This window comes from Sphaerodactylus townsendi, linkage group LG02, assembly GCF_021028975.2.
Source record: "Sphaerodactylus townsendi isolate TG3544 linkage group LG02, MPM_Stown_v2.3, whole genome shotgun sequence".
In the NCBI taxonomy this organism is placed as follows: domain Eukaryota; kingdom Metazoa; phylum Chordata; class Lepidosauria; order Squamata; family Sphaerodactylidae; genus Sphaerodactylus; species Sphaerodactylus townsendi.
In genome coordinates, this window is record NC_059426.1 from 117003188 (window position 1) to 117075276 (window position 72089).

Below are 72089 nucleotides of genomic sequence, written 5' to 3' on the forward strand. Positions count from 1 at the left end.
GGGTGCTTGTTTGTGACGCATCCAATCAATACTAAAGCGTATTTCTTAGCAGAGTAACTTAAACAATTCACAATTAGAGTCATATCTTAATATAATGATCCATAGGAAGGATTTAGAAAGAAGGAAGAATGCAGAGAAAACAGTTACTGAAGATCTTGCTTTCATGGGAGAATTTTAAACAAGGCAATTCAGTTAATATAAGCAGGGCTGAAAAGGAATCGGGTTAGTCTTTTGTCCCAATTCTGTAGGAGGTGTTTCCAAGCTGGATCATTTTTTATTGAGCATAAAGTTAGGAGTATTACATCTAAGAGGAAACGACACTAGTTTAAACATCCAGGTTTTCTGTCTTCCCTCCCCAGGAGGGGAGGGGCTGGCAGCTCTCCGTGTTGCTGTGGGAGAAGAGGTCAGGTGGGGCCGATGGGGAATGGCATGAGCCTTTGTCCTCTGCGGCTGGATTCCAATGTGGCTCAGACCGACTTTAGAGGCAAACATGTGCTGGATTTCCATGAGAATGGCTACACCTGGACCAGAGAAGCTTACCTTCTGGACCTGCAGGGCGTTCCTTGCAGGCTGACGCAGGCATTTTACTGCCCTAAGATCCTGGAGCAGTCGCCATCGCCACCCTTTTTTTTGATCACAAAGACAGAGGAAACCCACGGCGAGGTGGAGATCTCAATGTGGGCCGGGCGGCTAATTGTTCCTCACGAAGCTGGTGCTGGCAGCCGCTTCTTTGCAGTAGCAGCCACTGCTCTACCCAAACGGGGGGTCTCGTGGGTCCACATGAGGGGAGAGCGGTGGGGTGGATCTATCCATTCGACCCGCCCCAGGGCGGTGGGCAGACAGTGGGCTGTCGCTTAAGCTCCGGGCTGCAGACCAAAGGGCGTGGCAGGTGCCCCGGTCGCACAGTCTGCTCTCCTCCCTCCCCCCCCCCAGGCGCAGGGCAAGCCCCCTGCTGCTCGGGATCAGACGCCCGGCTGCCCTGTCGCATCACTCATGCTGGCGCTGTCGTGTTCTCACGGCGGTTACCTGGGCTCGTGTCTATCGAACCGGGCGGGCGGTAGCTCGTGGGGCAGGAGGGCTAGCGATGCACAGCTGGTCCCGCTGGACAATTCCTGTAGGATGTTTGTCCATACCCGGGCGCAGCGGCTTCGGGCATCTTGGAGTCAATGACCCCTGGAACGATGGGCAGTTCTCCCTTTAGTGGCAGAGGCCTCCGGCGAGGCCGACTCGACGGCTCCGAGGGGAAAGGATCACTATACTGAGCCGGGGCAGCAAAGATCTCATGGGGGGAGCTCGGGAAGAGTTTGAGGTGCAGACCTTGGTTCTGGGCTGGGAGATGCCCGCTGGCCTCCCCGGGGCGGGCACTGGGGCATCTGTCCTAGACTTCCCTGGGGGGCCTCGGGCCCCTGGGTGGAGGGGACTCCCCCCGTCAGGGTTGTAGGCCCCCCCGCCGGCAGTCTACAATCCCTCGGAAGTGTCCTGGCCTGTTACAATTGAAACACTCGCCCGGGCCGCCTCATGGCAGCGGAGAGGGCTGCGGCTAAAAGGCTGGCTTGATGGGCTTAAGACCGATATCCTGGCAAGCTTTGAGCATGTCGGCCAGTTCGGGTTCCTACCTAGACCTGTGACTGCTTTTCGGCACTCAGCGGAGGCGTTCTCCTTGGCAAGGCGCTAAGGAGCTCTCGCCTCTGGGCCTCCCTCGTCAACTTGCCTCCTGAGGGCCTCCTGGAGCCTGGGTTCACAAACTCAGCATAGGGCTCTTGAGGCTTTTGCCGGACGCCAGAGAAACTTTTGCTGGCTGTCCGTATTGGGGACCTTCTTCAAAAAACGCCTTGTACGCACTCAGAGGCTTTTATCGTAAGGGTGACCTCCGCAGGACAATCTGCGCATTGAGGTTAATAAATGCGTCGCGAGCCATAAAGCTGCTGGGGCGGTGTAGGCGCCGCCAGAGGCTGCCTCAGCTTATGCATTGCTGGCGGTACTCTCGCTTTCCCAGACCACATACCGCGCAGGGTTCAGGAGCATGTGAAAAGTGGTTTTCCAGTCCTCGGAACCATTAGGTGATTCTGCGCATCGCTTCAACATGCCCTTCACATAGGGGCTGGTGATTCCTACATCCCGCATTGCCTTGGGCGGAGTTCAGTGAGAATGTTGTAACCTAGGGGCGGTACCGACAACCGCTGAATGACACCATCTTCCCCTTCATGATCAGTGCTAATGGACGGGCACATGGCGAGGATGTCGCATCGCCTTCCTCGTCAGGGTTTCCTTTTTTGCAGATCGTGGCTAATACCCTCTGCTAGGGTTTTGAAACCCAGCGCCATTACGTGGCGCTGACGGAGGTGCTTGGTGGCTTCAGAAAATGAAGGCGGGGTGAAGGGAGGAAGCTGGCCCGGTGCCGCTGAGGATTTGAAGGAGGCGGGAAGCAAGGGAGGCAGAAGGAGGACAGGCCCACAGTTTAGTGGATAGAAAGTTCCGGGGTGAAATTGAAGCTGAAGGGTCGAAGGAGGTGATCTACGGCAAGAGAGCCATAGACCTGCAGGCTGATGGCGACATAGCATTGCCTCCACGTCAATAGCAGCTACATCGGCGGCTGCAGGCTCTCTGTGCAGAGTGCTCCGATGTTTTCCCAATCCTTAAGATTCCAATGTCCCCTTTCTGGGTACCATGGACATTGAGCTTCAATCTTCCTCAACCACCTGGCGCAGCTCCCCTCTCACGGAGACCCTGCCGCTTTTAAGCTAGCTTCAATTCGCTTAACGTTTGTCATAAGCCCTGCTTTTGCAAGCTCCCATACTTACCATTGGTTCGTCAGGACGAGAGTGTCCTAGAACTCGAGTGCCTGGATGCGCCTATCGAGCGGATGGGCGGTACCGGGGGGTGGGTCCCTGGGTGCGCGGAGCCAGCGGACGCCGGTACCGCCCTTTCCCAGGCGACGTAAGCAGGGTGGGAGGTTCGAGGATTCCCTACTTCGGCACCAGCTTGTAGTCGCGCGTCTGCTGTCGAGGAACCAGACGAGATCGAGATATCATCTGGTGGAGAGAGCCAGCAGCGAGCTGGGTCCGCGGATCCTGGCAACTCTGCCGCATGCTAGTTTCTGGCACCTTTTATTAGGGTTACAGCGGGGGCGTGTGAAGGGGTGGATCCGGGAGAACGGGAGACCGGGAGATCATCATGTGATGCATGATCTCATCGGGCTGCTACGTGCGGGAGGAAGTGTCTGCGTCTGGGTCTAATCCACACCTGGGGGCAAAGGCTCTATTGTCCCTTTGTCTGGGACACCTGGTGGTTGTGAGCCAGGTAGTTCATGACCTGTGACTCACCGGGGGGTGGGGGATGGGATGGGTGCGACCAGAAGGTCGTGAAGTTATCGGGCATGCCTGCCTCACGGTGCTGCTAAATGTCACCCTACAATGTACTCATAAGATACCTCGGATCTAAACCAAATAAGACTTTAATGGTCAAAATCACCCCCTTTAATTGTGCCTGGGAATGTATGAAATTGATGATGATGAAATTGAAATTGTTCAAGACTTTCTGTTCCTTGGCTCCATCACCCACCCAAAGGGGGAACTGCAAGAGATAAATCAGAAGGAGGCTGAGACCGGAAAAGGCGGCCATGAAGAAACTACAGAAGATTATTAAGAACATAAGAACAAGCCAGCTGGATCAGACCAAAGTCCATCTAGTCCAGCTCTCTGCTACTCGCAGTGGCCCACCAGGTGCCTTTGGGAGCTCACATGTAGGATGTGAACGCAATGGCCTTCTGCGGCTGTTGCTCCCGATCACCTGGTCTGTTAAGGCATTTGCAATCTCAGATCAAAGAGGATCAAGATTGGTAGCCATAAATCAACTTTTCCTCCATAAATCTGTCCAAGCCCCTTTTAAAGCTATCCAGGTTAGTGGCTATCACCACCTCCTGTGGCAGCATATTCCAAACACCAATCACACGTTGCGTGAAGAAGTGTTTCCTTTTATTAGTCCTAATTCTTCCCCCCAGCATTTTCAATGAATGTCCCCTGGTTCTAGTATTGTGAGAAAGAGAGAAAAATGTCTCTCTGTCAACATTTTCTACCCCATGCATAATTTTGTAGACTTCAATCATATCCCCTCAGCCGCCTCTCCAAACTAAAGAGTCCCAAACGCTGCAGCCTCCTCATAGGAAGGTGCTCCAGTCCCTCAATCATCCTTGTTGCCCTTCTCTGCACTTTTTCTATCTCCTCAATATCCTTTTTTGAGATGCTGACCAGAACTGGACAGTACTCCGGGCGCGGTCGCACCACTGCTTTATATAAGGGCATGACAATCTTTGCAGTTTTATTATCAATTCCTTTCTAATGATCCCCAGCATAGAGTTTGCTCTTTTACAGCTGCCATGCATTGAGTTGACATTCTCATGGAACTACTTCAACTAAGACTTAAATCCCTTTCCTGGTCTGTGACTGATAGCACTGACCCCCTGTAGCTGTATGTGAAATTTGGATTTTTGCCCTATGTGCACTCATCACTTTACATTTTGCTACATTGAACTGCATTTGCCATTTCTGGAGCCCACTCACCTAATTTATCAAGGTCCCGCTTTGGAGTTTTCAAGAATCCTTTGTGGTTCCTCACCACCCTACATAATTTGGTATCATCTGCAAACTTGGCCACCACGCTACCCACCCCTACTTCCAGGTCATTTATGAATAGGTTAAAGAGCACTGGTCCCAAAACGGATCCTTGGGGGACACCACTCCCGACATCTCTCCATTGTGAGAACTTCCCATTTACACCCACTCTTTGTTTCCTGTTTCTCAACCAGTTTTTAATCCATAGGAGGACTTCCCCTCTTATTCCTTGATTGCTGAGTTTTCTCAACAGTCTCTGGTGAGGAACTTTGTCAAAAGCCTTTTGGAAATCCAAGTAGACAATGTCCACCGGTTCACCCCTGTCCACATGCCTGTTTACACCTTGTGTAAAGATGTGTTTCTGGTCACCAAGATCAAGTTAATTCATGCCAAAATATTCCACATTACTGTTCATAAGTGTGAAAGTTGGATAATGAGGAAAGTTGACAGGGAGAAAGTAGATTCCTTTGAAATGAGGTGTTAGAAGAGAGTTTTATAGGTATGGTGGACTGCCAAAAAGACAAATCAGTGGACTCTATAATACATCAAATTAAGTCTGAACTCTCCCTAGCTTAAATGACTAAACCGAAGCTAGCATACTTTGGACACCTTATGAGAAGACAGCAGTCAGTGGAAAATACAATAATGATAGGAAAAGTTGAAGGCAGTAGCAGGGGCGGGGGAACTGCGCCCTGGGCACGTGCAACCCCTATACCCCTGCTGCAGCGCCCCCACCCCAGAACACCCCCGGAATGCTCTGCCCATGCCCCCATTGCGCCGCATGCCTGGGGCATCATGCCCCCCTGTCCCGTTGGCGCTACGCCACTGGGCAGCACAAAAAGAGGAACACCCGAGGTGGATTGACTCTATGAAGGAAGCCATGATCCTTAGTGTGCAAGACCTGACCAAAGGTGTTAACTATATGATGTTTTGGAGGACATTGATTTATATGGTTATCATAGGTCAAAAGCTACTTGATGGCATTTAACAAACACAAACATGTATAAGTGCTGTTCTCATAAAACAAGTGTAATGTGATCTCTCTTACTGCTGCTAATAAATAAGCAGCAGAAGGGAAGTCTACATGAGTAGAATGCATTACAATAGTATGATCTAGATGTCATCAAAGCCTCAGTGACTGTGAAAGTGTTCTTTTGTTCCAGTAGTGGATACAACCAGTTAATCAGGCTCAGTTATTAAAAGACACCAGAAAAGGAACACATTTTTGACTAGAGAGTAATCACTTTGCTGCCATTGTCAGTTCTAGTTGTGCTTACTAAGTGTTGTAGTGTGACTCTTAGGACACCATCTCTGCTGTTAGAAGTGGACTCTTTCCCTGCTACTAACTCTATATGTCTATGTGGAGACCCCCACTGCCACTCTATGCTTTTCTATCACTGTGAGGCAGATTTTCTTTCCTTTTGTCTTTTGGGTCACTTGGGACTGAGTAGCCTGTGATAGTTACATGCTATAGTTCTAACATTGTTCCTCCCTAAGGTGTAGAATACCTTTTATTTTTCAGACAAATACCCTTGAAAATGGTGCTGGAGAACTGAGGCAAGTACAAACAATTTAAAAGGAAAATTTATTTAACAAATAAAGATGGAATTATGAAGAATATCAGCAGATGGAAATCAGGCAGAAGTATGCTATGTACAATCTTAGGCCCCTTCCGCACACGCAAAATAATGCATTTTCAAACCACTTTCACAACTGTTTGCAAGTGGATTTTGCTATTCTGCACAGCTTCAAAGAGCACTGAAAGCAGTTTGAAAGTGCATTATGCTGCATGTGCGGAATGAGCCTTAGGTTTCTGTTGCAGGCATAGGATTTTATCACGCTTTCTAAGTTTCTCAGTTTCTTAGATGTTAGATTTCATACGAAAGTGCAATTTTGTCTTGAGTTACTCTTACATGTTACTGACTTTTGGATTCAAGAGGACTCTGGGTTCTGACAGGCTGGCATTCCTTCTCTCATTACACACAGCTTCTCCACTGTTAGACAGCCACTCTACAGAAAACTCCCTCGTGTAATAACTTCAGCAGATCAGCAGACAGGGACTCCTATGAGTATAACTTCATTTCTAACTTAAAGAAATTCTTCTACCTCCCAGAAGATATATTCCCCTCACCATTTATTTATGGTCACTGTGGAAAGTCTCTCTACTATTCCACCTTTACCTTGATCAATAAATAAACTTCCGATTCTTTGTGTATTTTCTGCTCACACCGTATTTCAGATCAGATTCACTTTCTGACTTAGATCCTCTCATATTTCACACACAGCTAAGAAAAAGAAGAGTCTGGATTTATACCCCACTTTTCTCAATCGTCAGGAATCTCAAAGCGGTGTACAAATTCTTTCCCTTCTTCTCGCCACAACAGACACCTTGTGAGGTAGGTGGGCTGAGAGAGTACAGAGAGAAATGTGTCTGATCCAAGGTCACCCAGCAGGTTTTATGTGTAGGAGCAGGGAAACAAATCCAGTTCACCGGATTGAAATCCGCTGCTCATGTGGAGGAATGGGGAATCAAATCCAGTCTCCAGATTAGAATCCACCTATTCTTAACTTTTTCACCAAACTGGCTCATCAACTTAACGGACTTGATGTTAACATGCAGGAATCCAAATCCAAAAATGTTCAGTTTCTTCCCTCTCAGAGAGATACCCGCTCCCTCTATTAGTCGGCTTGTTGCTCCACCAATCAGAGCACAGGTCATCTTACCCAATCAGAGTGCTGTTCAATTCCAATGAAGTTTTTTCCCCCCTTGGACTCTGTGACTGCATTTTATTTTTGGCTGCACTTCCAAACCTTATTAATTTGTGCAGTCCATCACAGTGTAATATTGACACCCATGTATAGTCCAAGGAAGGATGGAGCATCCAATGAAACAAGAAAGGTCAGTTAACACAGAAGAAGCCAAGTGTGAAAAAACACCACTTGTTTGTACCTTGAGCCTGGATTCGCAGACAGTCAGGGGGCACATGCATTCCAGCAGGGACTGGTGTTGCCATAAAAACCCGTAGCTAGATGGGGGGGGGGGCATTTCTAAATGCCCTTCCAGACATATCTTGGTATCATAGACTGTCCAGACTAAAATGAATGCCAAAATTCATGGACTTTGATACTGAAAGGAGTTTGCCTCACATGCTTCCTCCCTCCCAACTCAGGCATGCATAGCAACAAACAGTGCCTTCCCTGAAGACTTGGCCACTTGAATTTGGATTTGGAACCCAGCCTTGAGAAGGCACATCTGTCTTTCACCTCACAAAGAACTTGTAAATGCCTCATGCCCTGATTCTATCAGTGAACGAGCTGGATCACCTGAATCCTTTCTCCCTGAAGTTAATGTTAAACCTCCTATTCAATCATTAGAGAACCATCAGCTTTCCAGAATTCCTTGTTTTCAACTTTCCAGGCTCATCCAGACTTGGAATTCCCATGGTCCCAAACCAGGGCAATTCACCCTTGGATCTTGCTCTGTTGTACCCTGCTAAAAGTGCTGGTCCCCACTTCCTCGGACCTCTTCTAAATATTGCCCTTCCCTCAATGTTCTCCTCTATGTTGCCCCTGTTGATCTCTTTATTTCCTAGGCTCCTTGAAACTCTCTGTGTATGTGTTTGCAGCTTACTTGTGTATTTTTTATTATTTTTAATTCTTAGTGAAGTTGTAAAGCTTCTCCTTAATTCTGGTTTTTGTGTGGACTTCTAAGGGGATCTGGACTCTGTATAAACTGGTGTAAACCCCACTCAGCCTCTCACACTGCAAAGTCTGTTCCTCACTAGTTCCGCAAGTAAAAGGGAATAGACTGATTTGGGTAACACTGGCAGACCTGCATGAATAGCTGGATAAGTGCTCCTCCTTCACAAGCCCAGACAAGATGGTAAAATGGTTGTTAAAGGGATGAAAAGACTTGGGTTAAAATCCACATTCAGCCATGATGCACACTGGATGACCTTGGATCAGACACTCACTCTCAGCCTTACCTACTTCACAGAGATCTTGCGGGCGGCGGGGGGGATAAATGGAACAGGGGAGAATCTTGGACACTGCACAGAGCTCTTGGGGGGAGAGGGAGGGAATGCCTAAAAATATAATGAAAAGGGGGTAAGTAGGGAAGGTTATAGCTACCATGTTTATGAATGCTATGAAGATGTAAGAAGGTGTGTACAGTTTTGCCATGTCCTGATGCCACAGAACATGCATCACTATGATACAGTGTTCATACATGCATCACTAACCTATATCCATCTATATATAGATATGTGATATATTTCTAATCTAGATTCTGCATAAACTGGTGCAAACCCCACCCAGCCTCTCACAATGTAAAGGCTGTTCCCTGCTAGTTCTCCAAAGTAAGGAAATAGACCAGACTTATTTGGGTAACATTGGCATACCTGCAGGAATAACTGGATAATCAATCTCTCTCTCTCTCTCTCTCTCGCACACACACACACACACGCACACGCACACGCACACGCACACGCACACGCACACGCACACGCACACGCACACGCACACGCACACACAATTCAACTAAATGAGAGAAGTTTAATGTGGCTCTGAGTTTGGGCTTGTAATTTGATCTTAGTGTTATAATTGCTTTACATAGAATAGTATATTTAAAATGTTACAGCTGTACTATTATGTGTATAAAGGAGAAAGGTCAGACGACATTGCTTGCTTAATAAAATGGATCCTTTTTTTTGTTTTTCAGATGGTCATCCCAGAGATCTTGCAGAGTCAAATGGGTTTGAGAATGTCAACATCATGCTAGAGGTAATTAAAGTGATGCCTTGAGGGAAACAATTAGGATATTCAATACTTTCATTTCCTGAGTCCCATCTCTACCCATCATCCTGGCTTAATAGAACAGGCATCCACCTTGCCTGTTCAACCTTTACACCAACATCTAGGCATGCAGCTACCCCAGCTAGTCATGTTGTTGGCCCTCAGAGAAGTATGGTTGCCTGGATTAGAGAAGTGGTAAAAGGATCCCGCTTCAGTTGCTTGCTGATTCTCGTGCCTCAGGTGCCTGTGTCAATTGTTTTGCAGAAGGGGGGCAGCATAGTGTTACTAGGTCTTGTTTTTCTTGATTCCTTCGTTTTGACAGAAAATATTATTCTTAGCAGCACAATACTGAAATAAGTGTTCTGCTTCGCTGAGGATTCCAGGTTTTCTTTCATGGTCACTTATCCTCAAATACTTCAGCTTTAATTGGAATGCTGGAAAGCACAACTGACTGCTTTTCGAAATGATGGGCGCTTTTCGAAATGATGGGCCACCAGATGGCACCCTCAGGCTATTTCTGACCATTAGAGTTCTCTGAGCTTTGCTGAGGAGAGGAGTGAATGTATGACTGGGACTCTCCTCAATGTAGATACATGTGGATGTTACAGTGGCATCCATTTCTTGTGTTGGGGAAGACTGCCAGCTGAATGTTTCGGAACATGATACATGTGATCTTGATTTGTGTGAACTGGGCAATGCATAGATTTTCCATGTGGGTACAGCTTTCAGTCACAGCTGTGAATGTAAGTTGTTGTACCCACATGGAAAAGACACACACAACCCAATTCACATGTCAAAGCATAGCCTGCATTGTAAGGATCCACCTGCTGCTGATACATGCAACTGGAAGGCTCCTGCATCATTTGCAGAGGCATAGCGGGTTTGAATGAGAATGCATTCATTATTGGCCAGTCAACATTATTATGGTGATCATGCCACTTTAGTGAAGGTAATAATCCTCACTTTTTTTTAAAGAACTGCAGCCTATGTTTAGCCTTAACTGGAAAAGTGGGTCCACACGTAATTTATTAATTGTATATGTCTTATTTTCTCCCAATACAAACTTGTTTTAAAAAGCCAATTCCTGAACATACACAGACACACCAAAGCAATGGTGGTATTGCTTATGTGAGCTGCTTTACATTGTGGCTAAATCCATTCACAAAGTCCAAACCAATAGATGTAGAGGACTGCTGTTCAGAGGAGGGGCTATGGCTCAGTATTAGAACATCTGCTTGGCATGCAGAAGGTCTCAGGTTCAATTACCAGCACCTCCAGCTAAAAGGATAAGGTAAAAAGTGATGTGAAAGATCTCTGTCTGGAACCCTGATGAGTTGCTGCCAGTCTGAGCAGGTGATCCTGATCTTGATGGACCATCTGTCTGATTCTGTACAAAACATGTGTTCATATCTTCACTTAATGTTCATTAATTTAATGTACCCTGATGCTATTCACACACACAATGCATCTATATCGGAGTTGCCTTCATTATATTTGTTTTCTGCTGCCTCAGAGACTAGGACACGGAGTAATGGATTCAAGGTGAAGGAAAAGAGATTCCACCTAAATATTAGGAAGAACTTTCTGACCATCAGGGCTGTTCGACAGTGGAATTCACTGTCTTGGAGAATGGTGGAGTCTCCTTCTTTGGAGGTTTTTAAACAGAGGCTGGATGAGCATATGTCGGGAGTGCTTTGATTGTGTGTTCCTGCATTGCAGGGGGTTGGACTTGATGGCCCTTGGGGTCTCTTCCAACTCTATGATTCTATATTTGACTTAGGATTCTAGAAACAGGAATGTGGTAGGTATACGGCTTTGGATAATCCCACAGAAGCATTTGCTTTCCTCCGGATCTGCCTCATTATCACTAAGTTTCCTACTCCATCTGCAGTTGCAGTCATTGGACTAGCATAGACAGACTGAGGAAAATGGAAATTACGGAGCCATCAAACGCATATTGGATAGGCATCTCATGTAAGCAACAAGTCCACAGACTATTGAAGGCTAAGAAATAACTATGAGGAAAGGCCTGGATTGAGGGGAGAGGGTGTACAATCAGGGGCTAGAATAGTTCCAAAAGTCACAAAATCCAGCCCTTGGCCAAAGACAGGATTCTCTATGCAGTAAGCACTCTTTATGGTGCCTGTTACCTCTTCTGAGCCAATTTCACCCTATGAACAAAGAACAGGAATGAACATAGTGTCTTATACAGGAATGTTTGAATACTTTCAGGAGTTGTTCAGTATTGCTTATTCACCTCACTCAAGCAAGTGAGCAAAGCTACATACTGTGATGGAAAAATAACCCCTATCCCAGGGCACTTGCAGGCTGACCAGTTTACACATTTTGGAGAAGAACTGCCCTTTGACCATCATGTTTTCATTCATTCTCTTTCAGTTACTTTGGGGAGGCATTACAAGTATGACCAATGACTCAATCAGATTTCAGGATGAAGAGGTGGCCTCACTGCGTCCTGCAAAACGGTTACTCCAGATCTTTCAGCATGAGATTCCAAAACAGCCGGCTGGTATTGAGGAGCACTTGGATCATCTTTCACAATCTGATATTTCTATAACTGCAGAAGAATTTGAGCAGCTTGTTTTCACTGCTGTTTACTGTGCTTACCAGATTCGAGCCATCCAAGGCCTGGAGAAAAACCTCTGGATCAATCTTTTCTCACAGTTGATCACTGAAATAATCCGTGAGCTCTGTAAACAGGTCTGTCCTGTGGAATCTATGGATTCTGTTCAGCTTCTGGCCTCAAGGCCCTGGCAGGAAATACCTTTTTATATTACTGCACTGAAAAATTCCTATCAGTCTAAGCTAATCATGAACTGAAGACCCTGAGGAGACTCTGAGGCAAAAATATCAACTATCAATCCTATAACTCTTACGATATGTACATTAATATACAATGTGTACATTTTCTCTGATATACCATAGATCTCTTATCTTAAAAAATTATATTTCCATGATCAACTCAAGGCAGAGGTCCATTCCTCACTGGCTAGTGAAGCAGCTACACACCGGCATACATGATGCTGGTGGAGCCCCAGGACTGTTTGCACGTTTCCGTGCGAGTGGCCCTGGAGCTGCCGTGGCCTGTGGAGGTGCCTCTTGTTTTTAAAAAAACTGACCTTCTTTCCCTGCAGAGCTCCGCAGGGACGAGGGGAAACCTCCCCTTGGCCATGGCGACACCCCAGGGATTGGAGGGCAGAGTGGATGTGACTCCCCATTCCTGCAGAGCTGCACAGGGAGAGAAGGTAAGTTTTTAAAAAACAGGACGTGCCTAAAAGCGCCGCCCTCAACCTGGAGCCATTCGCTCGGCACCGGTTGCATAATGCTGTTTCCGTCTTTTGGAGGTGGCAGCTGAGTGAACAGCGTCCCAGGAACGCTGTTTTTACCGTGCCTGGGGCGCTGTTTTGGCCTGTGTGGAACAGGCCAGAGCCTGCCTCCTGCAGTTCTCCTTATAGGATATGCAATTCTGAAGAAGTGTGGCTTTTCTCATCCAGCACTGGAATTGAACACATAAAGCGCCTTATACTGAATACATTTGTTGGGTTTTCAGGATCAATATTGTGGTCTCTGACAGACAGCAGCTCTCCAGGGTCTTAGGTAGACATCTTTCGTGGAGGTACTACCTGATTCTTTTAATGAGTTGGTGACTGAATATTGCTTTCATTTGCTTTTACTGTTCAGCACGCAGAACTAACACCTGCTAACATGTACACAGATTATTTCCTACATAGGCACCTAGTCTGAAGACTGCTTCCCTTATCAATCCATACAGTAGCCAAGACAGTAATCATTGTTCTCTGTCATGTATATAACACAATCATAGACTTTAATCATTAGATTAAGAATCCTAAAAATGTGAAATGTGAAGAAGTGAGATGTGACTCATGAAAGTTCATATCCTGCGAGAAATTTTTGTTAGTCTTTAAGGTGCTACTGAACTCTTGCTCTTTTCTGTTGCTACAAACATCCTAAAGTCTCAGTTGATTAACTTGTGGGGGCAATGTTAATTGTTAGAGTTGTCAGTTCAGGAACCACTTTATTTTCCCACCTATTTTGTTTCTCGTGTGTGACTGTAGTGAATGAAACAACATTCAAGATGGCATTTCTTTTTTTTTTTTGCAAATTTATTTAAATTAGCCAGGGCTTGTTAATTCATTAAAAGGCAGAGGATTAATGCTCTATTTTATTTTATCATTAACTACTTTATAATTAACCTTAAGCAAAGCATGTACATTCTTATTTCTGGAATTGGTTAAGTGAAGCAATCAGATGTTCTTGATCAAATACCACATTAAATATACAAGCAAATCCAGCACCTTTTGTCTCAGGGTTTTATTGAGTGCATTGTTTCATTGTATGTATCCTTCTCTCAAGACATTTCTCTGCATGTGCAGCAGATGCTATCAGCTCCTAAATGCCTTGTACAGAGGCTAGTCCAGGGGTAGGGAACCTGCGGCTCTCCAGATGTTCAGGAACTACAATTCCCATCAGCCCCTACCAGCATGGCCAATTGGCCATGCTGACAGAGGCTGATGGGAATTGTAGTTCCTGAACATCTGGAGAGCCGCAGGTTCCCTACCCCTGGGCTAGTCTTTTCAAAGCTCTTCCAGTATTTCATTACCAGTTCCAGTCGTCATTCTGTCCTCTGCCCCTACTACTTCTACCCCCCTGCCCAAACCTACCTCATGCTTTATGCTCGAACTGAGCAGCAATAATGAAGAAACTCATTCCCTGCAAAAGTCATTCTATGGATGAATGGGAGGAACTACAATGGCTCTGCAATCAGGACACAAACGTGCAGCAGAAGGAATCCACTGGACATAAAATAGCATGCACTGAACACTGTCTTTAAATGATGATGTCCATCCAGGACCTACTCCAGAGTCCACTGCAACTTGGCATCTCTTAAGCTCTTTCTGTATTCAGTTTTAGTTCCTTGATCCTGGAGACATGTTGGCATCAGGAGGTGGCTTCGGCTTAGTCTCAGGGTAGATTAGGAACCCGGTGAAGGTAATATACTTGCCATGGTTGCTATAAGCCCCATAGCCATCATGCTGGTGGCTGTAAAGCCAGACAGTGTCATCATATTGCAGAGGCAGCATGATGCTCTGGCTCTGCATCTCACGTCGTTTGGAGTGGTTGTCATCATAGATCATAGCCTGTACTTCGTTGTGGTTCTTCATTAGTTTCACTGACATGGTCTTAAAGGGCATCTTGCCAATAGTAAAGGAAAAGTAATAGGCCCCTGAAACACGACAGGTGAAGATGCCACTTGAGGAATTGAAATCTTTTCCAATGTTCACAAATTCTGTGTCAAATGTGATGGGCTCGTGCTGTGTCTGCTTTTCATCTGATCCCAAGAGGCTTTCAGAACGGGCGGCTGAAAATGCTGAGCGAGGGTCCTGTGATCGGCTTGGCTGGTCAGAAAGCGTGCGTCTCTCTGAAACTTGGTTCTGGTTCACAAAAAGGTGCTGAATTACGTGAGAGGGAGGCCCTGAAGCATCTCCCAGTTCTTGGGAGCTCAGGCTGTTTTGAAAATAGCCAGAGGTGTCTGGATAGATGAGGTACCCGTTGAAAGTTGTATAAGGGCCCACATTGCTATAAAGGGCGTATTTTGGGTCTCCATGTAAACGTAGCCAGACTGTGTCACCATAATCCAACTGTAACATGGCGCTCTGACTAGCCACTTTCCGCTCTTTACGATGATGTTCATCATACACAATTGCTTGCACCTCATTTTTGTTTCTCATCAGCATGACTGACAAGTTTTTCTTGGGGTACTTCCCAACTGTGAAGGAGAAGTAATAGGCACCAGGGATACGACACCGGAATAATCCAGCTTTAGGGTCAAAGTCACCACCAATGTTCACATAGACCTTGTCAAAGGTGATCACCATTTCTGTGCTTCCTTCCATGCTGCTGGTTCGAGCAACAGAGAAAGCAGATCGGAAATCGGTTCCAGAATCAGCAGGGAAGCCATAGGCAATGGGACCAGCTAGTTGGCACAGGAAGCCAACCAAAAGCTTAGCTTTTAGTTGATTTAGCATATCTGAAAAGAAAAAGGATAACGTTTAGATAAAACATTTTCAATTATCCTCAAATTTGAGAATAAACCCAGAATGATAATTTCTGATTTTCCAGTTAAACAGGACCAGATTCTACATGAGCCAAGAGGCATATGCAAACTATACACTGAAGAGATTTTGTGACAGTCCACGAACAAAACAGGCTGTAAGTGGCAGCACGGTTTAGAAACAGGTTTGCTAGCCTCCAGGTAGTAGCTGGAGATCATCTGGGATTACAGCTGATCTCCAACCAATAGAGATCAATTCACCTAGAGAAAATGGCAACTTGGGAAAGTGGATTCAATGGCATTAAAGTCGGTACCCTCCTTAGACTCCACCTTCAAAATCTCCAGGTATTTTCCAACCTAGAGCTATTGAAAGAATAAGGCCAAAAATCATACATCCAATATATGTTGGTTTCATCAACATTCAGGGATCTTTCTCTGCTTCAGCTAATATGGATTCCATCAACCCCAAGAAATGCTTTCATGTTTTCAGTACCAACACCACCCCATGTTCTACTCCCCCACCCACAGCAATTTTGCAGTTTAACAGAAAATTAGTACATGTTACCACCAAAACAGACACAGTAAACATCACAGATTATTTTGCAAATACTACATACATTACATAAATCTCTAGTAAAACAAAACCAATCCACCCATAGTAACACAACTGAAGGAGAGCTTGGATTTATACCTCACTTTTCTCACCTGTAGGGAGTTTCAAAGTGGCTTGCACACCCCTTCCTTTTCTTTCCGCACCACTTACACTTTGTGAGGTAGGTGGGACTGTGAGAGGTCTGAATGAACTGAGACTAGCCCAGGCTCACCCATGTGGAAGAGCGGAGAAACAAACCTGGTTCATCAGATTCGAGTTTGCCACCCATGTGGAAAAGTAGGGAATCAAACCCAGTTCTCTAGGTTAGAGTCCCCCACTACATCATGCTGGCTCCCTGAGTAACATAACAGAGTAAATTACAATGTTACAAGATATTTCCAAACAGAAAGAACAAAGTTTTTAAATGGTCTGACACTCCAGACAGTCTGAAGCTTGGAATCCACTACAACAATAAAAAAATGATTTTTTCCAGCCCTAACTGACTGATTCATTGAGGAAAGCACATCTGTTGGAAACTCTGTGGATACCAAGACTGGGCTCTACTAGGTCACCAGTCACAAGCCATGGATGTGTCCAGCTGGAAAGGCTGAAACAGATTACTAGTAAAATCAGCTAAGATGTAGGGTTGTTTCCCTGGCTGTTACCAGAGGTGTAGCCTCACTACTAATAGTGGCAGCTAAGGTGTCTCAGTCATGAAATCAGACAAAGGAAATCAGACAAAGGGGGAAGAAAATCCTTACAGGAAAATAAAATCGAATGAAGGGATCCTGGCTGTGGGTTGTGAGAAAATGAAATACAGCCTGTAGACTACAATAAACAGCCATGATCTATCCCATGAGAAACACAGACAAGATGAGACCCACTACATTTCACCCTTCTCCAATATTTACGAACCTAATGGCAGGAGGCCAAAACGAGATCTATTGGTGCTTTCAATCTGAGAACAAGCCTGGCAGTCATTGCCTAGACGTGACCCTCCTTTCTCTGTCCTTTCTTTCCTGTGCTCATTAAAACATCACTCAGACTGAGAGCTTGATTACCGGGGCTCCCGTCTGCCCTGCCTGTCACTTCAGAACTGGCCCTCTGCCAGATGGCAGGCTATGAATTCACAAGACTGTTTCTGTGGAAGCCCAGCAGTTTCTAAGGCAGAAAGAATGTAGGAGATGCTACGGCTCAAAACAGAGTAGGTGCATCACAGGGTTCCCTTAAAAGGTTTGAAAAAACTTCAACTGGTTCAAAACACAACCGGCCAGTTGTCTCCTGTGCAAGTCACTTTGACATCTTTGCACTGGTCTTGGTGTTGCTTCACAAACTGCCAGTTTCCAGGTCTCATTTAGTATAAAATTGCTAAGATTGACTTTTAAAGGTCTAAAAGGTTTGGGACCAAGATACCTGAAGGGTCATCAGTTCTCATATGAACTAATCCAGACACAGATACCAAAGCTCTGTAACTTCAGACAGGTTCAGCAGGTGCCACCAGGGTGAAGGTCTTTTCAGGCAATAAGATTAGAAAATTCTCTTGCCTACCATCATATTTTTTGCCTTTAGGAGGAGTTTCAAAATATTGGGGTGTGGGTGTGGCAGGGTCAGGATTTTGATATAAAGATAATGAGTTGGCGTGGTTATAGATGCTGGATGATGATAGCTTTTGATTGTGTTATTGGGTAGGAACTACTGGGTGTTATTTATTTATTGTCAACCTTTCTCACTGTGACTAAAGGTAGATTTCAGTGTAAGTCAATGCAATCAATAGGTTGACATTTAATAAGCAACGCAATAGGACTAGGTTTTCAGCAATCTAAAACAAAACATAAAGTATTAGACAGGATCTGTTAATGGAGAAAATGGTATTACACAAGTAGAAAACAATGCAGTGAGAACAGGATAATACACACATCAAATAGACAATACAAAGTGGCATAGTACTCAGTCCTATGGGATATTTTATGCTGTTTTATCCTTCATTCTTCAGTTGCTGGTTTGTTTTTGTTCTTGACTTTTTTCTTTGTACTGTTCTGATGTATAGTTTTAAACACACATACATATCATGTAATTTGAATTTTGTTTTCAACGTACCTTCAACTTGTTGAAAAAAATCAATTTGAGTCTTTTTGGATCCTTAGTACATTGGGATATTATGATCACTGGATTGCCCTGAAAGCCCAGGAGGACTCCGGCATCATTGTCAGTAGTCAGGATGAGGGTGGCCTTAGCCAACATTGTCCCAAAACCTCTCTTAAGAACATAAGAAAGAGCCTACTGGATCAGACCGGAGTCCATCTAGTCCAGCATTCTGCTACTCGCAGTGGCTCACCAGATGCTTTTGGGAGCTCACATGCAGGATGTGAAAGCAACGGCCTTCTGCTGCTGCTGCTCCCAAGCACCTGGTCTGCTAAGGCCTTTGCAATCTCAGATCAAGGAGGATCAAGATTGGTAGCCATAGATCAACTTCTCCTCCATAAATCAATCCAAGCCCCTTTTACAGCTATCCAGGTTAGTGGCCATCACCACTTCCTGTGGCAGCATATTCCAAACACCAATCACACGTTGTGTGAAGAAATGTTTCCTTTTATTAGTCCTAATTCATGGAACTATTAACTAAGACACTTAAATCCCTTTCCTGATCTGTGACTGATAGCGCTGACCCCAGTTTGGATTTTTTGCCCCTATGTGCATCACTTTACATTTTGCTACACTGAACTGCGTTTGCCATTTCTTAGCCCATTTACCTAATTTATAAAGGTATGCTTTCAGTTCTTCGCAATCCTTTGCGGTTCTCACCACCCAACATAATTTGGTATCATCCACAAACTTGACCACCAAAGAACTGAGTACATTTAATGATTTTTCTGGAAAGGGGCACAGACATAGGGATTTCCCATCATTTATGGAAGAACCGGCATGATTGCCCACAGCCTTGCAAGGACTCATCTGCAGATGGCCAGAACATCTGGCAATAAAAGAGGAATCGAAGGAGAAGAAAGTCAGGCTCTTATTCCTCCTCCAGGGGTCTCTTCTCTGAAGAAATGGGACAGTAGAATCTTCTAGAACAACTTCTCATTTTCTTGTGGGTGAGGCAATGGATGGATTAGAGCAATGGATGGATTAGAGCAGGGGTAGGGAACCTGCAGCTCTCCAGATGTTCAGGAACTACAATTCCCATCAGCCCCTACCAGCATGGCCAATTGGCCATGCTGACAGAGGCTGATGGGAATTGTAGTTCCTGAACATCTGGAGAGCCGCAGGTTCCCTACCCCTGGATTAGAGCAATACATCTTTCATGTTATTAGTTTTGATAGACTCAAAAGAAAGGAAAGGGGTAGAGGGAAACCCACTGTGTGTGCTAGGAGATTGGGAGCAAATGAAATGAAAGAGTACAGAAGAGGAAGGGAGCTATGATGCAGGAACTTGAGGAACTTTGGTTCTGCATGCCCATAAGTATTTACACATGTCTCTAATTTTGGATGAGATTATCTTGAAACATAACGTTCTGGGAACAGGTTTTGAAAAAGTGTAATCTTATTTTATACTACCCTGTTAAAAAGATTCTACTCACTGCAGACCATTTTATCTGGGTATTGTTATCAACCAGAGGTTTTCTGACAAATACAGGGAAGTGACTCCAATCAAGCAATTTTAGATCAGAGAATCAAGCTGATAAATTTTTTCCCACCATTTTTGCAATGTAGAATTTTTTTCCAGCAACATTGTACTCTTGGGGAAGTCTTTGTGGGACTCTGGTAGAGGGGGATTGAGGTATTGTGGGACTCTGGGAGAGGGGGATTGAGGATTGAAGTTTGGTTAAGCTTGGGTCAGGGGTTCACTTTTATAAGCACTTAGTTTTCCTCCACTTGGGAGCTCATAAAACTGGACCTCCTAACAAAATCTTCACCAGACCTAGGGGTTTTTGTAAGAAGAGTCATCTGCAGCTAAGTGACAAATTTGGTGGCTCTACCTTTAAAATAATCCATGGGATCACAAAGATATTTCATATGAATTTTTTTTATATTTGAAGAAAGCCAGGAAAAAAACATGTTGGTATGGAGAGTCAGGTTTTTTCCCCTGGATTTTCTGAAAAAGTTTGGGTCTATTAAACTCGAATCCAAAACATACAAAAAAATTTTTGATGCACACCTCTAGTTACAACGTACTTAATAGTAATATGGCAGCAAACCCTTGATAATATTAAGAACAAATGGGGTGGGGGTTAATCTTTTCTCATGACCAATAAAACTAGTGAAAGAATGCTTTTCCACCTCCTTCCCTTACGTGCATGGTAATGGGGTGCTGATAAGTATAAGTGATTACACACATGCAACAGAATTTAGAACTCCTCTCCCTACCCAATTAGATTTAATTACATTTTAAGCACTGTTTAGGCAGTGGGTTGTTATTATTCGTGTAGTGGGGGAATCTAATATCCCTTTGCAAATACTACTTTGCTACTTCATGTTATATAACAAATGACAATATCTATAGAAGGTATTTCAGCAAAAACAATTCCGGTGATTCCATCATCCAGCACCACTACACAGTTTGCTCCTGCTTTTATGCTGGATAAAAGCACGAGTAGGGTTACCAGCTCTGGATTGGGAAATACCTGGAGATTTAAGGGTGGAGCCTAGGGAGGGCAGGGACCTCAGCCTAGGAAGGGCAGGGACCTCGGGTATAATGCCATAGAGTGCGCCCTCCAAAGCAGCTATTTTCTCTTGGGGAACTGATCTTGGTCATCTGGAGATCAGGTGTAATCATGAGAAATCTTCAGGTGCCATTTGGAGGTAGGTTTCCCTAGGTACAAGGTTTCACTTACTAAAGACTTATTGTGACATGACACTTTTGTGAACTAGAACTCAATTCATTAGCTGTAAGAAGTACATCCTATGTTGATATGCATGTATTTGTAAAGGTAAAGGTAAAGTTTCCCCTTCAGTCGTGTCCGACCCTGGGGTACCACTGCAAGCAGTGATTTCATAGGCAAGCTGTTTTTGTGGGGTAGTTTGCCATTGCTTTCCCCGGCTATTCTTTACCCCCTAGCTATGTGCTAGGTACTCATTCACCGACCAATGAATGGATGGATGGCTGAGTTGACCATGAGCCAGCTGCCAGGATATCTGACCCACAGGGAGCTCGAACTCCTGACCGCGTGAGTGGCAGTGCAAGCACTTAACCACTACGCCACATGGCTCCTTTTTTGTATTTGTGCATGTATACAAACATACAATTACAAAATGGGAAGTGTAGTTTGGATCAAGATCATTTGGGGGGCCCAGGTGGAATCTTCGTCTAGGGACTTAGGGTGGCTCTCCCTGCTTGCAGCCAGTGCCACTATGTTGAGTTTTTGTGAAAAGGAATTTGTTCAAAATAACTTAGGAGAGAACATAGAGGCAAAATATAAATTAGACCAGAAATTAAATTGCACTGTGATTTCTCTATAAACTTTATATATTAATGAATCCAAAAGATCTACTTTCTAATCTGGAGGAACTGGGTTTGATTCCCCACTCTGCCACTTATTGGAGTATAAACAAGCTCTGTATTTGAATATGAAGGTGGACTGTGCAAATGTTACACAAGCCTTCAGACAAATGGTTAATGTTCTGATGGGTTTTCCGGGCTGTGTGGCTGTGTTCTGGTGGATCTTGTTCCTAACGTTTTGCCTGCATCTGTGGCTGGCATCTTCAGAGGGGTACCACAGAGAAAAGTCTGTTTCTCACTGTGTCTAGTGAGAAGGGAAGGTTTAGTGTGGTATATTGTCCATGTCCCAGGGTGAGGAACCAATCATTAAGTGTTTGGGTGGAACTTGCTATGCAAAGGTGTGGTTGAGTGTTCTATTGCAAGTGGGGTTATCAGTCCATTTTTTAAGTACTGGGAGCCAAGCTTTGCTAATTTTCAGAGTCTCTTCTTTCTTATTGAAGTTGTCTTGGTGTTTGTGACTTTCAATGGCCTCCCTGTGCAGTCTGACATAGTAATCTTCTGAATTGTGCAGAATTTCAGTGTTCTCAAATAAAATGTTATGTCCAGTTTTGCTTAACACATGTTCTGCAACTGCAGATTTTTCAGGATGGTTAAGCCGACAGTATCTTTCGTGCTCCTTAATACGAGTCTGAATGCTGCATTTTGTGGTTTCTATGTAGATCTTTCCACGGCTGCAGGGTATGTGATAGACTCCTGCAGAAGTGCGGGGATCTCTCTTGTCCTTTGCTGAGCGTAGCATCTGCTGTATTTTCCTGGTGGGTTTGAAGATGGTTTGTCGGTATTGCTTTTTCATCAGTTTCCCTATTTGATCTGTGATTCCCTTGATGTATGTATGTATGTATGTATGTATGTGATTCCCTCCTCCCTGATTAAATCAATCATCTAGATTGGGCTCTGCAGGCTAATGGCTGCTCCACAACAGAAATCAGAAGAGCTTTAAGAGCAAGAGAAACTCAGAGAACAGAGGAGAAACAGCCCACCACAGAAAATTATTTGTACCATACATCAAGGGAATCACAGATCCCACCCTGGGACATGGACAATATACCACACTAAACGGTCACCTCCAGGTTAGACTATTGTAACTGGCTGTACGCGGGCCTCTCCCTGTGGTTGATTCGGAAGCTACAGCTGGTCCAAAACGCAGCGGCTCGATTGCTCACAGGTGGTGCCTTCCGAGATCACATCCAACCTGTGCTACGCCGCTTGCATTGGCTCCCAGTCGAGTTCCGAATCGTCTTCAAGGTTTGAGTTTTGACCTTTAAGGCCATACGCGGTCTGGGACCTTCGTATCTTCGGGACCGTATTACCCCATATGTCCCTATTCGGCCTCTGCCCTCAGCAGAGGCCAATTTGCTGGTGGTTCCCGGCCCCTCAATGATACAGCCTCCACACGGACCAGGGCCTTTATGGCCCTGGCCCCGGCCTGGTGGAACACTCTTCCTCCAGCTGTCCGGGCCCTGCAGGACCTTGGTGAGTTCCGCAGGGCCTGTAAGACTGAGTTGTTCCACCGGGCCTTTGGAGTAACCAGCCGTTGACTGGTGCCCCCATATGTTCTCACATCTGTTCTCACCTCTATTTACATCTTTTATTGAGGGAGCCAGCAGTCTTCCCATTTAGGGAGGGTTTAAATATGGGTTGTGCTGGGCGCCTTCGTTTTCGATTTTAAATTTGTATTAACCACTGTATTTAAAAAGGGGGATTTATTAACTTATTTGTGTTGGAATTTAATTGTTTAGTTTTGACTGTGTTTAGTTGTACCATGATTTAATTTTGTTGTACACTGCCCAGAGCCCTACGGCGATAGGGCAGTATATAAAACTAAACAAACAGCAAGCAAGCAAGCAAGCAAGCAAGCAAGCAAGCAAGCAAGCAAGCAAGCAAGCAAGCAAGCAAGCAAATAAATAAATAAATAAATAAACTAAACCTTCCCTTCTCACTAGACACAGTGAGAAACAGACTTTTCTCTGTGGTACCCCTCTGAAGATGCCAGCCACAGATACAGGCAAAACGTTAGGAACAAGATCCACCAGACCATGGCCACACAGCCTGGAAAACCCACCAGAACCAGTTGAATCCGGCTGTGAAAGCCTTTGACAAAATGGTTAATGGTTTGGAGTCCTACGAGTACTGTGAGGCCAGAGTATTATAAATACTTCCCAACATCTCTTGAGCTGCATTACAAAATCTTAGTACTTTCTACTTGGCTACATCATAACTCATCACTTTCACCCTGATGCCTAAGGACAGCTGCAAGTGTTTCAATTATATGAATCATCAAAAGCTTGTGCGATGAGCACACTGCCTGCCCTGTGGTTGGCAGGGATGAGATCAAACTTCTTTTTCTTAGATTTGCACAGACACCACACTCTGCCTGCTCCGTTCATTAAAGGACCAGGTGCTGATGTCATTAATACTTTTTGTTATACCAACAACAACAGCTCCTTAAAGAGCTTGATGTATTTGAAAATAAGGATTTGCTCATGGCAGAAGATTTTATCTCCCAATGTACTAAGAGTTTTACACTAGAGGAAGACCTTTGGTCCTGATTGAAGCACCATAGGGAGCATAAAGCTTCAGTCACACTCTTTCAGCACAATTGCAAAAGTCAGTGATTAGGTATTTACTTAGGGGATAGAAGCCTCTTTCTCCTGGTTTGTGACCAGTTGTAATATAACATGATCCAGGATTGCCAAAGGCTGATTTAGTGGTTCCAGACCAGGGGCGTAATGAGGTAGCCCTGGGCAAACTGTAGCCCTGGGCAAAACCTGAGTTGGATGCCCTCCCCGCCATGGGCTGCCACTCCACCACGACCTTTTTTTTTGCACCAGGACATTGGTGCCTGCAGGGGGTGAATTTGTAGACATATCAGCACCAAAATTTCAGCATATCATCAGGAGTCTGTCCTTATGCCACTCCCCAAGTTTGGTGAGGTTTGGTTCAAGGAGTCCAAAGTTATGGACTCCCAAAGGGGGTGCCCCATCCCCCATTGTTTCCAATGGGAGCTAATAGGAGATGGGGCTACAGTTTTGAGGGTCCATAACTTTGGCCCCCCTGAACCAAACTGCACCAAACCTTGGGGGGTGCCATCATCTCCATATGATACCCTGAAATTTTGGTGCCGATACATCCAAAAAAATGCACCCCTGCAGGAACATCCTAGAAATTTGCCCAAGAATCTTTGTTCTGCAGTGAGTTTTCTGCATTGCTGTCAATGGGGTTGCGGGGGGGGGGGGGGGGCGCATATTTCTGAAGGCACAGTCTCAAAACTTTCAGGGTCTCATCAGGAGACTTCCCTAATGATATCCCCCAGGTTTGGTGCAGTTTGGTTCAGGGGGGCTAAAGTTATTGACCCTCAAAACTGTAGCCCCCATCTCCTATTAGCTCCCATTGGAAACAAAGAGGGATTCCCCCTTTGGGAGTCCATAACTTTGGACACCCTGAACCAAACCGCACCAAACTTGGGGGGGTAGCATAAGGACAGTCTCTTGATGATACGCTGAAAATTTGGTGCCGCTAGCCTAAAAACTGCGCCTCCTGCAGGCCAATAGTGGAAAACCACTAATATACCCAAAAACGAACCCAGCATTTTGATGCCCCCCACAAGGTGATGCCCTGGGCAGCTGCCCACCTTGCCCAATGGGCATTACGCCAGTGTTCCAGACACAATGTGGATTTGACTTATACACACTGTTCTTTAATGTCATAGTTCTCCTTTTTGTCCTCATGTGTTTTGGTTACGAACCATACCAAAAATAACTCCTCTAATCTGAATTCAGAAAAAAGGTATGAGCCACATGTTGTACAGTATTAATATGTTCCAATTGAACAGAGCCTCAGTGGGAAGTCTTATGCCTCAGAGCCTAATTCCTCAACTTCCTTTACCTCCTTTTGTTTGCATTCAAAGCTCTTGCTCTGCAGTTTTGCGATCCGAGAGAGAATTACAGATTTCTTCCCTGGCTGTTTCCCTGGTTTAGGAAAACCACTTACTTTTTCTGGTACCTGATGATCTTCACTTTCTCCCAGAGCTATTGTTTTCTCTGACTAGAAAAACTAATATCTCAGGAGTGAAACTACTATCTCCCTTAGGAATTATTTTTAAAAAAGCAAACCAGTTGGCATAGGCCGCGTTTCCTTACGGGCCGTGAAACGGCTGGGTCGGTGCATTTTGCACCGACCCGAAGACGCTGGGACCGTCCGCATGGACGGTCCCGGGAAGAGGCGGGACGCTGGTGCCGCGGAGCGCCGGCGCCCAGCCGACCCGGCGTGTCCCTGGGCCTCTGGTGCGTCGCCGAGGCCTGGGGACACGCCCCCCGGCCCTGCACGCCTGCTCCAGCGTTGTTGCTTCATTTCTGGGTGAAATTTTGTATCTTGAAGTTACCTTCAAGACGTTCTCTCGGCAGCGGCTTCACGGCGGCGTATTCCCTAAAAGAGCGCTTCCCAGCGCTCTGGGAATACTCCAGCTTCCGCCGCCGGCAGCGAGGGCCAGTGGCTGCTTGCTGCAGCTAAGCTAATGCCGAATGGCGGCCTGGAGACGGCGTTTTTACCGTCTCCAGGCCGTCATTTTCTGCCTGTGCGGAAACGGCCACAGAGAGGTTTCCCCCCCTTTCTTTTAATCTCTCCTGGCTGCTAGAGTTAGCATGTCAATAAATGATCTGAAGGAGACCATCATGATTCTTCCTGCCTTAGTACACAGGTATCCTCTTAGGGATTGGTACATCTTTCAGTGTATTGTCATACATGTCAAATAAACATGGATTTGTGTGTTAAATGGAAGATCTAGCATACTGATAATCTGAAGACCAGTTCTATGGACAGATCAAATCAAAGGGTTGGTCTTTTAAACCACCTGGACAGATGTAGAAATGTGCATTCAGATAGAAATTAATCAAGATTAGAACCAAAAACATCAAAATCTTTAATATAGTTATTATAACAATCCCAAACTAGCAAGTTTATTTCATTTTAATATAATGAGAGAAGGTAATTTTGTCCTCTACACTCTATGTCTTTCTGAAAGACATGACTCAGGAAAGAATCATGGAGACAGAAGCCAAATCAACAGAAAATGGAAGGTTCAGGCAGATGAACATTATTATTCCCATTAATTGTTGTTCTCTCAGAGAGTACCTCCTATATCCCATATAGGTGCAAGACACCAATATTCCTGCCCATGGCGAATGCCTTCCTTTCACTGATAGACTGTGCATTAATTAGTTTCATATCTCTTACACTTATAATTTCCCAAGGGTTCTGGGGGATTCAAAAGACTAAATGAAAACCCTTTGTGCCAGGTTGATTTATCATAAAATCCAGTTCTCATTTGTTGCTTCATTTCTGGGTGAAATTTTGTATCTTGAAGTTACCTTCAAGACTTATTTATAATCTAAACACAGCATTAGCATTACCAGTCTTACCTTTTAAAATATTACAAATTTTAATTTTTATGCAAAAACACAATATTCAGGAAAAAAATCACATAAAATAAAAACAAAATAATGGTCCTACTTGTTGCAGTAACATAACTTAGCCAAAATTATTGTGTTTCGGTCCCAAAGCTCAGCATATTCAGATAGGTAAACAATATTCTGGAATGCAGCATGACATTTTCTTCAATTGTTCTATTTTTTTTAAAAAAATGGCCTGACAAGCTAAGTCACAAAATTCTTTCCCAGCATGTTAAACAATATATGCTCTATGTGACTCTATCTGATCACAAGAAACTGCTGGGTAAAGCCATTGACCCATTTATTCTGGGTAAAGCCATTGGCCCATTAAGGTCAGTATCTTGACTGGCAGCAGCTCTCCAGAATCTTGCATAGATGCTTTTCATTTCAGCTGCTAATGGATCCTTAAAAACATCTCAGAGATGTGAAGGTCTAAACCAAGGACTTCAGGATTGTACATTGCCTACTATCTGATTCTTACAAAAACACTCTTGTATGTTCTAGGTATTGTATCGGAGCCTTTCTACATGCCAAACAAATACTCTGCCAATGAGACACAACCTGCCCTAGCAATGCATTTCTTCACCTATTCCATGCCTAAATCCAAATAGGAACTTCCCTGCGAGAGACCTGTCAAGGGGGGGGGGGGAGTCAAGGGGCAGGAGGCACATCTAGGAAGAGACACCAGCTGAGACACAAGAGTTTGGTGTTACAGCAGTTAGCATTAAGGATTTTGATTCTATTTAGTTTAGGAGAAATCACCATGGGAACTACCACAGTTCCTTTGTGGATCATGAATTTCAGACTCAGCAGTTCAGTGCAACTAACACCTGAAAAACATCATATGTTTCTTGATTTATTGGACCAATCTGACTACTATGTATTTTTAAACAGCTTTTCTTGGATCTCTAGCATTGCTTATGATTTGCTCTTAGCAGTGATAAAAAGGGAACTGGTAAGGATTTGTTTCTTTGTTTCTTTATATCACATCCTTACTTCAAAAAGCTCAGGCAGCAAACCTGGGGTTATTCTACTTTATCTTCCCAGGACTCCTATTTGGTAGATTATATGATGGGAGAATGACTTATCTGGTGAATGTCACAGCTTAGCAACGGATGGAAACCGCATCTCCTACTCAAAGTCCCATTTTAAAGAAAATGTTTTTATTCAGACAGAAACAGGTCATCACATGGAGAATAAGTTAGGTGGATTTACAATACCAGGAAATGTGTCTCTACAGAACATAATGCATCAAGTCCAATGATTTTCAAAACTGTTGCCCTGACTTTGGTCTTCTCTCCTTTAATGTGGTTAGCATAATGAAGCAATTTTTAAAAGCTGTTTAAAAATACATGATTGAACCAACAGGAGAAGAAACATATCTCAGATACTGGATTACCAGTCTCTTAATGCAGGTACTTCCATTAACTTCCAGTATTATGAAAGTAACGTTTTTGGTGCTATACCTAAATTAATCATTATTTTTAAATTTTAATCTCCTGCTTGATACAGCAGACAACATTCTGTCTGCCAAATCACACTTACTTTCATTTGCATTGACTCAAGTTTCTTACAGTGACTTTTCCTTAAGCATTTATAGTGTTTAAGATTTGTCCCAGGGATTACAGCAACTAACATGCATGTGCCTTATCAACAAAAACACTGTTTCCTCATTCTTATATGTTGCTAGTTTGATATTGTCTTTTGTTTGATTATGAAATAAATATAGTTGACTAAATCAAGACTTCAATACACATAATAGCCTTTGAGTGTTGATATCATCAGTAAAGATTTTTTCCTTTGACTAAGAGTTAGTGTATAATATTTGCTTTTTTATTAATGGGAGATTCAGACATTGATACATGGTTCTTTCCCCATAAAAATGACAAATGCAATCTTAAGCAGAATTATACTTGTCTATGTACCTCCTCTAGGGATGAGCACATTTGAGGCTACATATTGTCAGGTTTTGACTTGCTACTGCTCTGAGTCTTGGTAGATGCCTCATTTTTCCACTTTGTTAAAATGCTTCCATGGTGTGAGTAGGAATTTGAACCTGGGTTTCCCAGGTCTTAGTCCAGTGGTGGCGAACCTTTGGCACTCCAGATGTTATGGACTACAATTCCCATCAGCTCCTGCCAGCATGGCCAATTGGCCATGCTGGAAGGGGCTGATGGGAATTGTAGTCCATAACATCTGGAGTGCCAAAGGTTCGCCACCACGGTCTTAGTCTGACACCTTAACCATTATACCATGCTGGCTCTCTACAGACTGTCTAAAGCAACTAACACAAAAAAGAGAGATATGGAATATTAATTCTGTTATCTAATGTTGATTTACAACTATCCTATGTTCATTAGTTATTTTGGATATGGCATGTGGCATGGGTACATCTGATTGCTCTCAGTTTTTCTTGATGGGAAATAAGAAATTTACAGTGTTTGATATCCTACATTGAAACAACTTGCTGATGGTAACAAACATGCAGAGATATTCCTCAGATGCTCTTGGAAACCAACACACTAAAACAAATCTTACACAATGCTTTGAATGTACCTTATATGCACTACATAATACCTTCCTCAAAGGACACCTCCACGCCAGTCAACATCTTGTATTTTATACACTTTTCAATCAATATGCATCCTTTGTCTTTCCAACTGGGGCTTGTTGAGATATCCATACTTACATTCATTCATAAATAATTCTACTGTCCAGTTTGCTTTATGATACCCAGTTAATTTTACATAACAAGCTTATAACGTAGGTCATTATTATTCTGTCTCAAGGATGGTAAATTAAAACAGAGAAAATGATGTAGGGATGAGCTGCTGACCCAGCAGCACCGTAAGTAGAGCGCTGGAACACCGGCGCTCCTACGGTCTTCTGGTCGCACCGCTCCCCCACCCCTCACCCCCCGATGAGTCACGGGTCATGAACTGCCTGGCTCACAACCACCGGGTGTCCCAGACAAAGGGACAATGGTCTTTCCCCCAGGTGAGGATTAGGCCCAGACGCTGATGCTCCTCTCCGCACGTAGCAGCCAGGTGAGATCATGCATCACATGATGATCTCTCAGTCTCCCGCTCTCCCGCTCTCCCGGATTTCCCCCCGATCCGCCCTTCTACACGCCCCCGCTATAATCATAATAAAAGGTGCCAGGAACCAGCACGCGGGAGAGTCGCTAGGAACACGGACACCCGCGCTCCCGCTGCTGGCGCTCTCCACCAGATGAAACCTCCGCATCTCGCCTCTTCCTTAGCGACGACCCTGCGGGGATGACTACAAAATGACCCGTGAAGAGCAAATATTCTGTGAAGTGGGATTGAGATCTAGGTCATCACATAGGTGCAAGTCCAATGCGCTATGTGCTAGTATATAATGACCACAATAGTACTGTCAGTATCAATTAGATTTTATCCTGCTGATTTCCCCACTGACTGATGGAATTGCACGGAGCCCAAATGTAAGCAAGAAATACATATTATGAAAATTATATGTTACATACATGAGACAAATTTCTCTTATTTATTACTTCACATTATTTGTCATTGTATTATTTATTGTTCTTAACAATATTAATTAAAGCGTATTCTCAAAAATATATTGTAAAGTCTATTAAACTATCATCTTTGTATTTCTGATTGCCTTGAGGTAGGTCTTGCAACATACCTTTGTAACTGGGATGTAGATTAGGCATGACTGAAACATATAGAGACAGGAAGGAGAAGTTGTAAAAAAAGTATTGGTCCATTGACACAGATGTACATGAGGTTTAGAACAGCTGCAATGCGTCCAACTAATTTTATTCTTCCTACGGAAAATAAGGCTGTGACACACCACCTTTGCCCATATCTTGCCTTGAAACCCTCCATGAGGGATTGCCATAAATTGGTTGTGACCTGACAGCAATTTACTACTACTACTATGACGACGACGACGACGACGACTACTACTACTACTACTAGAAGAAGAAGAAGAAGAAGAATGCAGAACCATCCTGGAATAGGTACTCTAGTGTAGTATTCAACTTTTTAAAATTTTATGTCACTTCAATCACTCTATCAAAGAACCTGAGTCCCACTGTTACAAAAAAAGCTGGGGTCTGCCCTTTTTAGTGAGGGGAATTAGTGAAGGGCAGACCTTGCTTAATGAATGGCTGGTCAGGCTAGCAATCTTGGTTGCCAAAGTTTATAGAGAGTTGCTTTCACAAGAAATCCGCAGAAGAACAAAGTAAAATTAACAATTTTATTAAAAGAAACATAATTAAAATAGAAGCACACAATAATCAAAGCACCAGAACACACACACAGTCCTAGGAGCCAAATGGTTTGATTAACAGAGCCTAGTGACCTGCTTCCAAGAGAAGAAGAAACAATACACTGGGGACAATATCAATAGACAGAAAGGGGTCCAGAGATATGAGTGTTCAGAGAGGGGGCTAGTTATAGGGAGAAGTGAGTCCTTAGGGTTATGCAGAGTGACCCATAATCTCCCAAGACAAAGGGAAGCTTTGCCTTTCCATGGAAATACAAGAGAGAGAGATAAACCTAAGTGTTGGGTAATTAATCTAATGGATTGAGCACATTGACTTGATAGCTAAACTCGGGAATGCTCAAAGGGGGGGAAGGAGCTGATTTAATCACAGCTGTAAAACAATGGCAATGCAAATGAAGTGGTCTTGCAGAGAAGTTAGTAAGAGAAAGAAACTACGACTAGGATTGTGCTGGCCGGAACACCTTGGAGCAATCAAATTAACATGTTCTTTGTCTTAGTGAGGCAGGTAAACCAGAGTTGGAGGTGGAAATGGGCCTCCACAGCAGAAGGTATTGTTAGTCCCTTTATGAAGAGGATGAGGCAGGTATTTTTCAAGGCAGATGAGGGAACAACCAGACAAGATTTCTGTCCTTGTGGGCACACTAGCCAATGAGAAAAAAATGACACTTTGGTAGTTCCCTGCTAGGCAACCCAAGGGTTAACAGGGTGGGTAGAGACAGAACTTCCCCAACCTACAATGCGTCAGTCTAGTTACAAAAGGCCAACTTCTTCCAAGATCATTTACATATCGGCAGGCATTCTGTTATTATGTGTATCAGTTATGGGTAAGTGTAAAGCACACAAAACATTGTAGAGCACAGTGTTGGCAGATAGGGTCAATGGGAAGTGGTACGTTAAAGACACTTGTTGGTGGCAGTAGAAATGGGGTATTAGTAGCAACATCTACTTTCCAAGATCACTCCCAGTGCACCAAAAAGTCACAGATGAATCATCTGTGGCAGGTGGGTTTGATGTAGATGGCATATCACACTTAGTAAGAGTTATGAACAATCTGTGTTCCATCTAGACTAATTCTGTATTCCATTGGTGGTATGCATACCACCAGTTCAGAAAAACTGCTTATAGTGCTTTATAAACATTTGACAGTGGGGCCATCACGAAATAAACCTGTTTGTTGCCCCCCTGTCCCCTCAGCTTTTCTCAATCCGTGGGTTCCTGGTTTATTGCACGTGTTACACCACAGCATGTGAAGAGAGGACAGAATCAATTACAGTGTTCCAGATCTTTTTACTACTTAGCTCTGTGATCAGTTCCTGCTCCTGGCAGGGTTTTTCCTACTGGAAGCCTCAGTCCTTTGATCAGGCACAGCAAGAATTCCACTCTTGTGCTTCACTCTGATTGGCACATGTAAATAGCTTAGAAAGGGCAGGTGGGAGACATTAAAGGACATCTGAAATACAAAACATGGCCCTCAAAGAACTTGAATAGGTGTGTGTGCAGAACTACCTGCAGGTTGCATGTGGCTGAAAGTATTGCTGGGACAATGTGAAAATTCCTTAGTGCAATGCAAAAAGTCAGCTAGTATACCATCACACAAATCTTTTCAAAAATTATAGAGCTGGGCTACCATGCAAGACCGCAGTTCACAAACATGTCCTGCTGTTGGGACTTGCCCACAGTGCCAGCAGTCATTGAGCATATTGTGATGACTTCCCTCCCCCCGCCCCTCCCCAGCTTGGTCCTATAATGATAGAAATGGTTATAAATGTTTTTAATATCTTGTGAGTACAGTGATATATGCTTAAGATTTTAATATTCCCTCAGCTTTTCTCAACCCGTGGGTTCATGGTTTATTGCATGTGTTACACCATAGCATGTTGTTTTCCTTGTAAGAAGTAGATACAATGAAGTAGGAATTCAAAATGATGCACAGAACAAGAGGATAAAAACTAGAATTGTCACATAATACCAGTCAAAAAGAATTAAGAATTTATCTATGGAATATTTTCTATAGAGGTTGAGCTCACACCAAATAGATACTTAAACAGGAACATATTATGTGACATCAGCTTTGGAACATTTTGTGATGCGTTAGGAAGAATTGGCCTTTTGGAAAATAAATCTGGAGTGTTTGCTTGTTGAATTGACTGCAATCAGAAGATAAATTTGGCTCCAGTTTTTCCAGTGGTCTTCTAATAGCAAAGCCCGTACAGTAGGAAAAAAACTAGGAAGGTAGGTAAGACTCTTAAATTTTATTTCAGTAAATGATTTGTTTACTAATTAGTGTAAGTGTGACTAGTGGTGAAATTAGATTAATTAATCAGTGATAAAAATTTTAAAATACAACATTGAAATGCAACATATTTCTAACACTCTACACTGCTGAATTAAGCTACAAAAACTTAAACCTTGAATCCTGTACAGTGTTGGTTTTATGAATAAAAATTGTTTTTAGGCTTTTGAGATTTCAGCTTTTCTTTTCAAGTCCCACCATGAGGCCTACACTGGTAGAGGAGTACTCTGATCTGTACTGAGAGATTGGATTAAAAAATTAAAATCTTAATGAGCTAATAACTTTATTCTATGTTAACCTGCAGTGGTTGTGGTAGTGTGGTAACCAGTTATTGGACAGTGCCTGTGTCCCCAGCACAATGCATGAGAACTGTAAATATGCTTGTGAGTTTCAAATGTTTAAAAGTTTTACACTTTTCTTTCTTAGTTCTTCCTGCTCCTTTGTTTGAATCCCCTTTACATATTTAGTGAAAATGTGTATCTTAGTAACAGGATAAGCAGCACAGGACTGCTGATAATGCACTTTGAGATTAACGTAGTTTTCAGGCGAACGTAATTTTTATGGGAAACTATCGCAAGCCTAACTCACATTATTTAGCAAGGTCCTAAAAAACCAGAACACAACTATGCGGTGGCTAACTTCCGGTGGTCAGAGGTCGAGACTTCAGTGCCTTCTGCCATGTCCCTCCCATGGTTCGATTCTCCTTTACTGGGCCTCTGACCCCTAATCACTCTGCCTTCCTTCCACTCATATTTCCAACCCCATCACTCCTTCCTTCCTTAGGACAAAAATCGAAGTCAGTTGAACACCTGAATTTAGGAAACATGGTACATTTGCATCTATTTAATTATACTGGAAAATTTATCCAGGACATCAAATTTGGATGCCAGAATTTGATCTGTGTACATGTTTTAGAAAGCAAAGGATATAGAATGCAGGAACTTGAAATGTGAAGAATTTTTGACTTTAACTCTATCAAGTGCCAAATTGCATGGTTAAGATTTCATACATGCAAATTAGATTGCATAAATGAACACTAATAATGTTATGAAATTTGTTACTAATTTGCTGAACCCCATAATACTTCAGCTGATGATTTATAGTTTTAAACTGTGACTGAAGAAAATGGAACAAGTCACAAACATCTACGGTTTTGTGGCTGGTTTGCTGTTGATGATAGTTTTATGGACATGACTGGCTATTAACACGTCAGTCTGTCAGTTTTGTCCATTAGAGCCAAAGGTCATCACAATCTCCCCTCCCCTCCAACATCAGTGAAATTAACACACCATTACCACAAAAGACCTACAATAAGTATCTGACAACTGTGATGAATAAAAAAGCGAGAAAGCATAATAATTATGAGGTGCCTGACAAAAAATGGGCATTGATTTAGTAAGCCTGGTCCCAATCATCTCTGCAGCCATGGTGCACAAGACAGTCTTCTGTGTAACAGATAACAGACAACAAATCTTTTGAGCATCAGTTTACCAAAAAGAGCCAGACAAATAAAATCCTTGGTTGCATTATGTTATAATAGGAAGTAGTCAATACAATGTACAATATCTTCAACTGCCTTTGGACCATGCAGGTATAAATGATCTCAAGCTGGATGAATTTCCAACAATATGAAATTTATGCATAGATATTGTTTGTAACTGCAGTCTTGAGAATATTTCTGAGTGTTCTATGCAATGTCACTGTATGCATTGGGTAGCCAAGAAGATTCGTGCTAAATTCTTGCTCTAATGCAATCTATGGTCTTTTCTGCATGAGCCATTTAGAATATATCTTGCTGCCAACTTCATAATGTAATTTTGTTTCATTTTTGCATGCATTTCCAACTGTTTGGCTTTTGAAAGCGTTTTCCAATTGTTTTTTGCTCATGGTTTGTCTGAATCTTTTAACAGTAATGGTTTTCCAGATCCATTTTGGAGACAGCTTTCACTGGGCAAGCAAAAATCTCCAAGTGGCTTTTCTCTCTCTCCACCCCTTCAAACACCTGGCCTTTATCCCTGCCCCCAAGTACTATCCAAACCTCCCCTTTATCCAGTTTTTCCTCCCCCTTTGCTTCTGTTTTCCAGGAGATATAACTTTTTTTTAAATTGTCAGACCGAAATAGAGAAGAAATGTTAGTTCGCCGAGCCATCCAAGTGCTGGGGCTATTGCATCAGTGATAGGATGCTGAATGCTGGGGCAAGTGAGAGGAGTGCTGGGAGTATGGAATCAGGGAGGGGGAGAGGTCACACTCCTAGCCAGCATGTTTTGCAGCTCCAGCCTGTGTTTACTTGGAAATAAATGCCACTGAGTACAGTGAGACTCACTTCCAAATAAGTATGCTTTCAAGACTGGATCTCTTGAGCAAAGGGTTGCCATTGTTGGATAGGCCTGTAGTACGAATAGGTGGGCTGATTTTGAGCATCACCTGTGGAGCAGACATGACGTTTGATTTAAGAAGTGTAGGCAGTGATAGATTTTGTGCTTATTCTAAGCTGACAATGTTTCCTTAGCATGCAGATCACTCCTTTATGCAAAAATGTCAAACAGAAAGGCATTTTTTTCAGTTTTTTAAAAATAGATTGTCTTTTCCAAGTGAAAGCAGTCCCTTGATGCAGTGATCCTCAACATAGGCTTGCATGCCTGTATGAGTCTGGGTCTTGTTTTGTTGCAGATTACACAAAACACCCTGGTTTTGTTTTTTGTTACTGCGGCACCAGCAACATGGCAGGGCTGATTGCAAAAGGTCCTTGTTTCTGGTTGGTGATGATAACAACAGAAGACTGCAGGGTTTTTACAGATTTTTGTTTTGGGTTCCTCTCCCCCTCCCCACCAATGGCAACTGCTGGTGCCACTGATCTGGTGTTTCCATGTTGCTGAAGGGACTGTAGTGGCAGTGACTCCAGACAGACTGCCACTTTCTAGATTAGGCTTTATTTACATACACAGATGCCTATGTATACAGTCTGGTCTCCCACAGTCTAAGCTGGAGGCGTGGGCCCATCCAAGGCAGGGGAGCTTGGGGGTTGGGGCTGTGTGCCAAGAAAGTCAAGAAATGGGGAGAGGCAAGAATGGCATGTGGAATTTGGCATGAGTTTGGGCACCCAGAGCTGAACAGAGTAACAACAGTTTGTTACTGCAGAGCAAATTTAGCCAGAATTTTTTTTTGTTCGTGGGGATGGGCTACATGTTCCTTTGAGCCTGCTCCTATAGGTTTTTTAATGTCCATTTCAGGTTGATAGTTTTCAATGGTAGAGATGGAGGTTGGGATTTTGTTGAATCGCTGCTGTAATGTGGAGTAATGCTAGAGCGCCCACTTAAAATAAAAGGGGGGAGGAGGGTTGTTCTTCTGCATCACAGATGACATCCCACCATCATCAAAAATAATATATTTTCAGCAGTAATGTGTGGAATGAATACAACTGAAGGGACAAGAGCAGGGGACCAAAACGACAAGGGGGGGAAAGGTGGTGTGTGGAATGATTTCACATAAATCTTTTCTATGACACAGGGTCTGACCACTGGGAAAATTTGTGGTAAGCTGTGCATGTGGAAAAGGCATAAAATATGCTGTGGTCCTGACAATTTTAAAGCTGTATTGTTGAAGGCATTCACAGCTGGAATCAACTGGCTGTTCTGGGTTTTTAAGGCTGTGTGACTGTGGTCAGGTGGTTTTAGCACTTAATGTCAGATTACCTAGGGAATCCACAAACACCAAGACAGTTTCAACAAAAAGGAAGGGAGTCTGAAAATCAACAAAACCTGGCTACCAATACGAAAAAACACCAAAACCAAAAATCAAGGTACTTTTCAAACATCAGCAAAACCTACCAGATATCACAGACTCCTTCCTGCCACCTCACCTCACTCCAGTTTCCCAGATGAGTCACACACATTCAAACCACCAGGACATTTACAAAGGAACTCCACCTGAACACTTACAAAAGCACCTCATCCCCTCCCACCTGAGAGGAGGACAAAACAAATATCCAGGCAAATCACTCCACATTGTCATGGAGAGAAACACATCTTACCATGACAGGCCTCTGAGGATGTTAACCATATATGTAGCCAAAAGGTGAAGAGCTAAGACCACGATGCACCAGCCGCACAGCTGGGGACACCCACAACAGTCAATTTTAGAACTATTTTTGACCTTGCTGTTTTCTTTTATTGTTACATTTATTACTGCCTAGGCAGCTGTGTTTGTTATATTGTTACAGGCTTTAGACTTACAGAATAAATTTTATCCATCTACCTATTTATCCATCATCCCTGCTGAATGTTGAACTCATGGGAAACAGAGCATTTGGAAGAACATGTAATTTGAAAGGCTATTATGGCTTACTAAATGTGAGCCCTGAATCTTCAAAAGGTTAGCTATAGAGTGACTTCTTTTGTCATGTGGCCAAATGGAGCAGAGTATTTTAAAACCATGTTATGCAGGAGCTCCCTTGAGAAGAGAAACTGCAGGAGATTATAGTGGCACCAAGACTGAACAACTAAAGCAAATCACACTCAGAATGTGCATAAACACAGAGGTCAGAATGCAGCCCGCTAAGCAATTAGCAATGTAGAAACCTATCAAGAAAGTGCCAGATATATATATATATATTTCTCAGGAGAAGTTGGCCCACTTTCTAGGGAGCTGGGGAAGAGGTCACAGCAAAGACAGAAAATGCAGTGAGAATCAGCAACTCTTCAGACAGTGACTGATGCAAACAACGCAGTTTTTTAAAAATGAAAATCCGTCTCTGAAACACCCCTTGGGCTTACCATCTCCCTCTACTCACCACCTGCTCAAAAAAATGGACCCAGTGGAGTGCTGCTCAGAGCTTATCTCCAAAGACAGAAGAGAAATCCTTCAGTGCCTTCCCATCATTTTGTATTGATAAACAGAGGTTATTTCTCTCACCTATTTCTAGTATAATCTATCCGAGTCTATACTGACTCCTGTCACAAACTGGACTCCTACAGACCAAAAGAAGAAGAAGTGTGTGTGTGTATGGGGGGGGGGGGATCTACTCCTGAAACAGAATCTATTCCATATGCATAATGTAGACTATGAATTATCAGTGCTAAGTATAAGAATTTGGACTGACAGATATTTTATATTTAATGTTGTAACGGCTGCTGTTTAGTTCCATTGAAATGAATGGAATTTCTGGTGCAGTGTGTCTTCCATCTTCCACCCATCCCTATTTTAGACCCTTTATTTCACAGGGCTCCATGGGAGATGACAGCTGGGGAGGCTTACCAGCCAGGGGCCTCAGGTGGGGGTAGGTACCGCTGACCCAAACACCACAAGGTGGAGGACTTACAGCACGAGCTGCCATTTGTCTCCCTTATCAGGAGGATCCGGCGTGGGCTTGAACAAGCCCCCAGCAGAACAAAGCCCCATAAAGGAACAAGCACGCATCCAATGGCAGCCCATCCCTTCCCCGGCACGGCTTTCAGGAGGACGCTCCTGTCCTCTCTGACAGCGGCTTCCCCCTCGGAGGACAAGCGCTGGCCCTTCACGATCCCCTCCAGCGCATCTCCCAAATGCCCTCGGAAGAAAGCGCTTGACCAAAAGCGGCGGGAGAGGGAGGGGAAGAGCGATGCCAAAGCAGCCTTGATGCTTCCTGGCTGAGGATGGGGATGGAGACGGCGCAGGGCGCAGAGCGCGGGTGGGGTGGGGTGGATCTACCTGCTGCTGAAGTCGCCGCCGTCAGGCCCAGGGGAAGCAGGAGGAAGCCGGCTGGAGGCCCAGGGGAAGCAGGAGGAAGCCGGCTGCAGAAGCCGGCTGGAGGAGCTGTCCGCACTGACAGCTCTGCAGGCGGCGGCGCTGGGAAAGGGAGCAGGAACAGGAGCAGGAGCGGGCGGGGGGCGGCGGGCAACGGGAGCGCAAAAGCTGTAGCCGGAGGAGGAGCCGGAAGAGAGCGCAAAGGGGGACTAGTGCGGGGTGTGTGTGTGTGTGTGTGTCTGTGTGTGTGTGTTGCTGGTGGTGGTGGGGAGGCTGCTTTCAAGTCAGTCCTGGCTGGTGCACTTGTGGGAGATGTTTGCTTCTTACGAACCTTTGCTTTGGCTAACTGCAAGATGGGGAGAAATTCAACAGGTGCGGCTTTTCTCCGTACGGAGATGCGCGCGGGGGGGTGTCAGGGAGTTACACCTGCTGAACGGTTGCCTTGTCGTGTAGCTGTCCAAAAACAACAACAAGCCCTCCGCTGGGAGGAAGGAGGGAAGCTTACCGTCCAGCTGCAAATTAACCATGTCAGTAAGTGCTCCCTCCATGGCTCAGGAAAGCCACATCCGCAATTAATGTCAACCCAAAGATCCGTGCTCACCTTCATCCCAGGCCCAAGGAGGCTTACAGTTTACCCATTCATTTGAGGGCAGCTGCTTTAAGATGTAAACTCCCAACCTCAGGCTCCACTAGAAGCTGTCCTGAAACATGGGGCTGGTGCCACACTGGGAAGCAGTATTTTGAAAAGATGCATGTAGCTCCCAGTTCACTTAGTATCAGTGGACTACCCTTTAAAGAACTGGAAGAATGTTTATTTCTTTTAAATCTGAGGTTGCTGAAATCATTAGCATATTCCAGCATTCCCCATAGCCATCAGCCCAAACAACCTTCCAGCATTCCCCATAGCCATCAGCCCAAACAACCTAACAGCTGGAAGAAAAATCAACCAAACACTTTGTCCCAGGTTGGTCCATTTCTACAGTCCAGGGGGTGAGGCACCTAATCCTGGAGGAAACTGGATCCTTTGCTAATGGTGTTGGTGTATAGTTGTGGCTTGTGCTCCCCTTGAGTTTTCACCTGTCTCCCTATTTACTTACTTACTTACTTGTTTGTTTGTTTATTAGATTTCTATGCTGCCCCCTCCCCCCACTTGGGGACTTATACAACAAAATGACAAACAAAACCAAGCAAGTGTTGCCTTCCCCTGTATTGTATAACTATGATAGAACCTTGGGAATTCCTAACTGTCAATGCCCCTATTAAATGCACAGAGAGACTGGTAGGTGAGTTGACAGTGGAGATAAGAAATTTGTGGCGAGAACAGTGGGGAAGAGTAATGAGGTTAAAGGGGAAATCAAACAGAAGATCTTTCAGGGAGTGGTGGTCCAACACTTGGTCAGGACTTATCTATTTATACTAGGGTGGGTCTAGATGTACTTTATACTCATCTTTATACTAGGATGGAGATATAAGTGATATCTTTAAGTGTGCCTGAAGGAAATGGAAGCTCATATGCATGTTACATACATCTAGATCCACCCTAGTATAAAGATGAGTGTCTGACAAGATCAGAGAGCAATGAACTCCACTCTTTTGGAGATCCCCCTTCACTACTATATCACCAGCATGTAAAACATTGTGAGGGGCATCTTGCCATCTTGTCACTACGGCAATGCAGAATGAGGACAGTAGCTAAGGTGCTGGTAACATTTAACAAAGTTTTTCTATATAGCTCCTATATAGCTCCACGGCCTCAGATTTCTGAACACATTGCCAATCCAAGAATGAATTCAGTTTCCTCATACTCCTTGAAAATTAAGTGGATCACTATTTATCCAAAGCATCCAGTATTGATCTCTGTTGGACGTTGAATAACGATCCCTAAAAGCTTTTAATTTAGGCTTGGGTCTATAACAGTTTCCACTTATCTATGTACATATGCAATTCTATGTGCATATGCAATACATATGTATTTCAGTACATATGCACTGAATGTAGCATATAGGTAAATGAATACAAAGGTTGGAACAATGAAAAAGGAGTTCCCACAAATATCTAGCATCCTAAACTTGTGTAATATGGTGATTAGAGTCCAGCTATGTTTGGGGAGACCTGGATTCAGTAGCCAGGTGCCAGGACCTATGCAGCAAATTCAGCATCTGAGCACCTGAATCTACTTGAGTCTGGCCCAAATGGTTATTATGGTTACTATGAGCATGGTTTGCCATACAATTGTTTTTCAATGTGCTCACAGATTGCAGTTTTATAAGTAAGTTCAGGAAAAGCAGCATGGATTAACTGAACTATGAAGTTGGAGCCCAAGGGTGAACTTGGGACTTAAAATAGCCCAGAAGCAATCCACGCTGAGTACCAGCACAACAGGAGCTACTCAGATCAGCACCCATGATGAGTGACAGCTCACTCACTATCAACCAGTCACAGTGCATAAAGAGGCACAGGCAAGCGGACAATAGTTCATTGTTGCTGCTGCTGCAGGATCTGAGTCCACACAAGCTGAAGATGCTTGAATAAGGAAAGTGGCAGATTTTTGAAACCTGCACTGACCATAGTGAGCGGACTTGGTCCAGCACAACATTCATTCACCCATAATGTACCACAACCTCAGCAGCTTTTGTGCAGATTGCATGTTATCCTGTACCACTGAGAGAATTATTTTTGTGTTCCTGATTTATTCCAGGCAAGAGTGCAAGAGTCTGGGTTCACAGCTAACGTAGAGATGTTTTAAGAGATCTACTGATCTTGCTGAAGTGCTTGGATGCTGTTACAGATTTTGTGAATGAAGGGGGGGGGGGGGATATTGTTCTTGCACCTGGCAAATGACACACCTAAGACAGTATTTTTCAGTCTCTGTCTCTTTTTGCCCTTTCCTTATGAATATGTCACAACTGCTCCTGTTCTCCTGCAAGAACGCAGCTGAACACTGCTTGCCCTTTGCCCTGACATGCCTTTGTCCTGTGGGGGCTACTTGTTTGAGCCTGCCTTTGAATATTCTAGCTAAGAGCAGTTATTCTGGTCAGTTGAGCTGAGTTTGTTTGACAGGTTCACCCTCCATGAAGTACTGCTAGTGGTGCTGAAATCCAGGGTTTATCTTGGATATGACTTTAGTAGATAACTTGAAGTGTGCTCACATGATCAGTGAACACATACTGTTGACAGTTCTGCTGAGACAAATATGTAGTACCTTAATTCTTTTACACAGTTCATATCTATTGCTCATTTTAATTGAAGACTAAAAATTAACATTTTAAAATATAAATAATTTTGCATGAACAGCAACAAAATTAAACACACCTCCATTCAGAAATTTCTTATGCAAGCAGCAGCTTTGATGGGTAAACAGAGCTTCCTCCATCCAAAGGGACTGTTTCAATAGTGGGAGCAGATTTGAGCACAGTCCTTTTTCCTCTGCTCTTTTGGTCAAAAGGAATGAAGGAGACTAAATGTGCAAGAGGTTTGGAGTCTCATTCACTGGAGAACAGAGAACCCGCTCTTTCTAGTGACTTCAGTCTAGGTACCAAAAGCCAGCAAAAAAACAAGACCTTGACATATTTTGAAAATGTTTAGACTTCGGCAGAGCAGGCATTCCCCAGCTGTCCAGAAGTTATTTGGAACACTTTTCCAGATAGCTTTGCTTTCTAATCTTGAAGTACCCCTGTAGCAAATAAGAGTCTGCTCTTTGTTTTAGGATACAGCATTGAGGAAAAGATGGACTCCTCAGTCCATTATGTGATAATGGCAAAACAGGCTGCACCCTCAGGAGTCTTTATATTTGACCATCCCAAAAAATCCTCTGACATTTAGAAACCAGTTTAATACCAAAGCAGGAGCCCCTGAACTAGAAGGATTTTCTCTTGTCACTTTGACACAGGAGTTGTCCACTTGCTCCAAAAAGCACATTGATTAAAGACCTATTGTTTAAAGCCTCCAGAAACTCCCTCTTACACAGAGCCATGACTTCAGGTTGCTGATCATAAGCTTTTTATGCATGAATACACCTCTGTGATACACCTCTGAAGATGCCAGCCACAGATGCAGGCAAAACATTAGGAACAAGATCCACCAGACCATGGCCACATAGCCTGGAAAACCCACCACAACCAGCTATGTTATTGTTTTGCTTTTGCTTATATTTCATTTTGCTATCTTTGTAGCTAGATATGTGAATGAAGTTTGTTGAATTTGAGATACTCAGTCACATTTTCTCCCTTCTAAATTGAAGTGCTGTATCACAAAAGAACCCAAATATACACTAGACTGATTGGTTCCAAATAATTGCTCCAGTGACATAATGTGTGCCTATATGTAGAGAGGATGTTTTGCATGTTCTGGACCAGAAGAAGAAGAGTTTGGATTTATATCCCACCTTTCTGTCCTGTAAGGAGACTCAAGGTGGCTTACAAGCTCCTTTCCCTTCCTCTCCCCACAACGGACACCTTGTGAAGTAGGTGGGGCTGAGAGAGTTCTGAGAGAACTGTGACTCTTGGTCACCCAGCAGGAATGTAGAAGTGTGGAAACACATCTGGTTCACCAGATAAGCCTCTGCCACTCAGGTGGAGGAATGGGGAATGAAACACGGTTCTCCAGATTAGCATCCACCTGCTCTTAACCACTACACCACATTGTTCATCCTTTTCAGTAGCTGCTTTAGAGACTTGTTGGTCAAAAAGTGGAAAGCAATAATGCTGATACAAATATATAAATAACCAATCCTCACAGGTCTCATAATATTGAGAATGGAGGCTAACCTACATCTATACAAAGAGGTTTCTGATTTGGGGAAAAAGAGAAGAACTGGGTTTCAGCATAATACATGGTTCAAAAGTCAGTTGCTGATAAATCAGACTACTCGCAATTCAGTTTGGGGGCAGGGTCTTAGCTATATTTTACTTCAGAAATGGCTGTCAGATTTTCAAGCATGTATCAACCTTAATGTGTTCTACACAGGTGCCACTGTATATTGTAACCTCTTATTAATGTCATTTTGTCGATTCACAGTCCGCTTCCAATGATAACTGCACATTTAAATAGTCACCTTGATCTACTACCATCATCAGTGAGTGATGAAGAATAATGCCATCCACATGATAAATTGATAATATTGCTGGAGGCAAAAAGCAAAGGAGTCAGTCAACTATTGTTCAGAGACTGAAGGACTATGCATGTGAAACTTTTCAACAGTCCTATCTGCTCTACTAATCATAATGGATGATAGGATGGAATCCCTGAAGAAATGTTTGCCATTTAAATTTTATGGCTTATGCAAAATGTTGAGAAACTAGTATCTTAGTCTGAGTGCTGTTTACTTTCTCAATTTATGCTGCACAATTAGGCCTCTATAATGCTTTTGTGGTGGAACCATGAGATCCTCTGTTGCTGCGATGCAATGTGAGACCCCCTTCACTTCACTCCTTTGAGGTACCCTTTTCATAGCTGTTATGGTGGTGTATCATATTTGATATTATTAACATGTACCTATGAAAACCCCATAAAGGCCTGAAAAGTGATGTATGAAGGCAAAGGGATAAAGAGGGTACAGCCTCACTCCAGTCTGCTGCACTCAACCCTATTCTTCTGCCAGCTGTTTGTACTGTTATTGGCTAGATGGTAGAGATATCAGTGAGCTATGAGCCTAGGTCACACAGAGCCACAAGTGGCTGGCCGCTATCTCTGGGAGCACAAAAACTCACTTTCTTCTAGCCCATTGTATCTGGCAGAGAAACTTCCCTTTCCCTTCTGAATATCCTAAGGAGAGTGAAGAAACCCATTGCTGAACAAAGGGTATGATTTCTTTCCAAGAGAAATTACTGAAGAGTATGGATCCTATTTAGGATCCTTCTTGCATACTTAAATAGGGACTGGAAACGCTGAATTCAGATCTTCAACCTGCTGATTGGAATGAGATGTCCCAAGATGATGACTGTGAGAAATTATGGATACTGTCCCTTTCCTTGGAAGCTCTTTTGTTTAGATCGCAGTCGAATGCGACAAGAGTATATAAACTGCATGCATTTGTCAGTTTTAAACCTGTTTAACAGTGACAAGCTCCCATGAAGAATCCTTGGTGAGATACAGAGAAGGCTCTGAGATATCTATTTCCCTCTCACAAAACTACAATACCAAGGGTTCCCTGGGAAGAAAGAATGGCTATTAAACCAGTTTACCACTGTAATGTAGGTATACCCTGGGCATGCTGCATATCAAACATGCTATAATAGATAATAAATATTATTAGGGAAACCAACATGAGGGATGTCTTCATCCAGTGGATTTGCAAGCATATAGAAGTGTGACAATCTAAAAATCTGTTTTTTCTGGAAACCTGCCCTCAGTCATGCTGACTCAATGGTGCCAGAATCCCACATTTTTCATTTCTTAAAACAAAACTGATACTATTCTAATCCTTCAGGGTTCTTGGCACATTTTCATCACTGTCCATGCATTCATTCAGTGCAGGGTATTCTCCATTCCTTTTATTTGTTACATTTCTTTTTGTATCAGAAAATCACAGTGCAGTGGCATACAAATCCTGTTTTTTTCTGAAACAAATTTTGCAAAATCACCCAATCATTCTCTACAAAAAGTTCTGTTGGAAACTGTACTTTGCAATTCTTCAACGTGTTCAGAAATGTCATTGTTTTAGTCATGCCATCTGCTACTTCAAGCATGACCGCTCTGTCTTGTAGTGGGAGAAGGCATATGTTGTCCTTATAGAACCAAAAGTCATGTTTTGCTCTAGGATACAAATTTCTAAATTGGTCATCAAAGGAAAATTTCCATGGAAACCAAAACCAACTATATTTTAGTCATTTAAAATCAATAGTTGCTTACAATTGAATTGTGAGTCATTCAGGCTTTGTGATAGGTGCCTGACTATCAGCCCAATCCAGACTGGGCTGGCAGGTAGGGACAGTGCCGCTCCGGCACAACACAGCCCCCTCCAAAGGGCTTTCCTGTGGTGTGGGAAGCCCAAAAAGTTAAAAAAAGACACACCTTTAAATCCCCCATAAGTGAGAATAGAGATTCGCCACAAAAATCGTTGCTTAACTCCAGTGATGGGATTCAAATAATTTAACAACCGGTTCTGGTGATGGGATTAAAATAATTTAACAACTGGTTGTTTACAAGCACCATTTTAACAACCGGTTCTGCTGAAGTGGTGCGAACCTGCTGAATCCCACCACTGCTTATCTCTGCTGCCACTTCCGCTGGCGCATGGAGACTGACGACACTCAGGAGGCTGACAAAGGTTGCTCCCCCACCGGAAAACCTCCATCATGCCAACACAGCTCGGAGCGGCATGGTAGAGCCAGCACAGAGCTGAGCACCATGGTTGGGTGTCCCAGGGCCCTGTAATGGTTGGGTGCTGGCAGGGAAAGTGCCCCAGGGAGGGTAAATCCACTGGTGTAAGCCTGCACTGCTTCCAGGGGAGAATTCATCACCCCCCTTTGGATTGGCCTGCATATCAGTTAACCTGCAAAAGAAATCGATCATCTCCCCCTTAAGCTTCTTACTCCTTAGGACTATCCATTTTCTATCCTCTAACCAGTCAGGGCTTGTAGCTGCAAAGGCAGGGGATCATGAGGGGTCAAGTCTTCCATCCCTTCTTTCTACCGGGCAAGAAATAATACGACCTTCCACAAAGTTGCCATCTTATTCATCAAAAATCTACGCTTGATTACAAATGTGTAGTTCTCATTATTTATTGAACATTTTAACAGCAGATGTCTTCCTTTGCAATCCTCAATTGAAAGAACAATTAAATAAGAATTACAAAGTACAATTCCTACATTTCTCTTAACTGAATAACAAGACTCAAAAACTGTACCCAGATTAATATACTCTAATTGATTTTTATTGCCTTGCCTCAAGCGAGTTTCTTGCAAGAAAAAAAATTGCTCATGTTCATTCCTCAAGCACCTAGCATACTATCTTCTTTTATTCAGAGAACTGAAACATTGACAGAGGATTTTTTTTTAAAAAAATAGCCATCTACTTTGTTGTCCAAGGACTACAGATATAAGTAGCACAAAAAACCAAGCAGAAACAAAGATACAATGGATATAATCCATTTAAGAATCTTCTCCTTGGAGAGAGGTGTCCTGGGCTGAGGATCTTTCAAGTGAGTCTACCAATTGTGTGGCCTCTTCCACAGTTTTAAGCACCACCTATTCATTTTTATATAGATATTAAGTCTAAAGGGAATATGCCAGTTATACTTGATTCCATTAATGCAATTTAGTGGTAAGAAAATTAGATTTGCCAATGTATTTGGATGGAACTCAGTCAAGAATAGTATTTCCTAATCATTGACCAGTGGTCTTTTTACCATTCCACATGGTTTTTTAGGATAGTATACTTAATTAGCCCTAACCCTAACAGCACTTGCCTTTTTTTTTCAAATTTGCCCTTGAAATATCTTCCAAAAAACTTACCAAATCTTAATGTTAACTGTTTTCTGGATTTCCCTAAAACATTAGGTTATATATTTCCATCTTGGACTTGCTTCAGTCTATATTGTAATTCTGCTAATACTTTAGACCAATTTCCATATATTACATTAGCTGTGTCTATTATTTTTCCTCTTAATTTTGATATCTGATGTTCCTGATTTTCCTGGGTTTTTTGCTAAATTGTTAGCCTTTCCTTTACATTCCTCACACTTTCTATTGACAGTATTCACTTTCCCAATTAAAACTATTAACCTATAATCCAATTTCATATTTTGTTCTTCTACATTCTAAATGCTTATCCCTCTCTCAACTACCCTGAACCAGTCTCTCCTTTGTCTTTTTCAACCCCTTAATCAATAATTCCTTAATTGAATCAAACATAGATCTAGAACCATCAATTTCATCATTTTCTCTGTCAATCCTCAATGATAAGAGTAAAGATATTTCAATAAGTCCAGACAATTAATTACCAGGGTTAAGTTTGGGCCAGCAGGGCTTACAGCTCTTATAGTCTACAGCCTAAAGGTGTAGCTTCATTTGTGATTTGGGACAAGTGCAACACTTTTTACCCTTCTTATACCCTTCTTCACTCATTACAATGGGATGGTCAGACTTGCTGCCCCCTGGGAGAATGAAGGGCAGTACTGGGGAGGTGACTCATCATAGAGGAAGCAAGATTGACACCACCTCTGATCACTCTGGCCAAGACTTTTAATGGGTGGTAAGTGAAGAAGTAAATTGCAAAAAGGTAAAGCTTACATTTATTCAAGTAGATTCTGTTCACATTCTTGTTGCAGTTGAAAGAAAGATAGATATCCTAGAATACACTGCCCTGCACAAGTGGCCAACTATTCTAGTGTCATGTGTGTGCAAGTAGGGAATATTTACTTCAACAGGAGATACCTGTAGAAGTATCTAACTCCATGCAAGTCCATGTGGAAAGTGAGACAAAGGACAATGGCTACTGAGAGAGAAGGGGGAGGGATTAGAGGGCAGCTGCCAGGTACAGACTAAGGCTCATTCCGCACACGCAGAATAATGCACTTTCAAGCTGCTTTCAGGGCTCTTTGAAGCTGTGCGGAATGGCAAAAACAGTTGTGAAAGCAGCTTGAAAGTGCATTATTTTGCGTGTGCGGAATGAGCCAAAGAGAGGACCATCCCACCAAGAGATAACACTTATACACTTCAAGAGATATAGCATTCCCCAATGCCCAGGCATGCTGAGTTGCTCTCACTCCAGAAGTAGGCTGCACACATTTTGGGTGGAAGGAGTCTTATTTGTATATTTATTGTAATGTGTATATTTTAAATTTAGATTTGCATGACAATTTGAGCCACATAATATAAATATTTGAATAAATAAAAACATAAAAATAAAATTTTAATCTCCTCCTGTGATTCCCTGGGCCCTCAGCTTGTACTAGTTTTGTTCAATAGTGTTAAAAAACCAAAGCCATTGGAAGCCGCAGACAGGGAAAAGAAATTTTAGAAATATCAGAAAGCTTGTTTAAAATAGTACATATTATGGTACTGGAAGAAAGGCACCACTACCATTATCACTGATTTCATTCATTTTTAAAGAAGAGACATGACTGATTTTGTTTTCAGGACCTTTTCTTTGACAGATCCACTCCTTTTCAACCAGGTGACCCAGTTCAGTCCGCAATGCTTTTGGCGCTGCTTGAATCAGCTCTGAACATAGACATTCCACTCATTCATTATAAATCTCGGGAGAATCATGCCTGATTGTCATTGTTGAAGCAAGCTTTGTACATCCTACATTTTGAGTTTCATGCCGTTAAGCAAACGAGCGACACCAGTTTAACTTGCTTTTGTAAATGATTATTTCCTTACAATAAGCAGAAGCTGGATCAAAGATTTCTTTTTTCACAAGTAGAATATTAGACAGATTTTTCCTGTAGGCTGTAACTAGGTCACTGAAAGGGGTACCAGGAAAATGGTGGGGTGTGGACTTCTCCACAAAGGAGCATTTGTGCTTGGATCCAGAAATTCTTGAAAAACTCAGTCTCATTATCCAAATGAGAGCGACTAAACATGTCATCCAAATGAATGAAATGGAAGGTATCCAATATCTTCAAATACTCAAGAACTGTGGCAGCAAAGATGACAAATTAGGGAATGATCTATGTTAAATAATGTACTTTTGACATTTACATCAGTGGAAAAATTAAGCATGGCAAAACCAGCAGGATTTTTTCATAGTGCCCTGTGCAAGCATCAGGTCATTATTGACCCATGGGGTGATTTCACATCACAGTGTTTACTATGGGGTGGTTTGCCATTGCCTTCCCCAGTTGTCCACACTTACTCCCTCCCCCCTTCTGCAAGCTGGATATTCATTTTATATATATGCAATATTATATATATGCAATATTATATATATTTCTGTTATATATATATGCAATATTATCAGGCTGCCTAGTGTCTTGATAAGTAGCCTTTGAAATCAGGAAGGACATTTTTTCGTCTAAGAGCTGGTAGGCTTTTGCTTTCAATGAGGCAACAATGTCTGGAGACAGAGTACCAAACTGTTAGCAGCTCTAGCTGACAGTCCAGTTCTTTGTCCCTGGAACAGTAATTCCAAAGCTGTGTGCTGAGGCCCGCTAACATGTCATAAGGAACTGTGTCATAACATAGAAATACATTACAACTTTAAACCTTTTCCCTGCCTGATATGACCCTAGGTAGTGCTCTGCCTTGGTTGTTCTTCCTTCTTATTGGTATCTATGGATAGGGAGGAGTCTGCCCACAATTATTTTCATGAGTTACTGCTCTTGTCTTTCCTCTGTGAGAAAAATGTCCAGTGGAATGGTCATAGAATCACAGAAACATAGAACTTGAAGCGACTTCTAGGATCATCTAGTCCAAACCCCTGCACAATGCAGGGACTGCACAACTACCCCCCCCCCCTCACACACAACCCAACTGACCCGTTCCATGCCCAGAAGATGGCAAAAAACATCCAGGGTCCCTGATCAGTGTTGCCTGGAGGAAAACATAATATAGAGGTGGGTCTTAGGAGGCAGATTTTTTTTTGTTAACTTGTAGATTTCAAAGGACCTTTTCTCACACACAGTTTTCATTCAGGAAATTGGTGTTTCTTAATTATCAGAGCCACTGCTCAGAAGAATATAAGAGCAAAGCCTAGGAAGGAATTTTCCCTAGTCTTAAAATGGGAATTGCATGATTGTCTGGCTGTGTAGTGGCATACTGAATCATAAGAAAATATTTTGGAGCCTAGAGAAAGAAGATGGAATAAAAACCCAGTTGGGTAATACATTTTCTGTTATCCATCTTGATTAGATTTTCTGAACAGTATATGAATTTACCCAACTCTGAATGATCTTCTGAACACCACTTTTGAGGAAAGTGCTAGAAGACAGGCAGGTTTGCTGTCATAATCTATTCATCTGGAAGTATACCCTGGACCTCTGTATTTTAAAGCTGCTCGAAGGATGCTATGTTTTTATCATGCAACAACACACAGCAAGTTGAACTCCAGATATATTACCAGTTTTCCAGTTAAATAAGTCTGCAGCTTGCACATGTCACTATGTATTCATGTCTACATTTGTACAGAGTACATTCTTTCAGACACTCTTCTTGTATCTGAGTTGTACTTAGACAAAAATCTATTGAAGCACAAATGCTGAATCTCTCTCACTCACACACATGTACACAGTCTTTCACTGGTAAATGTATATATGCACTGATCATGTTTGGGGAAGGATCATATTCAATTACATTTTAAATATAGGCATATTTTGGTTTACATCTAGACAGCCATATAAACCCAAGTGTGGAGAAATGCCTTCTTCCTCCCCTTTTCCCTCCTCCCCTTCTCCAACCAGATACCATCGATTTGGAGGACTTAGAAATTCCAGATGAACATCAGGAAGAGCTACCTGACCTAGGGGGAAAAGATATCTTGACCCAGCCTGACCAGGTCAAAAGAGGGTGGGGGCTGGGAACTGATAAAACTCTGGGAGAAGAGGGGTGAGGTCTCTTTCTCTTCTCTTTCTCTTTTTCGGATGGGTCAGGAGAAGGCAGGAGACCTCTTGCCTGGGCTGTGCAGAGAGCAGCCATTTTTTTAACTATGTGCTCATCCAGGGAGCTCACCCAACTCTTTGAGAATTGCAATCTTCTAAGGTTTAATGGCCTACCCTATTTTCAACAACTGCTAGGGTATGTTTAGGGGGAGGGACAGACTATTTGCGTTTATATCTCCTTTGTTTTGGAAACCCTTGCTCAGTCTGGTGCTGTGCTAAAAATATACTTGTAGTCATTTTAATTTCAATAAATACCCTTAAACCTTAGATGTGGAGAACAGTTTTCTGTACCATGAATGCCCCACCGTCTTGGGTGTGCTATCTAACTAGGATGGGGGAGGACCTCCAATCTGCCCTGTGGAACCCAGGACAGGGGAAAGGGAAACTGAGACAGAGGCCTCACGGTTGAAAAGGAAGTTGGGGAATCTTGGCCTTCCCCAGCGGGCAGTTCTCAAATGGTCAGGTAGTGGCAGCGGTTTGCCCATAGAGAAAGCAAGCCCTCCCCAGGAAAAGTTGGCAACCCCTAGGAGAGGCTTGGGAGTGGAATAGGGTCTGCCAGGCAAAGCAAGTCTGTTCCGCCACACCAAGTATTAAATGTATACAGCTGTCGGTCTGTCTGTCTGTCACTTTACTGGGATAGCTACTGTTACTCTAGGTGCCTTGAAGTTCATACTTTAAAGAAATCAACAAATAGCATGTGATCAGATTGTATAAAATTTCAGTTCAGCAATACACCTTCTGAAGCTTGAAAGGAATTTGAGGAAACTTAAACAGGCACCTTAATGAGAGTTAAATGTATGAACAACATTTTTCTACTTTAAAGTAAAGAGAATGCAAAGTAAAAATTGTGGTATGCAAACATATGCTGTAGAATACTATTAACAGAGGTTTTTTTTAATTGTATAAAAATTGGGAAGCATTTGTGATGTTTTGCCACCACCTACTGGACAATTATGGTAATGTTTTTGGGCAATGAGGGTAATTGTTAAATATTTACATTAAAACATAAATTGCTGATTTAGTCAAAGAAACAGTTCCTTGCAGTTCTCTCTCTTATTGTAATTGCAGCATTTGGAAATTTCAACCTCTCCCAAATGGACTTAGATTCTCAAATTCTTTACATTTCTCTTAATGTGATGAAGTCCTCGTGCTATTCTCAGCGTTCATGTGAAAACTTGCTTGTTTGTTTGCTTGAGAGTGCACCATATGAAAAGTGTTAAGGTCTGATTTACTTTCAAACAAACAAACAAAAAACAAAAACAAAAAGCATAACTGACATGGTAAAAGCGAGAATGAACGGACTCAGCTAGACTACACAAAATAGCAGATATTATAATAAAAACACTTCCTGGGGTTTATCACTTGTTGTTGCAGGTTTGGATGATATAATTAAATTCTTCTCCCTATTAAAAATATACAAAATATTCCATGTTATCCAGTCCCACAGTTCTGAGACCTAAAATAAGTAATTAAAATGAATAACTTTAACTGAATTAAATTTCTTTGATTTAACTACGATATTTGAAACTTTTTTTACTATATTAATGATATTTTTCTCAAGCTCCAACCAGAATTGCTACAGTCCAGTAGTCATTCACCACATGATCTGCTATTTTTGTAGATCACTTCTCTAGCATCCTTTAAAATGGGGACCTGAAACCTTGTTGAGTCCAAAGGTGCTTTTGGAATCTGAGAAAGGGCTGTACCATAAAATAGTTGCTGCGTAGACCCATCTGCTGCCCATCTGCTGCCCAGATTTCGTGAGACTGAGCAGGAGAGACTTCACTTTCTCTATCAGTAACAGCCAGTCAGGTGCACTTTAATTCTTTTCAACTCCCCATGTGAAACTGAGGAAGTAATGAACCCATGTGAAGATCGTAGTATGTCAAGTAATCCTTTAGAATGGTAAATTTAAATTTCTTGCTCTGAAGGTTTGTTTAATGTGATCAGCAAGAACAAAAGCATGCAACTATTTTGACTGAGAGAAAGCTGCTGAGTGTTGTAGTGTGAACCTGACTAATGTAAATATAGTACCAAAATATTTATCTGTGAAAAAGCCAAGTACATTTCTTCTGTCAGGACTTCGTTTGTGAGGTAAAAGTAGAGAGCTCAAGATATCTGGGAAACAGCCTGCTGTCTTTCATCACTATGAAACTGCCCACTTCTCTCTAATATTTTTTATTCTGTTTTATTGTATCATAATATTTTTTTTAAAAAAGAGGAAATAAAGTAGGATATTAATGACCTATCAATTAACAAATTGCCTTGGGCATGTTTCTACTTGTTGAAGGCTGGTAGTGGTAAAGGAGGCTGATGAGAGCTCAGGTCCCATCATTCCTAAGTCTTGTGTTTTCATCCACCTTTCCTAACCCAGTGTTTTTCTGAGCACTCATCAGCCCCAGTTACCACTACCAGCCTTCAACAGTCTCTCAAGACTCTGAGTCTTGAGCAGGGCCCAATGACAAATGCTGTGGACAGATTCACTGCTCTGAAAATAAAAGCAGTTGCACCTCTGCCTACTGCTGCACTGAAGGGAGTGAAGCCCAGTGGATCTGGTAGACACTTGCTCTTCTTGGTGCTGTATCTGCGGTTGGTGCTCAGGTCTGTCCCCTTTCCTGGCAAATGTCTTTTGGTGTCCCTGATGGGCCCTGACCTCTGATGCCATAGGCAATTTCCCCTGTTCAGATATGTGGCAAAATGGTCATCTATTCAGTGTCTAATAATAATAATAATAATAATAATAATAATAATAATAATAATAATAATAATAATAATAATAATAATAATAATAATAATAATAATACGCCGATACATTACAACTTCCTAGGCCTCTGGGTGAGGCTCGAAGGTCAACAACCAGCTAAAGATCTGGCAGCTGTGAAATCTACAATAATAATAATCTCTATTCAGAATTATTTTTAAAGTTGTACCATTTACTTGTTTTAAAATTATATTTAAAAGTTGTAGCTTGTTTTTCAGCTACACTGGCTCCCAGAGTGACATACAACTAAAAGGCTTAATAATATACAGTGCAGCTGATGGGTAATCATGTTGAAACAGAAGTGACTTTTTTTGACCATTGGGAATTACAAAGTTTTGCTTTACCAAGGAAATGTCATTCAATATGTCCAAACAGTGGAAACCTTCTTCATTTCAAGTCTAGTTCTCTCCCCTTCTGTTGACTTAGCTATTGCAATTCTGTCTGCTTTTCTTCCTGTCTGCACAGCAACCTTGTGGAAAACATGCCCCACCCCATGTTGACTGGAGCAGAGACAAAGCTCACTCCAGGCAAAGCTATCGACTGGCAGTTCTGGCTTTCTCTCCTCTCTGTTCATTTTCTTTTCTGATGGAAGGCTGGGTATATGTCTGTGAGTGTGAATGATAATGACTCAAGTTATTGTAACCTCAGCTTGTGGGTTCTGTGGGGCAGTACTTGGAATGAGTTGCAACAACAATTTTTAAACAACAAAATGGTTTACTTTTCTTTACAATTAACACTTTTAAAACATCAACATTTAACGTTACAATTCAAGGTCCTGTTCAGGTTGCATTTCAAGTCCTTCTATTTACAGTCTACTGATATTGCCAAGTCCAAATCTTCTTTGCAAGTTGGCTGGCTCCTGAAGACTCCAAGGGCTTGATGAACAGGTTGCAACATGATGAAGGTCTCCAGGAGAACTCTCACCCATTACAACCACAAAAGAAACCCTTAACAAGGTGTTAAGGGCTTATAGAAATCAAGGTCCGAGTCTGGTACCCTTGTCTTCTGCAAAGAGCTCTTTCAGCCTTTCTGCTGCTCTGAGTCTCCACCTCCTTACTGGGTCAACCCATTCTGGGCCAACCCATTCTGGGCATGGGGGTTACATTATCTCCTCAGGCCTCCTGTTGACTTGGCTGCAGCGGCTGGTTGTGTTTGTTCCTTCATCATTCAGCTCCACTCTGTGGGACCAGTTCAGGAGTCAATAAAGAGCTTTAAGGGTTTACAGTGTACTTGTCAGAAACAGATATCTGTTGTGAATGTTCTTTTTTAGATAAAGGTAAGTTCTGCATCATTAATTGAAGTCGCTGTTTGAAAGACCATGACCTCCAAGCATCTGGTTCTCAGGGATAGTTAATTTTTAGAATTTCCTGTGTGCTGTAACCTCGCCAATTGCTGTTAATTGCAGATAATAATAAGGAAAAAAGCAACAGTAAAATATACAGTGAATCATGGCAAATTGCATCTCCTGGAAGTTAACAATGGCATCTAATTGCCACAGTAACTCCAATGGGTAAGAAGAACTATTTTATTTTATGCTTTCCCTGTGCTTTAATTTTATCAAGCTATAACACAACCATGTAAGTGAATTTTAAATTTTGATCCTCATTCTGACTCTTCTTTATAGCCTGCTAATTCTGACTCTTCTTTATAGCCTGCTAATATTCAGGGATATAACTGGGACCATCTCTACAAATAAGAGAGTAAAACAACCCCCCCCCCCCCCAAAGGACCAAGGACACATCATCCAATCATCCCCCCTAGAAATGGAATTAGGAATAGTCAGAATTCACACTAAGGACATAAGACTAGAGATGAAAGTGCTGAGCAAATAGAAGGGCAGACTGCCTTTTCAACTCATTAGCTTGAAAGGTATGTGAAAGAAATTAGATAGGGTATCCACATTCTGTCTTATGGGATCTCTTTCCTTCTATATGTTTACTGTTCCAGTGGCAATGGAATGGCCCCAATATTTTTTAAATGGACATTTACAAGAAGCTATTTTATGTCCATCAATTTGCAATTAAATCAGGAAGAAATGCAAAATGGTAACTTAAAACTTGCCTGCAAACAAATGGACTTGAAGTTAAACTTTCAAACATTTGTTAACACTTTTGGCACAAACATTTGTTACATTCTTGTTATAAACTTAGCAGGACTGTGGCTTCATGTTGAGGTCCCAGGTTTCCAGTAGGGATGTGCACCAGAAGGAAAAAATGGGATTTTTTTTGGATGTAACTACCAGGGAGCTGAAAATATTAGTATTCCCAGTTATTTAGGTCTCAAATATCTATTTGGTATTTTGCAGAAGTGGGAGGTCTGATATTATTCAGTTCTTTTATTTCTTATGGAGAATCATTCTGGGAGCTGTAGGGATTGTTTTTAAGGAAATTGCCTAAAATTGCTGTGGAGCTGCTGGTGCTTGTCTACTAAATAACCACCAAGTTTCAAGTGAATTGGACCAAGAGATCCAATTCTATGGGTCCCTGAATAAAGTGCTCCCAGCCATCCTCTATTGTTTCCCATGAGGGAAAATGCCAAGTTTTCTACAAGGCAAAAAGTAGCCCAACACTCAAAAGCAAGCAAATAAATCACTAGCCAAAAGCCTCCTGGAGCAAGCAAAACCAACAAGGCCAAAGAACCAACACAGAAATCAGGGAATCTCTGCAGGGGTGTATCTTGGGCGGCGGAGGGGGGGGGGGCGAGGTATCTCATGACCAAGGCTCTACATGCATTTGGCCACCCCTCCCCCTTCCCTTGCAGGCCAGGAAGAGAAAGCGGGTGGGGGGGGGCAGTGAGTGAATGCATGAGAGAACTGAGGCCAGTAGTGCAATGGTATAGGAAGCCACCCCCACCACTTGCCACTGTTCTCCTGCCTGCCCTGTCTCTTCTTGCTCACTCTCCCAGCCCCCCGCCACTCACCCCTGCCACTTTGGGGGAACACATGATTTCAGCGGTGCCCTGGACGCCATGTCCTGCTGGTAAGCCACTGAATCTCAGCAGTAGAATGGGACAGTGAGGCAAACCTAAAACAACAAATGCCAAATCAAAGCTAACGTGGAACCTGAGAACCCAATAAAACCAACTTAAGTAAAGAAAACAGTGCTGCATCTTACAAGAGCCACAGAAATAATTCCAAAGCACAGAATCCAAGCCAAACCAACCTGGCCCTGAGAAGAAGACACTGACACAGATACACAGCAAAATGAAAGAAGGCTTAAATGCTGGCTCCTGATATTCCAGGTTACTTACAAATATTTCCAGGATTTTTCAGGGCCATTTGCTGATATTTCCAAAAATCCCGGATACCATTTGGACATAATATAACAGGAAAATTTCCAGTCAAAGGATTCCTGGTAATAGGCGTTAGGAAAGACCATTCTCTGCCTGAACCCTGGAGAGTCGCTGCCAATTAGAGCAGACAATGATAAACAAGATGCACAAATGTTCTGACTCAAATGTCCATGTCATCTTCATGCCTTATAGTATCAACTATGTATTTGAATCTACCTGGCATTTAACATGGGATGCCGACAAGAGGCCTTAACGTTACGGCCCCAAATCTCACCCACCCGTTTTCTTTTTAAAACATGCATTGATGAACACTTCCTAAGATTTAATGTTTGTTTGGTTGTTCCTAATAAAAGGTTTTGAAGAGCTTTTGTTTTTAACTATTGCTTTGGTTCAGTGCAGCTCTAAATAAATTTCTTTGTTGTGGAGTCCTGCAGTCACTCAGTCACAACTCTTGATTGGAAAACCTTTGGAGATTTCAAGGTGGAGCTTGGGGAGAGTCATGTTTGGGGAGGAGGGAGAAATCTCAGAAGGATATAATACATAGAAACCATGCCCCAAAGCAGCCATTTTCGCCAAGGTAAATGACCTCTGGAGATCAGTCATAATTCTGGGAGAGTTATAATTCCAGGCCTCTTTTTGGAGACTGGCAATCCTAGCATAAATCAGGGACTGTAACACCTTCCTTTTTAAAACATCCATCCTAATTTATTTATTTTGCTGCCCTCTTTCCACCCAGCTAGGGCCACAAGGCAGCAATCATTAAATCGTTTAACAATTGAATATAACTTGGAATTTTAACATCAAATTAAAATGTATAAACACATAGTACTAAAAAAAAAAGAGAGCCAATATGCCAGATGAAACAAAACAAAGAGTTCTGGATAACTTGAGTGTTTACATACTGTTTTGTGTTAATTTAGTTGATCTGAAGAAAAGGTATTACATGGCTTTGGTTGCTGGATTTTACTTTGGACCAGTATGGCTACCTGCATCCTCAACATTAGTTACAATGAGAGATTAGTTAACAACATTATAACAGCACAATTTCTATACAAATATAAACTTTGTCATCTATTATGCTATATGGTCATATGTTACTCTTTAGAAAGCTGTGAGACCGGCTTTCTATAGGCAATAGATCAGGCCAGAAAACATAGAAATGAATCCTTGTCATGCTTGCCAGTATTTTACAGAGATGTTGAGGGTTGCCACCTCTGGATATTGAGGGTGGAGCCTGAAGATGGTGGGATTTGAGTGGGAAGAAGGCCTTGGTTGAGTATAATGTCAGAGTCCACGTAACAATTTAAAATGTTATGTGTTTTTCTTTAAAATGAGAGGTAAGTTGTAGCCTGGAATCCTACACAAGTAATTTCCTCAAAACTATATAGCTTTCAAAAACTGCTTTAAGCTCTGAAGAAGGAGATGCCAAAGACTGCAGCAACTACTGAACCATTGCATTAATTTTTCACGCAAGTAAAGTGATGCTCAAATTCTTACAAAAAAACCCTGCTATCACATATGGAGCTAGAAATGCCACATGTTTAAGGAAGAGACACTGGAAACCATGTTGATAATTTACTGAAGCATTTTGGAGAATTTCAGAAGAAAATCAGCATGTGTTTCATAGCTCACAGCAAAGCTTTTGACTGGAACGTTATGGACAGCTTTAAAATAAATGAAGCATCTGATTGTTTTACATTTAACCTATACTCTGGACAAGAGGCTACTGCTAGGACAAAATATGGGGGGAAAAGATGTTTTGCAATTGGCAGAGGTTTCAAACAGGAATCTCCTTGTCTCATCAATCTATTTGCAGAACATATCACAAGGAAAGCTGGACTAGATTTAGATGAAGGTTTGTGGAAATTGGCAGAAGGAACACTAACAATTTGAGATATGCAGTGACCTCAAATTATTGGCAGGAAATAGTGAAGACTTGAAAAGATTACTGAGGAAGGTTAAAGCAGAAAGTGCCAAAACAGGATTATAGCTGAACATCAAGAATGACTGCTGAGGAATTACTCAACTTTAAGGTTGACAATGAAGAAATTAAACCTGTCAAAGATTTTTCTATTCCTTGGCTCAATCATCAACAAAAAGGAAGACTGCAACCAAGAAACTAGAAGGAGGTTGAGGTTGGAAAGGGCAGCCATGAAAGGACTAGAAAAGATTCTTAAGGGTAAGAATGTGTCATTGACAGTCAAGAGCAAGTTAATTCATTATATAATATTCCCCACTGCTACTTATGGGTGTGAAATCTGAAAATGAAGAAAGATGACAGAAAGAAAGTTGATTTCTTTGAAATGGGGTGTTGGAAGAAAGGATTTTTTCTGCACATGTTGGTTGCATCATATCACTATAGGGAAGTGAAAAAAAAGTTAGATCAAAAAGTTACATGAATTTACTCTGGTATTATGAGTGTGTGCGGACAAAATTCTTTGGGATGTCCAGGAGATGGAGACAGTGTATTGCAAATACTTGCCAATTTTTCATTTACTTTATATGTTACAAGTCTTGTTAAAACTATCATAATGTTCTACTGTAACCACAATTTCAGTGAGAACTATATATTTCACCTGTTCAGATATCCATTACATTTATCTCGTACTTGACTCTGGTTTATTCACCTTTGCCATTGGTTCTACAGGAAAGAGGCATCAATCTGTTACAGGAAAAAAACAAAGAAGTGGTCCCTGAAAGATTAATAATCAGGATGTCATATTAAATCTCATGGTCTTTCAAGTGCCACAAGATTCTTCTTTATTGTTGATGGGATCTAATATCAAAAGCATTGAACATCTATTATTTAACTTTAAATACTGCAGCAGTGGCCAGTGTGCTTTTTGATTAATCCCCACTGTTTTGAAAGACCTTAAGAACAGTGCCACTTCATGCTCTTTTATGACATAAAGGGAGAAAAACCCCTTGGTCTTGCTCTGTTGATAAGAATCCCTGGTTAAAACATTATTGTTGAACTGGGAAGATGTCAAACACTAATTAAGTTCTGATAGGTTTCCTATAACACTGTTCTGTTTCATGAAGAATTTTAGATAACAGTATTATTTGGGAACCTGCAATTATGACAAGGTGTGGCTCTAATAAGGTTTTTTATTTTAAAAACTGAAAGCTGCTTAATTATGGTGAGCTTTCTGAGTATACGGAAATCCATTGTTATTTCAGGATTCGGATTAAAACACTTTTTACTACAATTAGTAAAACACTGAGGACTGAATAGAAGCTTAATTGACTTTGAAATTTTTTTTGCTCAGTTTAAAATCCAGTAAGGGCCCATTATTAAAAGTTTATGATTTACTGATATGAGAAGAATTAGGTGGTAAATAAAAGAAAGGTTAAGAATTAAATGAAATAATGGGGGTGGAGAAAAAGAAGGAATGGAAAGCGGAAAGTTTTTTTTAATGAGATAAAGACTTCAACTTATATCAAATGACCTGTCAAGGAGGCATGGATTTCCCCCCATTCCTCTATGCCCCAGTACATTTTTCATACCCTTGGAAAGTTTATTCCTGGATCTGTAAGATCCACGTGATGAAATAGCCCCATGGATTAGGGGCTGCAATGTGGAACAGGTATTACCCAAAATGATGGAAGTCAGTCCATTTTAGAGTTGAGGGAATTTGCAAGAACAGACTCTTGGCTTAACGAAAGGTCAAGCAAGCTCAAGGTTTTTGTTATCTATGTGTATAGAAGTCTGCTTTTGCAAGAAATCCTTAGGAGAGTGAAATAAGTTTAACAAATGTTTTAAAAGAAAAATAATAAAAATACTAGCACACAATGATCAAAGCAGCAGAACACATACGATCCTGGGATATATGCAGTGTTGAGGGAAAAGGTTTCGAGTAGATGAAGGGAACTGGGGGATTCTTAGAGGGATTACTGTACCAGATCCTAAAGAGGGGTTGGATTGATGAAGCAGAGTCCAGTGACCTGCACTGGGCTTCAAGCAAGCAGAATAGAAAGCAGATGGCATACAGCAACAACTGAACCCGAAGGCAGACTCAGTAGTTCTGGACACTTGGTGCTGGGAGAGGAGTTATTTTATAGGGATGGTTGGACCCTCTGGTCATGCTAAGAGAGTTTACTCTTCTTGGATAAAGGAGAGTCTTGCTTTTCCAGGGAGAGACAAGAGAGAAACATAAAACTAAGTACTGAGTTGTTAATCTAATGGTTTGAGTACTTGGTTAAAATGGCTAAACTGAGAGTCCTGAAAAGGGGATGATAGCTGACTAAATTACAGGTAAGTAAGGTAGTCTTTAGAGAGAATTTAGTCAGAGGAAGAGGTTTGGGCAAATATATTAGCAAGTCTTCCATCTTAGCAGGCGGGTAGTCCAGAGCTGGAGATCGGAACACTTTCCAAAGCAGATGGATTTTTTTCTCTTAAGCCCCTTAGAAAGGGTGCGGGGCAGATATGTGCGAGAGCAAGTCTAGACAAATTTTACTGTCCTTGTGGGTACACTAGCCAATGCAAACAATGGGCTCCTTGCAGAGGCATAGCTCCAAGGCGGCGGGTGGGTGGGTGGGGGGGTGCACGTTGCACCAGGCGCACGCCTGTGGCTCGTGCAAAAAATTGAGGTTCATTTGTGGGTTTTTTGGTATTTTTAGTGCTTTTTCAGTTTTTGGCTTTCAGGGGGCGCAGTTTGTAGGCTAGCAGCACCAAAAATTCAGGGATTTTTTTTTGGAGACTCTCCTGATGATACCACCCAAGTTAGGTGAGGTTTGGTTCAGGGGGTCCAAAGTTATGAACTCCCAAAGGGGGTGCCCCATCCACCATTGTTTCCAATGGGAGCTAATAGGAGATGGGGGTTACACCTTTGAGGGTCCATAACCTTGGACCCCCTGAACCAAACTTCACCAAACCTGAGTGGTATCATCAGGAGAGTCTCCTAAAGATACCCTGAAATTTTGGTGCTATTAGCTTAACAATTGCACCCCTGACAGCAGGCACCCCCAAATTACCCCAGATTTTCCTTTTAAATCCCCCTTCCTTTGGCATGGATTTAAAGGGAGAATCTGAGGTCCCCAGTTTAAACATTGAAAGTGATGCTGTTTCAGGGTGGGGGATAATCCACCCCAAAACAGCATCACTTTCAATGTTGTTTTAACTGGGGACCCCAGATTCTCCCTTTAAGATGGATTTAAAAAAGAATCTGTGCTCCCTAGTTTAAACACCATTGAAAGTGATGCTGTGAATAAACCCAGTAGTGAGGGTGCTGGGAACAGTTGCCAGGACAAACCATGCCCGCCTGTGATGTCTCCTTAGTGCAACAGACTGAAGAAATGCCCAGGGTAGTGGGCACACACATCAAGGGCACCATGCATGAGGTTGAGGAGGTGCACCAACAACGCCACAAACACACCCAGCAGCTGTGCCACCTCCATGTTCAATAAGTTCAACAGAGAACACCCCAGCTCACAAAACGTGCTCCTACCCGAAAACCGCAGAGCAGGTGTAAAGGCAGGTGCCAGCAATTCAGATTCAAAAGGCAGGGCAGAGACGTTCATTCAAGCTTCCACCCCAAAACAACAGCCAATCAAAACATGGGACACCGGGGATGTTCACGCATGCCTGAATACGCTTGCGCTGTAAATACAAAAGATCCTGACTCATGTGAAACAAGCTGGAGTATTTCCTCTTGGTCTTTACTTGATTCCTTCACAGAAACAGGCAGCCATGTGAAGGGAGAAACTGGGATAAAATAGATCCGTATTGTAAGATACCGATTGTAACCTGGTATTATTGTGCCATGCAGAAACAGCCCTGGAATGCTTTTTATCCCTGTGCTATGTGGTTATTTTTTTAAAAAAAGAAGCCAAAACAGTTCTTTTTAAAGTGTCTGCAAGATGTTATATTTGGGTTGTGTGGAATGGGCCAGGTTTGACTAAGGCACAATCACAAACACAAGTCATATGATGGCTATTTTAAATTCAAATTACATTGCTGTTCCTATGCAACTGCTTTCTATTCAACTTCACTACTTTTAATACAGCCTAACTATTTTTAAATAAAGAGACATGCTACTGGGGTAAAATCAGAAGTGTACTGCACATTTTCAATATAAAGATGCTGCCATGTCTAGTCCTTTCTGTGTGGTTTGGATGTAATGTGGCCACATAGTGGATCGCATCCTCCAGTATGACCTTTGCTCAAGGTTGTGATAGCCATGGTGAAGGCAAATATGCACATTGATATAATCGCAAATGCCTGGAAGGGAGAAACTAGCCACCTAATGCTTTTTGAAAACAGAATAGTAATGTCTGTCCTGCAGCAGAACGTATGCCCAGGACACTAGAGCTAAAATGCTAATGTACTAATTTCACCAGATGGTTCTGAACTTGATAGCAGACAGCTATTCATATAGAAAAGTAATGAACAGAAGACTGTCTCCAGCACAGACATTCTGTTACTTTGAAACTATCATTAAAATGTCACAATTCCACATCCCTCCTGTTCACTTTTGGATTTTCTTTCTCATCAAAGCAGTGGGAATCCTTTGCTTTTTTTCACCTCAGTGGGAGAATTAAACAACATCTTTGCAGAAAGATAATGATGTGCATTTCGTGAAGTGCCTGGATTTTCAGCTTCACACGCTGAAAGAATAAGAACCTTAGTGCTTTAATTTATTCTCATTTTTGTTGAAGGTTTCACGAAAACTGTTGCTCACTCTTCCACCATTCCACCCATTCCATGCAAAGCTGTTTTGTGTGTGTGTGTTCAGTTAGACCAAATTAATGTTCAACAAAAATAAAGGGCTGGGGTCAAAAATATTGAGCTTTCAATTGTTCTTTGCTTGGAATTGATGTGCCAAATACAGATGACTGTCCCAAATTATTCTTGCCTTAACACATTTGGAGTTTTTGTTACAGATTCTTTTGGCAAACCCCCACATCAAGTGACCCGGAGTTATTTTAGCAGTCATGGATTAAGAGGACAGATCTCCTTGTGAGTTAGTAACTGGTTAAAGAATAGGGAGCAGAGTACATGTAGATAGTTCTTGCAGCAGAGGGAAATGATTTTGAGGTTCCCCAGAGATATAGTGCTATTTAATTTGTTCATAAATATAGGATCAGTGAAAAGCAGCAAAGTGGCCAAGTGTGCAGATAACACCAATTTTTTTTAAGATGGTGGAAATTAAAGTGGATTTTGAAGAACTCCAAAAGAATCTCTTCAAACTGGCTAGGAAGAAATAATATGCAAATAAGGTTACAGGTAGGTAAATATAAAGTGATCAGGTTGGGGCAAAAATCCTAACTTTAACAGTTATAAGTCTAAGCTAATTGACCAGGAAAGAGATCTTGGGGGTCATGGTGGGCAGCTGAGTGAAATGTTGACTCAGTGAGGCAGCAGTGACAAGAATGTTCTGCAGAGCTCTGTGCTATTACCCCTGCTTTTCAATATTTAGATGAAACCTTTAAAATTGAACTTGTCCATGGTTTGGGAGTTGGGTATCATCAGTATGTTGATGATACCTAGCTATAGATCACTTTTGCTAAGCCTTGAAAACTGGCTGTATCTGTACTGGGCCACTTGTTAGCTGTGGTCAAATGGCTGAGGAGAATGAGCAGAAGCTGATTCTAGACAGGATGGAAGTGATGCTGACTGGCAAAGCCTATGTTCTTGAGGGTACTATTCTTGTTCCTTTGATTAGATCAAATTACCCTTCCAGATAGTTAGGAATCTTTGCATCTTGTTGGACTCTGCTGAGGATTCCCCTGCCCATAACCTGCCTCTCAGAATTACCACCCCAGCATGATCTCCACAGCCCTTCCTCACTGAGGAAGGGTCATGAAGGCCTCACTGAGTGCTGGATTCTGTGTGGGGAAATCCTCAGGCTCCTGAGGATTCCCCAGCCCAGAACCCACCGCCCCAAAATCACCATTCCTGCAAACTCACAAGCTTTTGTGGGGGTGGCAGGGGTGGGGGACATTTCCCCCCACCTCTGCCACTGAAGCTCTCCCCCTTTCTCTCTTCCCCCTTTTCTCTCTCATTTCCTTTCCCTCTGTTCCCTCTTTGTCTCTTCCCCTCTCTTTTTTCTATATCCTTCTATTCTTCCCACAGTATGAGTTTGTTTGTTTGTTTGTTTGTTTGTTCGTTTTAGTTAACACAGCTAGAGTTCAATGCAACCTCCAGAAACTGTTGCCCAATGCAGCCAAGTCTAGGTAAATGGGTAGGGGGCAATTCCAATGCTTGCCCCAGACACTATTTTCTGGGATTCAGGGGCTTAGCTTTCAAATCAGATGCACACTTATCTGGACCTGTTTTTTTTTCCTGGGAAACCAAACCCTGAGAAATCTTTTGTGCATGTACAGCTGATTTGAATGTTAAGCCCTTGCCAAGATCATCAGAGATGGCACAGGTGTGCCAGGTGAAACAAACAAGTGGTTAGAAAAGCACTTTTTCCAAATTAGGTTACCTTCATCTAATCTGATCTTGTCTTAAGGAATTTTGGAGGTCAATAATTCAGAAGATTTTAAAGACAAATATAAAAATTAAACCTGAGGCCTACCTGTTGGAGCTTATGGGTAGATCTCTGGAAAGAAAACATGGAATTCTGTTTTTCTATATTACAGCAGCTGCAAGAATACTTTATGAGCAGAAATGAAAAATTCCAGCTATACCTACAACTGAAGAATGGTGGGTGAAAGAGACTTGGCAGAGATGGCCAAGTTAACTTTGTAACTCAGAGAAAATAACTTAATTACATTTATGGATAATTTGAAACACTTAATAGACTTTTCAGATAAAATAGCAAAATTAGTGGTTTTGAAGGTTAAGGATTGTTAAAATAGGAACCAATAGAAGAAAGTGTGACTTTTATCAGTAATGGTGCTAAATATGTTATTTTATCTAGGTGATTAGTGGTAAGTGCTAAAAATGTTTTCTAGAGTTAATATTCAGTGCAGAAGGAACTAGGAGTCCCTATGGAATAAATACTGTGTAATTTGGTGATTTTAAATTTTTTTTGTGTTTCTGGTGTTGGAAAGATTTTGAAATACTAATGAAAATATTAAAACATGACATCTGATCCAACCCTTTCTGAAGTGAATGAATTCTGAATGAGTCCTGTCTGAATGTTTCCAAAGTGTCTAGTATGCAGGGTTGCAGAAAGATCACATGACTGTGAAATGAAAAAAAAAGTCTTTTATTTAGAGCTGTAACATTGCATCAAATGGATTTAAATCAATCTTGGAATTTGATGCTCTTAATGCTTCTATAGCAGTTAATTCAACAGGTGGACATGAAACCCTTATAATGCCAAGGAAGCAAAAGTTATGTGGGGTTTTGTAGCCCAAGTGAGCCAAAGGCAAGGCCATGACAAGGAATTCCATCACACTATATTGCTTTGCTGCAAAGTAAAAGCTGTGGCTAAGGAGTAGAGTAGCTTCTTTACATGCAGAAGTTCCCAGGTGTAAACTGCTATGTCTCCAGTTAAATCAGGTGGTAGGTGATGCAAGAGGCCTCCACCAGATCTGTTTTGTGCTCCTTGGCACTGGATGCAGCGGAGGATTTCTTCTTGCCTCCTCCTATTCACTGCAATCCAATCCCCCAGGACAGGGGGAGGTGACAAAATAATGATTCACATACAGAAATCCTTCTACCCAAGGACACACTCCATGGGATTCAAGCCATTCAAGAAATCTATTTCAGAAGCCACCCTCGTGTGGATGAATATTATGAATTGTGCTACTGAAACCCTCCCTTTAGCTTTGGTATGGCTTGATCATTTTCAGTGAATACTAATTCATGGGAGATCAAGGCAAATAAATTACTCAGTCATTTTGGACAGTCAACTAACATTCAGGTAGCAGAATTATCTGTGAAGCTAGTTTTCTCCATATAAGGGTGCTGAACAAGCCATTGAAAGAAGGTAATTTTTATAATGGCACCTGTGAAGCTTTTTGTATGTTAAAATTGCCATATAAAAACAAATCCACTAGGGTTGTGCACCAAGAAAATTTTAGTGCAGTTTCAGATTCAGATTGTGGGGGCATGTTTTTCCATTGCAATTGCTTCATTTTGGGTAAGGTGTTACTAGTTTGGATTAAAAATCCATGGGATATTTTCAGCTTTGGTGAGAGATCCTCTGCCCACCAATTGTTGGTGTGCGAAATCCCCCAACATACAATTATCTTGCTGATATTATTTAATATCTATATGTGCCCTCTTGCTGGTAAATCTGGAGGTTTGGGTTGGGGTGTCATCAATATGCCAATGACACCCAACTGTATCTGTTAATAGACAGTCATCTGGACTCTGCCCCAGATACTCTTGCCAGTTGCTTGGAGACTGTGGTGGAGTGGTTGAAAGAGAGTCTATTGAAATTAAATTCAACAAAGATGGAGGTCCTGTGACTGGGTTGGGAAGAAGGAGTAGGGCGTGGTTGCCAATTACCAGCTCTAGATGGTGCATGGCTTAATACGGTGCAAATCATAAAGAGCATAGGTGTATACTTTGATCCCTCCTTATCAATGGAGGCTCAAGTGACACACATTGCTTGCACAGCTTTCTGCCATATGCGCCAGGCAAGCCAGTTTGTGATTTACTTATCCCAGACCAATCTAGGTACAGTGAACCATGCAACAGTTATCTCTTGGTTAGAATACTGCAATTTCCTCTATGCAGGCCTACCCTGGGGCTTGATACGTAAGCTACAGATGGTGCAAAATGAAGCAGTGAGGGTCCTCATGGGGACCCTTGGCAAGCACATAACCAACCAGTGCTTTGCCAGCTATCTTGGCTCCAGGTGGAATACTGGGTCAGGTTTAAGGATCTGGTGTTAACCAGGCTAGGGCCCATGAATCTATGAGACCGCCTCTTATGATATGTCCTTTGAAGGTCACTGTGCTCAGCAAATGAAAATCTGTTGGTGATTCCTGGCCCAAGAGAGATTCAGCTAGCCTCAACCAGGGCTTTTTTGACACTGACCACTACCTGGTGAAACATTCTGTCTGTGGAGACCAGGGCCCTGTGGGATTTAGGGCAATTCCATAGGGCCTGTAAGATGGAGCTGTTCTACCAGGCTGAGGCAGTTATCATGAAATTGTCATTAGGGCCCTCCCCTTCCCTCTTACCTTCCCCCTCCCCCTTCTTTCCCCCCTTCTCATTCCTTTCTTCCCTTCTCCAGCTTTCCACCTTATTAAATTTATTGATCCACTCTGGTAGAGATCCAACAAATTTAAACCGCAAATATCAGACTGGGAAGGAAGGCCTGAGTATAGATGGGGTAAATTTTCTGCTGAAGTTTTATGTTATATTTTTAATGTTAAATTTTTAATTTAAATTTTAAATTGTAAGTTTTAACTATTAATATTGTATTAATTATGTATTGTTTTATTGGAGGTTGGATAGTGCCCTGAGTGACAAAAGGGAAGAGTAGTATAAAATCTCATAAATAAATAGCTTGAGAAAACAAGCAGAATCAAAGAAAAACATGAACATGCTGCTGCTGGCTTGGGAAGCATCTATGCTTAAAACCAACATGGATTTGGGGGTCAGGGTTAGTTTCATTTCAATAAAAATCTTGGATTCCTAATACTATTTCAGGAAACTGCAGTAATGATCTCAAAGGTTCATTCAGCACACGCAGAATAATGCACTTTCAAACTGCTTTCAGTGCTCTTTGAAGCTGTGCGGAACAGCAAAATCCACTTGCAAACAGTTGTGAAAGTGGTTCGAAAACACATTATTTTGCATGTGCAGAAGGGGCCAAACAGTGATACTGGTATTTATTTTTGTCTGCAGGTGTATCCTGATGTTGAGTGTGTTAATCTAGCCCCAGGTTTACTGAATCTTGGATCAGCATGGCCAGAGAAGGTATTTCTAAACAGGGCAACCCAACTAGACAGAGTCTGAAAAGGCATTTTTGCTGCCATGGACTCCTGTTTCTCCTGAGCCTGGACTGTTGTAGAATGTACCTCGGATAAAGGGGGTAGTGACAACAGATCTTCCTGGGAAAAAACCAAACTCCCACATAGAAACATACAAGCATTGTAGCCTTAATGCAGCAGTACAGTACAGTGGTACAGAATTTTTGGGTGAAGTGCTGTGAACAGCATTTGGGGACTGAAAACAGAGCATCTGAGCAAAACAGTTTCATTGAACTCGATCCCAAAACTAAAAAAAGGATCTTTTCAACTCTAGCCCCCTTTCATTATTCACTCGGTTTCCAGGCTGTCTTGCAAAATGCTGAGCCAGAGGATATGCTTTGTAGAGCAGCAGCGTGGTTTGACAGGAGGCTTTGCCATTCCAACATACCAATGTGTTTCAGGCTATTATAAAATTGTTTCCTGAAATCTCAGCTGCTTGTACTGAAGTTGCCTTGATGTTGAGGAAACCGCAGGACAGAGGCCCATGATGCTGAGCAGAGTTTGATCTAAAATTAATTATGTCAGGTGATGCCTGGAGCAGTGTCTCTTTCCAGTCTGCTCACTGCTCTCTCTTGAGTTTGCTAAGGGAAAAGCAACAGAGCAAACTGCAGGTAGGAGGCAGAGATTACACTGGAATTTTTGCTCCTTTTTATTAGCTTAGTGCAGCTTTGTTCCCCTTGGCCTGCAGCTCTTCTTGACCTTTCTGCAACGTGGCTGGCTCTGTCCTTGCAGATGGCAGCTCTCCAGTTGTACAGCACCCTCTCCAGTCAGCCTGAATCATTTCCCCAGAGACCTAAACAACAAAGGCAAGCTTCATAACAAGAATACAGAGTGGGAGGTGGAGGAGAATTTAGGGGTTTTTTTTAAAAAATGTTTCATTTGTAAGAAATGAATGCAACTTCATCTACAGGAGGCTCTGTAGGAGTTGTCGGAGAGCTTGTTTGCTTTTCTACAGGGCACCAATGCCAGGACATCACTTGTAGAATTGCACTGTGGAAGCAAAACACCACTAGACTAGCAGAGCATCTCAGAATAGTGCAACTATTCTACAAGATGTTGAAAAAATACTGCATGGGCAGAGAGGGCTGCGGCAGAGCAGGATAATGGTAATGTCAAATGAATTTCATGGGCTAGGGCCATATCTATCTGAAGGGCTGTGTCTCCCCATATGTCCCTGTATGCCAACTATTGCCACCTTCTAGCTGTTCCTCACTTTTTTTTGCTGGAAAAACATTTAATTATGGCAATTAGTAATGTAGTGGTTAAGAGATTCAGACTCTAATCTGGATAACCAGGTTTAATTTCTTGATGCTCCATATGAATGGTGCACTCTAGCCTGGAGACCTGGGTTTGATTCTCCACTCCTTCACATGCAGCTTGCTGGGTGCCTTTGGGCTAGTCACACCTCTTTCAGAACTTTCTCAGCCACACCTACCTCAAAAGATGACTGTTGTGGGGAGAGGAAGAGAAGGCAATTGTAAGCCGCGTTGAGAATCCTTAAAAATACAGAAACGCAGGATATAAAAACCAACTCGTCTTTTTTTGGGATGATTACAGCAATACAGAGGAGCACCCACCTGAAGAACAATTTAAGCAAGCAATGCCACAGACATGGCAGCTGCCAAGGAAAGGGAGAAGGTCAGAGCAGGAACAAGGAGATTCTCCAGCAGCTAAACTGCCTTATTGCCTCTCCAGGAATTACACAAGTTTTCCACAAGTTCATCAATGAGGTTAATCCCAGCACAGGTAAGAAGTCTTTAAAACTCTGCTCAGAAAAGACTGTTTCTGCACATTCAGGCTTGTGGGCTTGCAGCGGCATGATTGATGCCGATGCAAGCCCTGGGGCCGTTTGCATGAACGGCCCCACAGGCTGCGCGGCTGGTGGAGCATGCTCTGCACAGCCGCACAGACCCCCAAACAGCAGCCTACCTTTTCCCTGCCTTTCGTCGCTCTGAGGAGGGAAGGGGACACGCCCCTTGGCCAGAGCGACAGCTGAAGCGATGGAGGCAAGGAGGCGTGTCCCCTTCCCTCCTCAGAGTGACGAAAGGTAGGGAAAAGGTAGGCAGCTGTTTGGGAGTGCCACAGGAATACGCCAGCTTCCACCCACTGCTGTTCGCTTGGCAACGGGTGGCAACCGGCGTATTCCAAAAAACTCATCCCCTAAGCGAGTTTCAGAAGTGGTGTCTTCGTGCCACTTCAGGGAAGCCAGGACAGCACTGCTGCAATGCAGCAGCGCCTCCTGTGCGAACAGTGCCCCACTGTTTTTTCCCCGTCCCTGGAGTGCTGTTGT

At 42.6% G+C, this 72089-nt stretch overlaps 2 protein-coding genes across 2 annotated transcripts; one reads left to right on the forward strand and one right to left on the reverse strand.

Annotated features, from left to right (window-relative positions):
• Positions 1–417: 417 nt before the first annotated feature.
• Positions 418–13734, forward strand: FAM180B (family with sequence similarity 180 member B). Its single transcript, XM_048484594.1, has 3 exons — positions 418–712; positions 9331–9392; positions 11802–13734. The coding sequence occupies exons 1-3, from the start codon at positions 418–420 to the stop codon at positions 12240–12242; spliced, it is 798 nt and encodes a 265-aa protein (XP_048340551.1). The 3' UTR covers positions 12243–13734.
• A 280-nt stretch (positions 13735–14014) lies between these two features.
• Positions 14015–39449, reverse strand: C1QTNF4 (C1q and TNF related 4). Its single transcript, XM_048486491.1, has 2 exons — positions 39288–39449; positions 14015–15471 (listed from the first exon to the last, which is right to left on the reverse strand). Exon 2 carries the CDS (start codon positions 15467–15469, stop codon positions 14351–14353), a length of 1119 nt encoding a protein of 372 aa, XP_048342448.1. The 5' UTR covers positions 15470–15471; positions 39288–39449; the 3' UTR covers positions 14015–14350.
• Positions 39450–72089: the final 32640 nt, after the last annotated feature.

Bases quoted from the DNA above. Each gene is read 5' to 3' on its own strand.
- C1QTNF4 (XM_048486491.1), bottom strand. From the start codon at position 15,469: ATGCTAAATCAACTAAAAGCTAAGCTTTTGGTTGGCTTCCTGTGCCAA.
- FAM180B (XM_048484594.1), top strand. From the start codon at position 418: ATGGGGAATGGCATGAGCCTTTGTCCTCTGCGGCTGGATTCCAATGTG. The intron at 713-9,330 runs GTGCTGGCAGCC...TTTGTTTTTCAG, and splicing joins AATTGTTCCTCACGAAGCTG to ATGGTCATCCCAGAGATCTT. The intron at 9,393-11,801 runs GTAATTAAAGTG...ATTCTCTTTCAG, and splicing joins ATGTCAACATCATGCTAGAG to TTACTTTGGGGAGGCATTAC.